The sequence below is a fragment of a genome, unplaced genomic scaffold, assembly GCF_019419815.1.
Source record: "Pyrus x bretschneideri cultivar Hongxiangsu unplaced genomic scaffold, Pyrus_bretschneideri_v1 Contig58, whole genome shotgun sequence".
In the NCBI taxonomy this organism is placed as follows: domain Eukaryota; kingdom Viridiplantae; phylum Streptophyta; class Magnoliopsida; order Rosales; family Rosaceae; genus Pyrus; species Pyrus x bretschneideri.
The window spans coordinates 341501-410599 of record NW_025999796.1 but is presented as its reverse complement, the minus strand read 5'-3'; the positions used below and the strand labels follow the sequence as shown (position 1 = coordinate 410599).

The following is a 69099-nucleotide window of genomic DNA, read 5'->3' as shown; positions in this document are numbered from 1 at the left end:
AGTAACCGTACTCAATCATTTCTTTTCGCGATCCATTGACCGATGTAAGCCTTTCTTCAATGCGATCAAAAAGGCGCAAAAGGACAAATGGGACAACGAGTACGAGAAAGCATTTCAGGACCTGAAGTAGTACCTAACATCACCTCCATTACTATCCAAGCCGGAAGCAGCAGAGAACTTATACATCTATCTGGCAGTATTAAAAGTAGCAGTGAGCTCTACTCTCATATGAGAAGAGCTGGGGGGCCAACTGCCTGTATACTATACATCCAAATCTCTCCTCGATGTAGAAACCAGATACCCAAAGATTGAAAAGCTAATTTTGCCAGTTGTTGCAGTGTGGAAGCTTAGACCCTACTTTCAAGGGCAATTGGTCATCGTCATGACCCAGTACCCATTGCAATCAGTTTTGCATAATCCAGATGGTTCTCAACAAGTGATGAAGTGGGTGTTAGAACTTGGCTAATACGACTTAGTATATCAACCTCGCATAGTGATATAAGCCCAAGCATTGGTGGAATTCGTATTATAATTCACCCCAAGCCTGAATGACACATCAACTCAGCTTGAAAGCGCCCCGAAGGTAGTTGAGTATGTCGTAGACGCATTAACCCCACCTGTAGGAGATTTTTGGCGTTTGCAGGTCAATAGATCATCCAACTACCAAGGATCGGGAACATGCCTAGTTCTTTTTACCTCAGAAGGTTCGATGCTCAAGCAGGCGATCACTTTAGGCTTCAAGACATCAAACAACGAAGGAGAGTATGAATCTCTACTAGCAGGTTTCTGATTGGCGAAAGATTTAGCGATGAAGAAGCTCACGATCTATTCTGAATGCTAGTTGATCATCAACCAAACCTCAAGAAAGTACGCATCAAAGCATCCAAGGATGGCCTGATACCTCGAGAAGGTACGAGAGCAGTTAGTGACGTTCCAGGCACACACTTAATCAGGTTCCATGTGCAGAAAATGCCCATGCAGACGCATTAGCAGGCTTATACTTTGCCTTAGACCATTAGCTCAAGCGCTTTATCCCAATCGAATACTTGGAGAAGCCGAGCATAGATGAGGAACCATTAGTCAAGGTGGCGCAAATCAACATAACTTCGAGTTAGTAGAATCCTATCATTGACTACTTAGTCAACGGAATGCTCCCTGCAGATAGATTGGAGTCAAGGAAGCTTTAGATGAAGGCAGCACACTACTACATATGGAATGGCATGCTCGCTTGCAGATCCTTCTCAGGACCACATCTTTGCTACCTATCGCCTCTCGATGACCTAAAGATTCTTAGCTCAATCCATGAAGCCGTCTGTGGAAACCATTTTGGAGGCCGTTCATTGGTGCAAAAAGCTTTTAGTGTTGGCTACTACTGGCCAACCATGCATCAAGACACCAAGGAGTATGTACAAAAATGTGTCAGCTACTAATGCTTTAAGCTCATGCTCGCACTACCTACCATCGAACTCTACACAGACGAGCCCATGGCCATTCATGCAGTGGGCGATTGACCTGGTAGGACCAATGTCACTTGCCACTGAGGGCAGAGGCATGATGATAGTAGCGATCGACTACTTTAGAAATGGGTAGAAACTGAACCCATAACTACAATTACCCAGATTGACATATAGTGCTTTATATGGAAGAATATCATTTGCCACTTCGGCATCCCTCACTCTATTGTCACAAACAATTGTTCGCAATTCGTGGGCAAAGACCTTCTTAAATATGGAATCAAGCACCACATGTCCACGCCTTGGTATTTGCAGGGCAATGGGCAAGTTGAGGCTTCGAATAAGACCATCCTCGATTGCCTTAAAAAGTTCTTTTCAGACAAGAATGACAAGTGGCTAGATGAGTTCCCCAATTTTCTATGGGCATATCGCACCATTAAGAGACGAGCAACTGGCGAAACTCCATTCTCCATAGTGTATGGCTCTGAGGCAATTATTCCTCCCAACGTCATGGTGCCAAGCATCAGTATTGTACTACTAAATTTGGAGCAGGACGAGAATGAGATGGCCACAAACTTAGGCTTGGTAGAGGAAGAGCGAGAGAAGGTTATTACTCGCATTATTGCTTATCAGCAGCAGCTCCTCTTTAGCTACAACAAAAGGGCAAAAACCCCGTAGTTCCAGCCAGGAGACTTAGTCTTCAGAAAAACCTTCATCATTGTTTGCCAGGAAGGCTCCAAAAAGATGGCTCCCATCTGGGAAGGTTCGCACAAAATTAGCCGAGTAGGCGGAAAGGGCAGCTATACTCTTACCACTATGAGCGATAAAGAAATCGACAAGCAGTTGAATGCCTACAACTTGAGAAAGTACTACATGTAACCTCCCACCATTCCTTGGACCTCATTCAAGAAAAATAGAGTTCGAAGAGTTAAGTAGCTCAACGAACAAGACCTTGCATGATGAGGATTATCAGTTGTTATGCCATTACTGCCTACCATCAAAGTTAATAAATTTCTCTATTTTCAATGAAGATTGAAGGAATTATTCACAAGCTTTGGCTGAATGAATAAACAAACTGACCACCTTTGTGACAAGCAGAAGACACCCTTACCCTTGTAAACATGGCATGTGCTCTCTAATTAGGAGAGGGTAAACTAATCCGGAATATCCAGACGTGGATGGGTGGTATGATTGCTCAGTTTCCCCTGAATGCAGTGACTGCCTAAGCCGGACGACTCCTAGAATTGGCTAAGATAGTCCTTATCCTATAATAGACTTAGCCTACTGAAGGATTCAATTTCGTGGGCTCCCAATTCTTTAACCGGAAGAAACACTAAGTGTAGGATTCCTGCCCATGAAAGAGTTCGCGTAACTAGATGGTCCGTCCTCGATGTGCAAGTCTTCATGAACGTAGATTGGTTTTATAGTGTTGCAATACTAGTTAAGCGACCTGCGAAATCAAGTCACAACGCATAAGGATATGGCCTCTGAGGTGCGATTCTACCTATACCTTAGGCCTAAAATGCATCCAAGAGCTAAGGACGACGCTTGAAGTAGTCACGCGGGTCATCTTCTTCTGCAAGTAAGATGCCTCGCCGATGACCCAACGACTGACAACCCAAGGTAATTTGTAAGCCAAGACTTACACCTGCTATGACTATGCTTACTTAAAAGTAGTGTTTCTGGCCGATGGTCTACGATTTAAGTTTTACGAGAGCTAAAGCCGAAGTACGACTATAACAGCTATACAGATCTCCTTTGCTTTCTACGAGAAACATGTGCTAGGTCACCGTCTCTATAAGTTAAAAACTTCGCAACATGCCCTCGGAGGGCCAAAGCTCGAGAAGCCACTAAAGCCGAAGTACGACTATAGCAGCTACACGGATTTCCTCTACTTTATATGAGAAGCAAGTGTCTAGCCGCTAGCTTTATAAGTTAAAAACTTCGTAACACGCCCCGGGAGGGCCGAAGCTCATAAAGCCACTAAAGTCGAGATTCATGACTATAGTAGCTACGCAAACTCACCTGCTTCCTATGAAGGCAACGAGTTCGGCCCCTGGCTCTATAAGTTAAAAGTCTCGCACCTTTTTCCTCTTGCAGGTAAAGCTTATTGAGCATCAAAGCCAAGACTATAGCCTAAAGAAACAACGTGGGATTGACTACTTCATCGAAGTAGCTTACCTAGCCGCCTGTCCTATGGTAAAGTATTGCAAAAGACATGGTGAAATAGAAATATGAAGCAAAACGAGGAAAGCTGTTTATTAAATTTCTAGCAAATTGATAAACCGGCTTAAAGGCCAGTAAAGTTCAAAGAAAGTAGAACAAAAAAGAAAAGAAGAAAGTTCCTAAGTCTAAACAAAAAGACTACTCATTAGCAGCCTGCGCAACCACTAGTCCCTTAACTACCACACCTTCAGTAGCTGCGTCGCTCTTACCAGCCAAAGCTTCCATTAACTTATCCTCAACCACCCTTGCTTGGACTGCTTGACTCTCAACTGCTCTGCCAAAGGCAGCCTCAAACAAGAAATCAAGCAGATTAACTGCAGAACTAGAGAAAGTCTCGAAGTTTTTCTTGGAAAACTCACAATTCGACAGCCTACCCTGAAGATGGTCTACATAGCCAAATTTGTAAAAATAGGCCTGACAAGAAGCAAGCGCCACTTCGTGACCAGCTTTTTCATCCTTCAGTTGCATTTTCTCCTTAACAAGCCCAGTGTGAGCACCCTGCAACTTATCTAGTTCCTTTATCAGGTTCTCGCTAGCATACATCGCACCTTGCAAATCCACTTCCTTGGACTCAAGCTTACTGGCAACATCCTTGAGATGAGACACTTCAACATGCATGAAGATGAGTTCCTCATCCTTGGCGAAATAAGCAGATTGTAGCTCCGAATCAACACACTCAAGGTTCTTCACCACCGAAGAAGCACGACTGACTTCCTTTTCTGTAGCTTCCAACATCACTTGAGTTGCATTAAGTTTAGTCTTCAAATGGGTGACCTTCTGATGAGCGGTTTCCAACTGCATAGAAGTGGGGGCAGAGACATCAGACCCTTTCAAAACAGCAAGTTCAAATTCGAGCTTCTCAATTTTTTTAGTAGCCGAGCGAAATTGAGCCACCAACGTCATTTCGGCCTCCTTAGCATAATTGACAACATCCTGGTTAACGTGCATAGACTCAGCTGTCAGGATCAAAGTCTTATGCATTGTAGCAATTAGGAATGACTCATTGAGTAGGCAAAACGCTTCGCAAGAGAGCCTGAGCAGATGACAACTTTCCTAACATTGTCAACGAACTTGGCGTATGCATCAACGTCCTTAAGCCGGTCAGCCTTCAACATTGTACAAACCTTAGGGAACTCTTCAGCCTCAAACTCAGTGGATCTCTCACAACTACCCGTGCGAGCAGATTTCCCCTTCTCAGCAAACGAATTAGTCGCAATAGGAGGAGGGACAGGCCTAAGTGCCACCTTTCCAGCATAATCCACCTTACCGTTCTTCATAGTTGCGAGTCTTTCAGAAACCGAACTGGACTTAGCTCCCGACGCACGTTTCGACATGAACCCGGACATTGAGGCACCACCGAACCTTTTCACTGGGCAATCCTCTCAGCCATGGTCGTGGCCACATTCAGAGCAGCAGGTTTCACAGACTCAATCTCAATGGACTTTTTCGTCCCCTTGGGAGAAGTCAGATTAATGACAAGCTTTTCAGCAGTATACGAGCCCCCGTGAGCAGCAGCAAAAGTCCTCAACTTTTTCTCGGCCAAAGGTTCACAAACAGGTGAGGAAGATTTTTTTTCTTTCCACCTTCATTAGCAGCAGGCTTTGCAATAGCGATCGGACAAGTAAGCGCCTCATCTTTTATCCACTTTATCTCTTCATTTGGAGGCAGCTCGACTTTTTCCCAATGAAAAAATTGAGCAGCCAACACCATTCACGATACTCAACAGGAATGCCCAAGATGATGTGCACTTTCTTTATATCTGCCGAAGTTCTTGGAGTTGAGCCAAATTCTGAATCTACACAAAGTAAGAAAGACGATCAGTAAACTGAAGTCATGGAGCAGCTCAACAAAAATTCAAGCAGGTCAAGAGTGAAGCACTTCACTTACCACTAATAAAGATAGTCAGAACGCACAGCTCAGTAGAGGAGTCAAACTCCCAATCTCCACTTACCTCTAAGATGTCTATCGCCCACTTATGATCACCTTTGCAAAGAGCATCCAGTAACCTATGACCAGATCTCAGTTGCCCTACGCCTTCCTTGTGGCCGATTTTAAAGAAGTACGAGAACTCATTTATGGCCAAGCTAAGATCGAATAACCTGCTTAAGTTGAAAAACCCCACAATCACACGAATTGTATTCGGGGATCATTGAGAAGGCATGCATTTCATGGAGCAAATCACCTCTTGAAAAAGACATGGCATAGGAAAAGTAAATCCCAACACGAAGTAATACGAATGGAATTTGATAGCCCTCTTTGGCAGTGGCACCTTCAACTTATGGATCATGACCTCTATCATCCTTCACCTGCTTGACGCGAACCCCTGATGAAATCGCATGCTTGTACGCCTCAAGAAAATCCCAAAACAACTCGTTGAAATTGATCTTGATATGTGCAGCCTTGAAATTGCCCGCCTTGTCGGAAAAACCACCTTGATTGTACAAAGGTGGAGGATACTCGTCACTTTTACGATTGGAGGAAGACAACTCAAGATCTTTGCCAAAAGTAAGAAGGAAAATATTTAGAAGGCAGCTAAGAAAAAAAACAAAAAAAAAGGACTGTAGAGCCCAGTGCTCCAGTTCCAAGCCCCACAGCCCTACTCTCCCTCCTTCAACACGCGATGTACATCCCTTATTTCCTCTTCGCGCTTTCAGCGCTCCAAGCAAGCCCAATGATCTATAGCTCAGTCCATCAACGAGGGGGCGAGCGCCCCGTGCCTCTCTCCCTCTCCTTTAAGCTCCAGCGAGGCCCAAGGCCTTTCAGCCTAATCTGTCAGAAAGAGGGGCCCGGCCCATGTTGGTTTTTCTTTCTCTTCCACCCATCATAGCAAACCCGAGTCTGCTTTACCATGTTTGGCTTGTGCTAAGCTCAGCCCAGATGGGTTAGAGCCTCACGGCTCACCAAGCTCAGCGCACTAGCCATCTCGGCCCGAGCCGAGCCGACCACTTAGCTCACGCCAGTCGCTCCCTGCATTACACCGCTAGCAGGCCCGTGGCTTCCTTGTTGTGTGTCACCTATATCATCGGTTCCAACTGAGCCAATTTTTCAAGTCCCAAGACTCCTAAAAAAATTCAAGAAGAAGAAAATTCAAATTTTTCTTACCTTGGTACGACACAGAGAAGAAGAACAATAACGACATACGACTCTTTGCAAGGACAAGAGAAGAAGAAAGTTAGGGAATGGGGAAAATTTTTCCTCTAGCTTATCTCTTCCTTGTTAAAATGATGATTGTTCTCCAAATTTATTTAATCCCCTACTTAAGGCAGAATTAAATAGGTATTGGGGACAATCGGTTTCCTTTTCCTAGAGGAAGTCTATCTCCAAATCAAGGAAGGAGATCAAGTTCAAATTGGGAAACAACTCTACAAGCCCATGCAGCTTGGGATTTCTACACCTACTGCCTTTTTCCTATGTGCAGCCAAGCAGATGTGAGGGCATTTATGGAGCCTAAAATAATCCCAAAAATTCTAGAGGCGACACGTGGACTTTTGGTCAAGAAAGACAAAATTGCCCTCAATAAATGGCAGGTTCCTCAGATACTCCCACGCGTAGCTCACACCCCTAAAGGTCCTTGCAGTTGAATACGATTGCCCATTGATGCGAACTAAGTAAGCACACAAATTAAAACCCTCTTGTGACAATTGTAGTAAAGATGCAAGTAGGGATCGTTCTAGACCGGGGATTAGGAGGGATTACTAAATCACTTGGAAACTGACTCAAAAACGTAAAACAAACGTTGAAAACACTAAACTAGACTCAAAGAATGCAAAACTAACAATAAAACACTCAAACAAATCAAAAGACTCAAAGAATACAAAACACTTATAAACACAAATTAAGACACTTTTTAACTAAATTGGACACTAAAGTAAAGGGGGATTGAGGTTTTGGCGAAATTAAACTAAATGCAACGATTGTAATTTAAAGGCAGAATGTAAATATGAATGTGATGAAAATATGGAATGAATGCTAGCTAGAAGGTTCTTCTCCACACATGTCACACTTGCATACAAAATGATTTTCAGTTGGTCTTTCGATGAATTATGGAACTCGACACTCCAAGTTAATTAGGTCCGCTTAAATTAACCTTCAAATTTCCCTAGAATCATTGAATTGGATGAATATGCATCACAAACAAATTATTCCTAACAAGTTCTGTATATGAACAGCATGATAAAGATACAAGTTAGAATCATTACGTTCTTTGGAAATTATAAGCATCGACAAGGCATTTGTAACTATGAAAAGCATGATACTCTTGCCAGGAATTCAATTAACGCGATTGTTTATAAGCAACCTCCACTACTTGTGAATATAAGTTCATAACTATTAGGTGAAACTCACTTATATTCTAGCGTCAAATTCATGCATGAACATTAAGCGTGCACTCTCAATAAACATACACAAACAAGTTATCAATCAAACAGTTAAATGAATTGAATCCAACATTCATGAAATTCCAACCAAAAGTAATCAATTCATATTGCAAGCATAAACATGGTTTCGAATCACCCCCTAGCTAACTAGGGGGATTTAGCCTCTCATGTTCACAAAAAGAGAAATACAATTGAATTTAAACATAAAGCACAAAGGATTGATTACACCTAGAACGCCCAACGAATCCACTTGAATTTCTGCGCGTCGAAGCTCCTCTTTCCTTTTCTCCTTCTGCGGCAGATTGGTTTTCTTGTGTTTTTGGTTTATTTTCTGGTTTAGGGATGGATCTATGGTGATAAGGTGGTGCGGCAAGGGTGTGTGGAAGTGTGGAATGGAAGGAAAATGGATGGGAAGGTGGAGGAAGCTGCGGCAGAGAAGAAAAAATGGGTGAAGGTGGCTGCGGCTGGAATGTGTTTTGGTGCGGCTGGAATGGGGAAAGGCACGGCTGGAAGAATGGTGGGATTATGGGATGGTTTCCTTGCGGCTAAATGTGGGAAAAAGGATGGGAATGTGGGAAAAAGGATGGGATTTGCGGCTAGGGTTAGGAAAATGTATGATTTCAGAAAACTAACCCTAGCTTATTTAAAATTAAATCAAAGGCTTACGAAAATAGGAAATTAAAACATAAATATAAAGGTGCGGCTGGGAAGGGAAATAGGGCTAGGGCCTTGGTTTTGTGTCCTAGAGTGCCTATAAGGCCGTCAAAGTGGCTAGAAAATACGGACGTTTAAGTTTAGGAAAGGTTACCAAAACGGGAAACTTAGGGTTAACTTTCCTAAAATAGGAAACCTTGTTTGAGTAGGATTCCTCGTTTTGGTAAGAATTCATCGTTGGAGTAGGATTTCGTCGTTTCTTCAAGTCTTCAACTCATTCGTTCCTCTTTCGCTCCAAAAGACTCCATCTTGCATCTTCTTGCACACTTTGGCCTTATAATCTGAAAATACACAAAAGTGGCCTTAAACACTAAAACAATTAAGTAAACACAACATAAATGCACGAGAACAAGCTAATTAAGTCGCATGAATATGCTCCTATCAAATTCCCCCACACTTAACTTTTGCTAGTCCTCGAGCAAAACAAAACAACTAAATTAAACAAGACGAAACAAAACAAACAAAACATAACCTAAACCTTCCAACATTTGTCTCAGGGATTTCCAATGAAACATGACATGTCTAAGATCATTACACACATAGCTTTTAGTCTTCCTTCCCCTCGAGCACATACTTAATCATAGTCACCATTCACTAGTTCGCATTTAATCAATTAAAACACATTTTGAAAGTCGTAACATGCCTTAGAGAATTCCCTCAATTCCTCACTAGTTATGCACTCAATTTTCACTCAGATTTTCTGACTACACACCCTACACTAGTTATATGTGAGAAGATTGATGTAAACATGAAAGACTAGTACTCACATACGTTATAACAAAGAAAGCAATTTCTGGAGTAATTAAACGTGTTTAGATACAATCTCATGAATGGAATGCTACTACTTAGATGCGAGAACCAGTGACACCATATGCTCATACCAAATTCAAACTCCACAATTGAAATGCACAACACTCAAGATAGAAGTCAAGGGTTGTAACGGGGCTTGGGGTGTTGGCTAACAAGGAAAGGTAGGGAAACACAAAAATTCTTTAAGCAATAGTAAGTAAAGTAATGAAATTAAGACCTAGAATTCCCTTAGAATGCAGAAATCAACTTTTAAACAAATAGGGGAGATTCAAACAACTCTTAGGGCCTAATTCATTTTTTTGGGCCCTTACTTCAACATCCAATACTTTGGAACTCTTTTTCACTTTTTTTTTTTTCATTCTTTTTTCTTTTCTTTTTCTTTCTTTCTTTCTTTTTTTTTCCTCTTTTTTTTTTTTTTTTTCTAACCGTGCCTATGGCACAAAAACTCACATGAATACACTTTCCCCCACACTTATTTTCTGCACACATTAATCAAAGGGAATTCATTCATGCTTACTATGCTTCAAGAACAAGGGTACGGATGGTCCTAATCTAGGCTAGGTGAAGATAATGTGGGTTAACAAAGAAAGTAGGCTACACAAGGCTCAACGGGGTTAAATCCTACAAAACAAATGAAAAGGGAAATATGGCAATTTGGCTATGGTGTTCACTACACAACTTCATCTTGAATATGTGTTATGCAAATCAATAACATGCTTTGAATGAAATGGGCATGAGTTCTAGCATTTGGAACTAAATGATGAAACACCTTCTAAGTAGTAACCAAGCAAAGAATAATGAGATCATGCAACGACTTAAGAAAACAATGATGAACAGATTATAACTCTCCAAATAACGTTTAGGCTCAAGTCTCACAGGGATGTAGCGTTTGTTTAAGTTCCTTCCTTCAAGCATGTTAGAAAAACTAATTTTTTTCTTTGTGATTACATGTGAATTCGTAAACTATAACAACAACCAAGCATAAACCAAAGAGTATATCAAACGTCCATCTATGTTTGTAACTTTCTTTAACCGTCATGCAATTAAAAACCAAATCCTCATCATTGCGTTGGAAGGTACCTACGACACAAACAAACACACAAAAACAACTCTTTTTGGGTTTTTCAACACAATTTTTCAAATTTTTATGGTATTTTCGGATTTTTAAGTCAACACACACTAAAACACTCTAAAATAGCTTAAAAACACTTAAAAACAGCAAAGAACAAGTTTAAACATGTTAGGTGGTAATACCCTACGAATTTCATGCACAAAGTCTCAAAACAGAATGTTACCCCCCCACACTTAAACTAAACATTGTCCTCAATGTTTTAGACACAATTAAAAAAAACATTACACAAAACGTAAAGTAAGCAACAAAGGAAAGGGTTTAGGGACGCAAATCTGAGTGTGGAGCGATTCCCAAGTTCTTCCTTTGTTGATTGCATGGGTTGCCTCCCACGAAGCGCTTGCTTTAACGTCTTCCAGCCGGACGAAACCTTCTTTTAATCTCCACTAGGGCTCACGGCATAGAATGGATCCTTGAATGGAAGGTGATACTTGAAGTGAACCGGCATTGGTTTGAATTCTAGTGTAGGTGCCTGATTCATCAAAATCAGCCAGTTAGTATAAAATGTAATGGAATTTGGAGAAGATGACTTACTTGTTTTGTCCGACAAGAACTCAATGACAAACACCACTCCTTTGAAAGTTTCAAGGATATTGGACTTGGCCAGATTGCATGTGATGGTTATGACTTGTCCAATGTCATCAAATTTAACTTCTTTGGGTTTTGTGGTTTCAAATATGTCCTCTTTGATGCCTTCTACATCTTCTCCAGCCACTACCTTCTCTTGAATCATTCTTCTTGGTGTACAAAGTCCTTTGAAGAATTCAACACCCTCTAAAACTTGCGGTGTTGCACCAAGAATTGGAATAGCATTTTGCACCTTTGGGAAGGCTTCCACGATGTCCTCTTTACTCTCTTCTTGGTTGGGAATCAAAAACCTGCTAGGAAAAGGGACATTGGGTGGAATAACATCAGAACAACATGGAATTGGGACGTCCTTACTTGTGGTGGGTGGTTTAGAGGGCTTAGGGGGCTGCGGCAAGGGTTGTTCTACCCTTGCCATGTGCATGTCTTCTTCCTCCTCCTCAATTAGCAGCTCCTCATCCACTTCTAGGCTATGTTTGGACATTTTTAGGTCAGCTCCAACCTCCATAGCACTTCCCAAAGTGATAGCATTATGGATTTCAAAATCTTCCTTCGAGTTTTCAATAGTTGAGTTGGAGAGTTCACTTTGCTCTTGAATTTGTTTCATGAACTCCATAATCTGCCCAATTTGCTCCTCCAATTTACCCAACTTCTTGTCTTGATTTTGTTCGTCCTGCGTCAAAGAGGTTAGTAATTGAAAATTTTTATCATTATCCATGGACATACTTGAACTTGATTGGAATTGTTGTGGGGGAGGTTGTGGTGGCTGCATAGGTGTTGTATAGAACTCCTCATATGGTTGCCAATATGCTTCTTGTTGAGCCTCCTTGGCTTGATTTTGTGACCCCTGCACCAAAGAATTTAATTCATTAAGAATTTGATTATAATCTATTGATGAACTTGAATTTAATTGAGCATATTGCATATGAAGTTGTGATGGCTGCATAGGTCTTGAATAGAACTCCTCATATGGCTGCCAATATGCTTCACGTTGAACTTGTTGAGCTTCCCACCACATAGAGTTCGAATGATCCCTCCAATCTCTTTGTGGACATTGATTGGCTTGAAATCCTTGCCTATATGAAGCACCAAATGTAGGGACACTCTGCATTGTGGTCCTTTCGGCATACGGCGACAATTGAGAAGTAAGATTTGCCAATTGAGCTTGAATGCTAGCAAAATCCATATCTTACTTCTCTAGTACCTAAAATCAAAGAAAGAGAACTAAATCAAATATCAAAAGTAACAACAAACAAAGAAAACAACACTAAGTTAGAAACTAAAACGAAAACAACTAAACCAAAAAGAAAAGAACCAAGGGATTAGCAAAGTTGCTAATCCCCGGCAACGGCGCCAAAAATTTGATGAGGGATTACTAAATCACTTGGAAACTGACTCAAAAACGTAAAACAAACGTTGAAAACACTAAACTAGACTCAAAGAATGCAAAACTAACAATAAAACACTCAAACAAATCAAAAGACTCAAAGAATACAAAACACTTATAAACACAAATTAAGACACTTTTTAACTAAATTGGACACTAAAGTAAAGGGGGATTGAGGTTTTGACGAAATTAAACTAAATGCAACGATTGTAATTTAAAGGCAGAATGTAAATATGAATGTGATGAAAATATGGAATGAATGCTAGCTAGAAGATTCTTCTCCACACATGTCACACTTGCATACAAAATGATTTTCAGTTGGTCTTTCGATGAATTATGGAACTCGACACTCCAAGTTAATTAGGTCCGCTTAAATTAACCTTCAAATTTCCCTAGAATCATTGAATTGGATGAATATGCATCACAAACAAATTATTCCTAACAAGTTCTGTATATGAACAGCATGATAAAGATACAAGTTAGAATCATTACGTTCTTTGGAAATTATAAGCATCGACAAGGCATTTGTAACTATGAAAAGCATGATACTCTTGCCAGGAATTCAATTAACGCGATTGTTTATAAGCAACCTCCACTACTTGTGAATATAAGTTCATAACTATTAGGTGAAACTCACTTATATTCTAGCGTCAAATTCATGCATGAACATTAAGCGTGCACTCTCAATAAACATACACAAACAAGTTATCAATCAAACAGTTAAATGAATTGAATCCAACATTCATGAAATTCCAACCAAAAGTAATCAATTCATATTGCAAGCATAAACATGGTTTCGAATCACCCCCCTAGCTAACTAGGGGGATTTAGCCTCTCATGTTCACAAAAAGAGAAATACAATTGAATTTAAACATAAAGCACAAAGGATTGATTACACCTAGAACGCCCAACGAATCCACTTGAATTTCTGCACGTCGAAGCTCCTCTTTCCTTTTCTCCTTCTGCGGCAGATTGGTTTTCTTGTGTTTTTGGTTTATTTTCTGGTTTAGGGATGGATCTATGGTGATAAGGTGGTGCGGCAAGGGTGTGTGGAAGTGTGGAATGGAAGGAAAATGGATGGGAAGGTGGAGGAAACTGCGGCAGAGAAGAAAAAATGGGTGAAGGTGGCTGGGGCTGGAATGTGTTTTGGTGCGGCTGGAATGGGGAAAGGCACGGCTGGAAGAATGGTGGGATTATGGGATGGTTTCCTTGCGGCTAAATGTGGGAAAAAGGATGGGAATGTGGGAAAAAGGATGGGATTTGCGGCTAGGGTTAGGAAAATGTATGATTTCAGAAAACTAACCCTAGCTTATTTAAAATTAAATCAAAGGCTTACGAAAATAGGAAATTAAAACATAAATATAAAGGTGCGGCTGGGAAGGGAAATAGGGCTAGGGCCTTGGTTTTGTGTCCTAGAGTGCCTATAAGGCCGTCAAAGTGGCTAGAAAATACGGACGTTTAAGTTTAGGAAAGGTTACCAAAACGGGAAACTTAGGGTTAACTTTCCTAAAATAGGAAACCTTGTTTGAGTAGGATTCCTCGTTTTGGTAAGAATTCATCGTTGGAGTAGGATTTCGTCGTTTCTTCAAGTCTTCAACTCATTCGTTCCTCTTTCGCTCCAAAAGACTCCATCTTGCATCTTCTTGCACACTTTGGCCTTATAATCTGAAAATACACAAAAGTGGCCTTAAACACTAAAACAATTAAGTAAACACAACATAAATGCACGAGAACAAGCTAATTAAGTCGCATGAATATGCTCCTATCACCCATAACTCACCTACCTTTAGCAAGGAAAAGTCAAGGCATTAAAGATAAGGATTAATTACCTAAATCCTATCTTTAGTACATTCCTAATTGAAGATTGACTCCATTCAAGTAAGTAATCCCAATTTAAAATCAATTAGGGATAATTACTCCATTATCTCAAGATATTATTTCCTATTTAATATCTTGAGAATATTTCTCAAAAAACCTTGGCTAATAGGATGCCGCCATGTGTAGGGTAAAAACCTAACACTATAGCCGGCCCTCTCCCCTATATATACCCCACATTCTACCAAATTTCAGAAGCTTTTGCAACCCCTAAAATGCCCTAAACACTTTACTCTCTTAGAGAAATTGACTTAGGCATTAGAGATCCATTGGCCTAACCCCCCAACCTCGTGGGCGCGTGAGGCTTAGTTCTTTGATCAAAGGTGTTGATTGTTTTGCAGGTGCATTTTCGTCAAGACTAAAGACGGTCGAAATTTGCATCGACACATAAATTTGTCAATATATATATATATATATATATATATGTTTAATGCATTATGCAATTATTTTGCTATGTGGAATTTATGAGTCAAAGAATATAAATAAATTCAAAGCAATTTAGGGTTTTTCAAAACCCTAAAGATGTCAAGAACAAACAAACAAAAAACAAAATCTGGGAATTTTAATGCGGCTCACTGCCGTAACGTCATAAGCACCATTGTCGACCACCGCAGGTGGCTTGTAGCCTAGTCGCATGAAACAAACGTGGGAACGACGTCGTATGATACCTTGGACCATATGGCAGCAACTCTTTGGGATTTGCTGCTCACACCAGACAACCCAGGCCCTAGGCCTGATAGGGTAATCACGAGCCTAAAGCCCCCAGCCCAAATAAAAAAGGCTTGAAGCTTTCTTAGCCTTGTCCTACTCTTCCCTAGCATATCTCCAATGGCCTAGAGTTGCTGGGCCTCTTTTACCCATGCTTAGGCCTGCCCTTAACACCCTGTTGCTTGTTGGGCTTCGCTCTAGCATCGACCCATTCACCTGCAGCTTGTGCTGTTGGGCTTGCATTGCCCCGACCCAAAACTCGACCCCAATTTTGGCTAGGCTTTGCGAGCGCTAACCTGCAAGCCAGCCTTCGGCTGGGCCTACTCTCGTGCCTCGTTTTTGCCCAAGCCAGTAGCTTTTGTTGTTGGGCTTACCCAGACCACACAGCTCAGAGGCCTGTAGCCCTCCTATGACCCAATGGCCTATAGCCGAACTGTAGGGCTTATTCCCGCATCGTTCCAACCCACTTTTGGTTGGGCCATGCTTTTTTTCTACCCAATGCCAATTTTTTGGCATCCCTAAATATTTTTTTTTTGGGGTACTTTGGTTTACGCTAATTAACTATAATTTAATTATCGCTTGGTTTGTCACCAACCGAAGCTAATATGCAAGGTTTTAAGGCGTTAGTCTGGTGGCGGGCTAGCGCCTAGCGCCTAGGCGACTCGGTGGGGTCTAGGTGAGCACCCAGGTGGCCTAGGCAAATTTTGGTAAATTTCTTGTATGTCTTGTAAATAAGTGTATATTGACACTTGCAAACAATTATACTTGTATAAAATTCATGGATAAAATGCAAAAAAAATATTCAACAAGTCCAAAATTTAAAAGCACATTAAGCATATACATTATATAACTTAAGACATTTTGAATGATTATATCTAAGTTTTTTAAAAATAAGGGTAAAAATCCCACGTAGTGGGTTGGGTGGTTCGTAATAAAGAAAAAATTCTAATGTGAGTATGGGTAGTTCATAGTAATTTATAAAATACTTTTTAGAGATCATGTTAATTTATGTTTAATTTAAAGAGAAATAAAGGTGTGAAATATGTGGATGTACGGACTGACACCCCATACGAGAAAAATCAATATGTTAGGGACTGACAGCCTATGGTTTTTTATAAAAAGCAAGCAACTTGATGCTTGCTGTCAAAACTTTATTCGAGGGAAACTAAGAAAAAAAATAAATAAGAAAAGTATGCAGAGTGTACGTGGTGTGAAGGGAAGTGAGAGAAAGTTATTTCTCATCTTCTTCATCCTTTCATCTTTGCCAAACCGTGAACCAGAAGCCCAGAAGGGCAAGAATGCAGCTGATCTGCATTCTCGAAAACAGAACAAAACTAAAATTTCTGGACCACCTAGGGCACTCAGTCGCCCGCCTAGGCTGCCCAAGGACCGCCCAATCCCTGTCCCGATTTTGCTCCTGATTTTGAGTTAATCCCCACAGTCGACCACCGCCCAGCGACTAGGCGTCGCCTAGGACGATTTTTAGAACACTACTAATACAACCTGTTTGTCATTATTTTTCTTCCACGATTGACCTTCTTTGGTCTCGATCTGTTGACTTAATTAAAAATGACCTGCAATCCAAATCTGATAAGTAATCCAAAATTATTGACCTGAAGATCACTTTTGGACATTAATGATTCAATAATTTATTCTTCTACTTTGAATCGTTGATATCCTTTCTTAGTCCCAAAGTTCTCACACTTGAGTTCTTAAAGCAACTCAAATCCACTACACTTCAATCAGCATATTGCATTCTATGTTCTTGCAAAAGCCCCTCCTTTATGAACTAATCCTTCATAAAACTAAATTGAACCTATAGTTTCATATTTAGTGCCCTTGAAACCCGAAGTTTTCATTCAAAACTTACCACATGAAACTTGTAGCTTTCATGCTTAAATCAAACGAATAAATGTCTATAGAACCCAAATGTTCTACGATATATGTCTATGGATTACCATATAACTAACTACATTTTGTTGTACCCTCCGTTTTAGTGACATGTCGAACTTGAACAAGCTCGATTTCACCGATATGGAAGAAGCTACCTAAAGTGGGTTCAAGACGTGAAGCTCCATCTTACTGCAAAAGGTATTAGAGCCACCATTGAGGCACCTATCGACTCCAACCCTGTCGATGAAGCTTGGAAAGCTACTGCAATGATCTTCATTCAGAGACTTATCCATAATGCAGTGTAGACTAAGTACCTTGCTAAGGAGGATCCACACACCCTCTGGCTTGCTATGGCCGACCATTTCGATCACCATAAAGACATTTACTTGCCTGAACCAAGACACGACTGGTAGCATCTACGCTTCCAAGACTTTAAGTCCGTGAATGAATACAACTCTGAAGTTTGTAGAATCTGATCGCTGCATAAGTTCTGTTAAATGGACTTAATAGATGCAGATCTCCTAGAGAAGGCCTATTCAACCTTCCATGCCACCAATATTGTCCTGCAACAACAATACAGGGCACAAAAGTTCACCAAATTTTTGGATTTGATCTCTATTTTACTTCGTGCTAAAAAGAAGAACCAGTTTTTGATGTAAAATCATCAAGCTTGACCCATTGGCTCAAACACCGCACCTGAAGCGCATGCGACCAATTCTAGCAGCCACAAATGATGAAAACATCGTCTTGGCTGTGGTAATGGGCTGCAAGCCCAACCACAAGGTCAATAGAGCTAAGGCCCACCCAAGGGAGGAAATTTGACCTAGAAACATTAACCCTTTGAACCTAAGGCCCCATACTTCAAGAATAAGGGACAAGCTATAGTTCAATTGGCTTCCATTGAAATAGACATGTGCTACCGCTGTGGATCAAAGGATTATTGGTCACGAGTATGTAGAGCCACCCCCGAGGCCATTGCCAAGTATCATTCCTGTTATGAGTTTAACTTTGCCCATGTGGAACATTCCGAAGATGCTACTACATGCATGAAGATATCAGATTTTCAGGAGGCATTAGCTCCTATGAACGAATAAGTTTTATTCTCCTAGACATGTTTTTAGGGAGTTTTTACCCCTAGTGGCCGAACCCACTAGGAATGGCTGGACCCTCCTTATTTTTTAGGTTTATGGTTTAATTTTTCGACAATTTTTCGAAGTATTTGGAATAATTTGTTTGGTTTTAGTTTGGTTTGAGTTATGGATAATTATTTTATGTTATTTCTTAAATTGATTAATTGAATGAATGGAATTATATCTATACATGTGACTAATTCAATCAATTTATTTCTAGGTATGTCTGGTGGGGAAGTTAGTTGTCTGACTGATAGTGTTACTACGCACACCATATTGCGTGAGCGACACTATTTTACTAACTTCATACCAAAGAAAGCACATCTGACAACCCTCTCAGGTTTATCCAACTTGATAAAAGGATATGGAAAGGCCTGTATAATGTTGTCTAATGGTACTGTCTTAACCATTAAAGAAGCCTCTATTCTCCACGTTCTGGAAGAACGTTGCTGAGTTTTAGAGATATTCGAGATAATCAATATCATATTGAAACCACTGAAGAGAATGGTTTTGAATTTCTTTGTATCACTTCTTACGAGTATGTCCAGAAGCGTATTCACGAGAAGCTGGAATGTCTCCCGAGTGGGTTGTACATAACAACCATTCATGGCATAGAGACCCACCATGTGGCCAGCCCGAAGGCCAGGTTCTAGAGCACTTTGCTGCTTTAGCATGATTATATGGGACATCTCGAACGTGACATGATGCTATGTATCCTCAAATCATCACATGGGCATCATTTACCTCCTTACGTTGGATTCCTGCCATGCAAAGCTTGTTCTTTGGGGAAGTTGAATACTCAACCTTCAATTACAAAGATTATTCACAACCCTCTTAAGTTTCTTTAGAGGATTTAAGCGGATATTTGTGGACCTATCCAACCAATATGCGAACCATTTAGATATTTTATGGTGTTGGTTGATGCATCGATACATTGGTTATATGTTTGGTTATTGTCCACAAGCAATGCTGCATTTGTAAAAATCCTAGCATAATTTATTAAGCTTATGGTTCACCACCCTGATTATCCGATCAAGTCGATTTGACTAGATAACGCTGAAGAGTTTACGTCACAGACTTTTGACAGCTATTGAATGTTAGTTAGGATTGAAGTCTAACATCATGTACCCCATGTTCATACCCAAAATGCCTTGACAGAAGCTTTCATAAAGTGCCTTCAATTGATAGTTCAGACTTTGGTTATGCGAACCAAATTGCCGGTATTTGCCTAGGGTTATGCAATATTGCACATAGCTATGCTGGTCCGCTTGAGGCCTACCGCTACCCAACCTCATTCACCATTACAGTTGGTTACTAGATACGAGCCTAACGTCTCGCATTTACGTGTGTTTGGGTGCACAGTTTATGTGCCAATAGTGCTGCCACTACGTACCAAAATGGGTCATAAAAGAAAAATCGGAATCTATGTTGGTTAGGATTCATCATCAATTATTCGCTATTTAGAGCCCTTAATAATAAATCTCTTTACCACACGTTTTGCATATTGTAACTTTGATGAGACAGTCTTTTCGTCATTAGGGGGAGATAAGCATGCTAATGTTTCTGGATAACACCACGAATTGTCATGATATGTTCCCACTATGTCTTACTTAGATCCCCGCACTGCCCAATCTGAAACTGAGGTACGACAAAGTATAGATCTTCATAGCATTGCTCAAAGCATGCTAGATGCTTTTACTTATCTAGTAAAGGTGACAAGATCACATATACTTACTAGTTCAAAGGTTTCACAACCCTGAAAGAGGAAAATAACATAAACTAGTGACCCTTGTCTAAATTCGACCATCGCTCACTCATCTATTCCAACTCATGAGGTTATTATAGATTATGGTGATGTCTTAGATAAGACAACCTGACTTTCCGAGAATTGCAAGATTTCGGTGCACTACGCAGTATTGGATGAGGTTTGGAATCGGAATGAGATGATCGTCGATGATGTATTTGCGTACACAGTAGCTACTGACATCATGCTTAGCAATGACATTGAACCACGTTCCATTGATGAATGTCGATGTATAACAGATTGGTTAAACTGGAAACAAGCAATCTAGGTTGAACTTGATTTGCTTGCGAAACGTAAATTGTTTGGACCTATAGCTCCTACCCCACCACATGTGAAGCTCGTGGGTTACAAGTGGGTTTTCATAAGGATGCGTAATAAGAAGAATGAAATAGTGTGATACAAAGCATGCCTCGTAGTGCAAGGCTTTTCTCAACGCCCTGGGATTAATTACGATGAGACATATTCCCCTGTAATGGATGTCATAATGTTCTGCTACTTTATTAGTTTGGTAGTTTCTGAAAAACTAAATATACAGCTTATGGACGTGGGAGCTGCGTATCTCTATGTGACATCCCACATCACCCAGGGGAGTGATCCTTATATGTATATTCTCATCCCTACCTAGCACGAGGCCTTTTGGGAGCTCACTGACTTTGGGTTCCGTATGAACTTCGAAGTTAAGCGAGAAGGGGGTTAGAGCAATCCCATGATGGGTGACCCACTGGGAAGTTGCTCGTGAGTTCCCAAAAACAAAACCGTGAGGGAATGGTAAGCCCAAAGCGGACAATATCGTGCTACGGTGGTGGAGCGAGCCTGGAACCGGGCCGGGATGTGACAATTTAGTATCAAAGCCTAACCCTGGTCGCGTGTGTGCCAACGAGGACGTCGGGCCCCTAAGGGGGGTGGATTGTGACATCCCACATCGCCCAGGGGAGTGATCCTTATATGTATATTCTCATCCCTACCTAGCACGAGGCCTTTTGGGAGCTCACTGGCTTTGGGTTCCGTAGGAACTCCGAAGTTAAGCAAGAAGGGGGCTAGAGCAATCCCATGATGGGTGACCCACTGGGAAGTTACTCGTGAGTTCCTAAAAACAAAACCTTGAGGGAATGGTAAGCCCAAAGCGGATAATATCGTGTTACGGTGGTGGAGCGGGCCTAAGAAGTGATTCGCCCCGAGCCAGGATGTGATACTATGGGGATCTAGATACGAAAATCTACATGAAAGATCCAAAAATGACTTCCATTGATTGGTTCAAATAGTTCTAGACCATGGAACACTCTCTCTATTAGATTGAGGATATCATTCTTCGGTATGAAACAATCCGGGCGGATGTGGTATAACCATCTAAGTGAATATTTGACAAGTTAGGGTTATGTGAACAACGAATTATGCCTATGCGTGTTCATAAACAAGTCACATTCCGAATTTGCGATCGTTGCAATTTATGTTGATGACGTGAACCTCATCGGAACTTCCGCAGAGCTTGAGGAAATTGCCGTTCATTTGAAATCAGAATTTGAGATGAAAGATCTTAGGAAACCCAATATTGTCTTGACCTGGAGATCGAGCATTATTTAGATGGAATCCTAGTACATCAATCGAACTACACCTAAAAGGTGTTGCAACATTTTAATGAGGATAAAAGCGAAGCCTTCGAGTACTTTTATGATCGTTCGGACTCTAGATGTTAACCGAGATCCCTTTCGTCTAAGGGAGGATAAGGAAGAGATTTTGGAGCATGAAGTTCCATACCTAAATGCAATTGGTGCTTTATTGTACTTGGCTCAATGCACTAGACCTGACATCTCTTTCCCTGTTAATATTTTGGCTAGATACAACAATGCGTCTACACGCAGATATTGGTATGGTGTTAAAGGCATTTTTCGCTACCTCAAAGGTACGACGGATTTGGGTTTGTTCTACACCCACGAATCCTTGAGAGGAGCCATCGAACCCCTCGGTTCTCGGGTTGATTCCTACCTTGTTGGTTATGCAGATGCTGTTATCTATATGACCCATATAGGGAATGTTTTCAAACAGGCTATGTCTTTACCGTTCGAGACACTGCTATATCTTGGAGGTTTACCAAGCAAACGTTAGTTGCGACTTCTTCGAACCATGCTAAAATTTTCTCCCTGCATGAAGCATCGCGTGAGTGCTTTTGGTTGAGAGCAGTCATGGAACATATTCAAAGCACTAGTGGTCTTACTACCGTCATTGACCTTTCTACGACGATTTTTTTAAGACAATGCAACATGTATCGAGCAGTCAAAGAAGGGATACATCAAGAGAGACAACACCAAGTACATAGTGCTGAAGTTTTTTTATTCTCACCAGCAACAACAACATCAGAACATTGAAGTCAAGCAAATTCGTTCCCAGGACAATTTGGCTGATCTCTTTACCAAGTCATTGCACAAGTCTACTTTTCAGAAGCTCGTCCAAGGAATCGGTATATGTAAATTATTTGAATTGAATTGCTTGTAGTTCTCTAATTTGGAAGTTATGTCTAACTCAGGGAGAGTATTTTGAAGCATACTCACTTGATCTTAATGTACTCTTTTTCCTACAATTAGGAGCATTTTTCCTAATGGGTTTTTGCTACCTAACGAGGTTTTGATGAGGCACCCATCCTAGGATGATTATACTCCATTGAGTTCACTACTTTTGTCCTATTTGATGTTTGTTTTAGACATTATGCATACTTCTAACTTTTCTCCTTAGTCTATGGGTTTTCACCTGCATTAGGTTTTACCATAGCAAGGTTTTGTGAGTTTTACTACCAATGCATACTTTCTTTAAATTTGAGACTCACATTCACCCGTTATGCCGCCAACTTCATCAACTGTTCTATCTCAACTGCTGAAGATCTGATGTGATGTTTTGCTTGAGTATTTCCACACTCAAGGGGGAGTGTTGCAATCATATTTAGAATAGGAATATGATTGTGTAAATCCTAGTGTATCTAGGGATATCTTGGAATATTCCCCTTTAGTAGTTAATATCATATTAGAGTTCTAATCTTAAAAAGGTAAGAATTTAACCTATCCTACTACCATAAATAAAGGCACAATGGGGTGATACAACACATACCTCACAATTCAATCTCTCTCTTCTCTCTCTCTTGCCGATGGCCTCTCTCCCTCTCTAGTCTTAGATATAGTTCAGTTAAATAGGCTTACAACAGGTGTTAAGTAATTTTAAAATACCAACCAGATTTAAAAAAAATTATAATAATTAATTTACAAGTGCGAAAAATGTGAAAAGAATATACAAAGGCTCATGATCGCATCCTCTACTTTATGAGTATGGGTACATCGTTGTTAGAATTTTAAAACTGTACAAACCCTCATAAATAGTATTTCTAAGGGAGTTCAAAATAAATAAAATTCAGAATCATTAATGTACAAATCTAAAAAGTGTTAAAGCATATACAAACGTGCAAGGTTCCTCAACCTTGAAATGCAACTTCTTTCATTTTCCATATCCTTGAACATTTGGTATCTATATATATAAAGGGAGAAGGCTAGTTTGGTGAAGCATTCAGAAATGCCAAGAAAGCCCTCATGTCATACCTAAAGCAACTGGATAACTGCCCATAAAAATAGGGTCAAATTCATAAATATGATACAATTCATAAATTATTTACAAGTTAAAAAACAAAATATCAAAAACAGAATTATCTGCTGCAAACACTACATGCACCCATCACAAGAATGACAATTATGAACCACTAGATGAAAACACGCGCACTTTAAATTCATTGTCATCCCTTAAATTAATCAGCCTATAACTACATCATCACATTCTATCATTCCACTATATAGAAAACAAGAAGTAAATAAATAAATAAATAAATAGAAGAAAAATAATACTCCAGATGGGCACGAAGCCGCGAACTCCTAACAGCAGGTGCAACGATTGCAAACTGCAGAGATGGAACTCTTCACAGCAGTTGCAAACTGCAGAGACGAAACTGCCATATATTGCACGTTTAAAGTGAGCAACGGTAACTCCACCCCCCGCAATGCATACAAAAAAGGTAAACGAATTCACTTTTTTCTCCTACACAGACCAATCTCCTTCGCGTGTTTTTTCAAAGTTTCTTCCGAATTTTTGTTAGATTTCTCCTGTCGTCCAACATCATCTCAAATTGGTACAGATTCCTCTTTCTCAGAACTAATTTTCAGTTTACAAAGAGAGATTAAAGAGTTGTAGACAACCAAATATAGGGGGGACAAAGAGTGTGTCCTTGCGAATGTCAAATTTGTATCCAACTCGATTGAATTTTGTTCATTCTTGCCTTTTTCTCTTTCTTCGTCTCTGTATCTATCTCTCTCTCTCTATTCTGAAACTAAGTCAAATGCTATTCCACCACTCTCTTCCTTCCCTCGCCTACATTCTTATATGCACACACATACATGCATGTATCATATCATATCATCTCATCATGATCATCTACATGTCATGATCATGATCCATTATGTTGTGTATAGATATTAAATGACACTCTTTGCTGCCTTATTTAAGAAGTTGCCCGACTCTAATTGTTTAATAAATTATTTTTCTTTGCTTGCTTCTTCTTCTTTTTTTTTTTTTTTTTTTTTTTTTTTGTTTCTGCTTTTTGTTTTGTTTATGCATAGGACTAGACAATTTAGGCGTGTTGCAACAATTGTTACAGTTCGATTCCCCTTTCGTTCAATTTCTCTTCATGATTATAATTACTCAGAATGTGAGTTTCAATTTTAATTATCTTAATGTGCTATACGTGAGTTTCAATTTTCATTCTCAGGATATTTACAAGAATACCCACAAAAAATGAAAAAGGAACTATCTATTGATAAGATTCCAAACAGACGTGTCTCTATTTTTACACCTGATTGGGAGATATCTATTGGAGTAAAAACTAACTGATCTAAGCCAACTGTGTGACAACCCGTTCCAAATTTTACGTTTTTATTTTATTTTAAAAGAGTGAATTTACGAAAATGCCATAGAGACAAAGATTTTGACTTATGTTGACCATCGTCTAGAAAGACGTATGACTTATTCTTTTAACATATTCTCGTAGTACATGTTGGTGTGAACACATAGGCGAAAGCCGTTTGCGAGTTCGAATTATAACGGTATAGTTATGGACGTTTGAAATTGGTTATTTAAATATTTGAATTCCCACCTTGTGGGATTAGTGGTCCAATTAAATTAAAGGGACAAGGAACCAATTAGAAGGGAGGAGGAAAGCCTTCAGCCAATCAGAAAGAAAGAAGAAAAAAAAAAAAAAATGGGAAAGCTTCCCGTGCAACCTTGCCCGACCTATGTGACCACCCATTTTCCAAGGCCGATTCCGGCCAACTCCGATGGAAGTTTTCGACGCCACCACCACCATCTTAAAGCTCTCATTCCCCTCTACAAAACCCACCAAGAACCACCTTGATTAACCACGGTATGTGGCGGTTTGAGGCCACGAAAGTTAGCGGTTCTCACGGTGCTCCGGGCACCCTTTTTGATTTTCTGGCAAATCGGCAAAGTGATGACAGATGCCACCACTTAGGCTTTGTAGCCCATCATCCCAGGAGCAAAACCCAACCAACCTTGACCCCGTTGGACCACTGTAGAAGACGAATCGACACCGGGAAGTTTTAGGAACTCGCCAGCTTTGTGGGAAAAATTAACCATCTTCCGTTCACTTTTGGACTTCGTGGCAGGTATGAAAGTTGCTGCACTCACCGAAATCTTCATTTCTGTGAAGTTTGAGAATTTTTGGAAATAGTTGAATTTTCCGGTGAGTCGGGGCGGCCGACCGCCACCCGCGGCGGCACGTGCGGCGGCGCGTGGCCAGTGGGCCGCCAATGCTATTTTTAGGCTATGGCGAATGTCTTGAATTCAGTTTTTTTATTTGAATGACGTAGGTTGATCGTTGGAACCTAAATTCGTTACGATACGTTACTTGATAAAAATGTGAATCGACGATCCGACCGTTGGATCGTCACCAAAATTGGATACATTATAATACGTAATATCTAAAGATCATAGGAATTTATGGATCGGGAATCCGACGTATTGATCTTCCTGAGTTGGATTTGTAAGTTAGTAAAATAAATGTTCACGGCCACTTGTTTTAGGCAATTGGCGGAGATCCGACCGTTGGATTCTAATGAAATTTTAATATTTTATTCTAGAAACATATTTTGGATCGTTCAGAGTTGCGGATTGGAAATCTGATATGCGGATCTTCCGAGTCGAGTTATACAAGGTTGTAGACCCTACCGTCGATCTTTGATTGACTGTTGACTTGTGGTCAATGGGTCTCAAACTATTTTAGAATGCCCTTGAGGTTGTGTTTTATGTGAATTACGTATTCTATGGATAAGAGTTCTGAGATGTGATTTGATAATTGGTCACAGGGACCAATCATTTAGGACGACTCGATGTGTGCGCTAGAGAATCATAGCGTGGACTCCAGGTGAGTGGATCTTTTCCTTTTTATTGTACATATTATTGAGAGTTCTATCGACACTTTTAAATTGATTAGGTATATTACCTTCATTTATAATTATTGTGAAGCTTGAAGTACTATATGAACTACGAATGGCTTGATCCCTACATAGGGTACGTAGGCAGTCTAACGAGACGTTAGATGCAGCCATAATATATTTGAGACAAAAGCCTTATTTGGGAAATTGAGTAATGCGAAGGAAATTGGTAAAGGCAAGTTTTAGTTTTGTGAATTGGTTAGTTAAATTAGTGTTAATTGGGTTGTCATGGATAATTATCCCTGAAAATAAGTAGTTCGGGAGTAGGGCGTTATTGATTGTACATTTCACACCATATTGTTTATAATTGAAAATGCTACGACATGGTTGAGTATTAGATTGCATCATGGTATATCCATATGTATATTACTTGCATATAATTATTGGGAATGCTTTCAAGTGCAAAGGTGAACGCAGGACACCCAGGTAAGTCAGATGAGTTTATGGTATTACTTGAATCGATTGCGTTATAGCATGACTACATTTATGTGTTAGGCAACTCCGATACTGTCGTACTGGTTGCCATGAGTTGCACATGTTATATTGAGATGCATTGAGAGCTCATAAACCTGCACCCCGGTGTTAGTGCTCTCATCCGTGGCCAGGGCACAGTCCTTCACGTGATGTTCACCTCTCGCACCTTACGCTCACCTTGGACTCAAGGTAGGTGCATAGGCTTGTCGTACAGACCATTATAGGTGGTTCCGACTCGTAGGTGACTCGCAATTATTCGCCCAGTTTTCACGTGATTGTAGCACTTGAGTGTACTTATTTACACCCAGTCCTGTCATACAGACCACTAGAGGTGGTTCCGACTCGTGTGCAGGGATGTTTGATGAGCTATAGATTAAGTCGTACAGGTCACTGTAGGTGACTCCTGACTTGTATGCTAGTATTGATTGATGAGATATAGATACCTGCATCCCAGTGTTAGTGCTCCCGCCCGTGGTTAAGGCACAGTCCTTCACGTGATGTTCACCTCCGGCACCTTACGCTCACCTTGGACTCAAGGTAGGTGCACAGGCCTGTCGTACAGACCACTATAGGTGGTTCCGACTCTTAGGTAACCCGCGATTATTCGCCCAGTCTTCACGTGATCGTAGCACTTGAGCGTACTTATTTACACCCAGTCCTGTCGTACAGACCACTAGAGGTGGTTTCGACTCGTGTGTAGGGATACTTGATGAGATATGGATAAGTCGTATAGGTCATTAGAGATGACTCCCGACTTACATGTTAGTAGTGATTGATGAGATATGAGTACAGTCATATGGGTCACGTTAGGTGATTCTGGCTGATGTATCATTTTATATTGATTAAGTTCATTTGGCCTACTTGTTAATGCATTGTAGAGTCTATGAACATGGTATACTTGTGGTTTTGGCCATTTTTGAGCATAGGTGGATATATATATATGTGTGTTGTACTGCCCTATAGAAAACGATAAGGGAATTACAGTGAGGGGTTATTACTGATAGAAAGGTAATAGTTTTGGGAAGCTTGGTTTTACTGTTTACTCACACTTTTTGTTTTGTACCCCCTTCAGGTTTTAACTGCTGAGTTCGTATCGACGATGATTGATGTGATATATAATAGCACACAAATTAAACCCTCTTTTCGACAATTGTAGTATAGATATAAGTAGGGATCGTTCTTGGCTGGGGATTAGGAGAGATTGCTAATCTAATGAAAACTGACTCAAAGATACAAAAATATGCTTAAAAACACTTAAACAAACTCAAAGACTCTTAACTAAACTTATATGACTCAAAACAAACTCAAAAGACTCAAAACAACACAAAACAACCAAATAGACTCAAACTAGACTCTAGGATTCAATTTGGACGAAAATAGAATTGGTTTTGACTCAAAACACTTAAAAACACACAATAGCTCAGATTCTAACCTAATTGACACTTAAAACAAAGGGGGGTTTTGGTTTTGACGAATTTGAATTAAAACAAAACAGAAACTAAACTAGACAGAGTTATGAACGAATTTGGGTATATGGATGGGTGATTAGCTAGCTAAAGGGTCCTTCTCCACACATGACACACTTGCATACAAATTGATTTCCAGTTGCTTTTTCGATAAACCATAAACCTCAACACCCCAGATTAGCCGTGACATCACTAATTAACCCTCAGATTTTCCTTTAGTTATTGGATTGGATGACATCATTCGACAACCCAAAGCATTCTTCAAAAGTTCCCTACATGACATCATAATAGAGATACAATCAAAGATCATTACGTTCTATGAGAATCATAAGTTTTGACAAAGCACTTGTAACTATGACATCATGATACTCATGCTAGGAATTTACTTAACATGATTGTGAAAACAACCTTAACTACTAGTGAATATAAGTTTGTAACGATTATGTGAAACTCCCTTATATTCTAGCACCAAATTCAAGCATGCAAATTAAGTGTGCACCCTTAATCAACAAACAAGAATAAGTTATCCATCAAACGGTTAAGTAAATTGCATTCACAATTTATGAAATCACAACTGGAACTAATCAATTCATATTGCAAATATAATCATAGTTTCAAAGTCTCCCCTAGCTAAAACAAAATTAGTTCCTCATGTTTGCAACAAAACAAAGAGAATATAAATTAAACATTGAAAACAAAGATTGAATACACCTAGAAACGCTCCAACAATCCAAGTTTGAATGGCCAAACGTCCAAGGCTTCTCCTCTCTTTTTTCTCCTTCTTTGTTGCGGCACAAGGGTGTTTGGGTATGAATTATGGTGATGGATGGATAGTTTGGATGGTGGTAGAGGGTGGATGATGGCTGAATGAATGGAGAGAATGAGGAATAATTCGAATGGATGTGTATGGCTGTCTAGCATCTCCCATAAGTGCGGCAGATTATGTATATATAGAGGGAGAAAGGTTAAGGCAATAAGTAATTAATTTGGGAATGTATTAAGACTCCAAATCCTCCAAGAAAAGGGTAACAAATCAGAATTTTTAGAGGGAACAGGGAAGTAAAATAAGCAGCAAGGAATTGGGAAAAAGGAAAGGGAAAGCTGCGGCAATGATGTTTTAGAGAATGGGAATGTGATTTGCTGCAATAAAAAGGGAAATCTAGAAAAGATAGGTGCGGCATGGATTAGGAAGTAGGACTAAGTTTTCTAGACATATATTTAAGTGTCCTAAATTAATTAGGAACCCTTTTTGGCAGCTGAAACTTAGGTAGGAAAAGATTAGGAAAGTTAAGTCAAAATAAGGAAGTTTGACTCATGTTTACTTCTTTGTAGTTGATTCCTTTTCTTCCAAGTCTTGAATTAATTTCTTCCATCTTCTTAGCAGATTTCTAGACTCCTTTGGACTTCAATTTCGTCCATCCATATTGCTCCAAGCATGTGCAATACATTTAATGCCCAAAACTGCTCCAAAATGCACTTTCTTGCCACTTTAACCATTTGGACCTACAACCATACGAAAATAGCTTAAAATACTAAAATAACTATGAACTAACAACATAAATGTGAGGAATTAAACTAACAAAGTCGCATAAATATGCTCCTATCAAGGATATATGGCTAATCTTAGTATGGGTGGCTACTTTTAAGGGTATGATTCTTACCCACATTACTGTACTTTACTTATGCTCTGACATCACGTGTGAAATGGGTTTGCTCCCACTCGTAACACACTCTAGTATTTAGACACTGTTAGGTTCAAATTTATTCACATTTTATACACTATCACACTTTATGGCTTCGTCACCTTCCAGGTGTCGGCCAACACAGCTCGATTTGGGGTCCTAGTGGACATTTCGGGTCGGGGTGTGTCAAACTGATTGGAAAAAGAAGAAGCATGAGCAGTATGTATTCTAAATTCTTTATTAAATTTGTTACAACAAATCTAACATTATATATACTTTTAATATATAGGTGGCGCATGAAAAAGGCTGTAGAAGTATAAAACCTTCAACAACTCCTCACATCATACGTATTTGGAATTAAGTCCAACAAATTAGGTACAACACCATTTATTACCTATTTATTTTTAATGGCATTCTCTATTGTACAAATTAATTATCACAAATTATAAAATTAAAAAAAAATCTACAAATTAATTATCTCAAATTATAAAATTTAAAAAAAAAAAAATCTATTTATGGGTGCAGGAAAAAGATTAATAGTGACCAAACAACTTTCTAAATACGGTAACTCTTCTCTTATTTTCATACGGAAGTATACTATAAATTCAAATTGCATTCAATTTTCAAATAGAAATAAAATTGCATTTTTATCAGTTTTACAAGTATCACACCCGTTTCAAAGTACAAAGGTTGAAGTACAAGATTAAGGTAACATACCTTACTATTTAATTTTGTAGATATGATTACAATTTGTTACCTCAAACTTGACAAATTATTTATCTTTCAGTATTCGAAAAGTAACTGGAGTAAAAGTATTGCTATGGAAAAATTGTCAAAGTTAAAGGTATTTAGGTTAAATTGCTTACAACCTTTATATTTGGGATTGTGCATTATAGTGCATTATTCCCATCTTAATCAATTAGACTTCTTATTTTATCATCATTGCTTGCAGATTAACCATGAAAATCTGAAGCATCAAGTGCAAGCAAATGGGTGGCAAGCATGGCGGGAAGGACAAGAACGTGCATATGGAAGCATTTTGGCGGAAGCGGAGAGAAAATGAAAACCAAAATGTTAATGTAATATGAAGTTATTGTGGTTTTGGCATTCTTTAATTCCCTCCATTTACCTTACCTAACAGTTTATTTCAAATTTTTGGAGTTAATTTCAATTATACTGCACATTTGAGGTTTTTTTCTTATTACAACAATGTCTGCTTAATTTCAAAATGGTTTCTTAAATTTTTTGGCAATTGGCATTTGTACGTCACTTTAGGGTCGATTAAGTGCACAGTGATTGCTTAATTTCAATTGATTTTTTTTTAGTGTGATTTCTTTTAGCTTCCGTTTTCTCTTGGTTGTTTTTACTAAACATTTGGGTTTTTCAATTGCAGGATCATCCACAAATTTCTACAAGAAACAATTATGGAGAGATGGTTCAAATAAACAATTATATTGACAACTTTATATTGTAAAATACTACTCCTTATCACATGGATTAAGGTGTAAGTTGATGTTGTACTATGTTAGTAAATGTCACATATCTTCTCATTATTTGAAACTTCAATGCATTTCAAGATCCATAGTATCGAAGGGTTAGGACCATGCTTGTGAAGGTAATGTTAGAGAAGACAGATAAAAGACTCTCTGCATGCACAATTCATAAAACAGTTTCTTACGAAACAACAATGTTAAACATCAAGAAACATATAAAGCAAACCCCATCTTTAAGGGGCGCGTAGCGCCCGTGATTAAAATAAGGCCCTCTCGCATGCGCATGAGCGCGTGCAGAGAGACTACTTTTATAATAATGTTCATTAGGCTCTTATTTTAGATTATATAATACTTGAAAGACAAATATTTTTGTTTTTAATGTTTTAGAGTAATAGTTATGTGACAATGTAGTATGGATATACTAATTTAGTATTATGTTTTTTGGTCAAATTATGCTTTTCATTTTTATTATGTATTGATTAAAAATATATTTTCTTCAACGAGTAACGGGTCGGGGTATATTGGCTGATAATATAAATAGGTCGATTTTGAATCGGGTTATATTACTCGTTTACTTTAATGAGTGTTACACGATACGACATGTTAAGATATCGAGTATGACACGAAAATGTCATGAACAAAAAAAATACGACACAAATATTAGATCTAAATAGATTAAAAAAAATTTAGAAAATATAATGGTGGGAGATTGTGGTCCCAATTCAATCGGTCATACAGGTACCAACATTTCTGTCAAATCCAATCATTCAGTAAATATGATAACGATTGAATATTCTATTTATCCAAGATAATAAGTAAACAGTAAATAAATAAATAAATAAATAATTAGGAAAAAGGTAATTGCTTCCCTCCATATCTTATATCCGAACCAAATTCCCTCCTTCTTTCCTTTCCCTCGTTTTCTGCTCTCGCCCTCTCTCCTCCCTCCCGCTTTTTTATTTTTCCCAAACCCACCCACCACAACCACCACCACCACCACCGCCGCCAGATCTCACCATCTCACCCACCACTCGCCCCACCACCTCCTCAACTGTCCCTCCAATTTCAATTCCCTTTCCGTTTTCTTTCAATTCCCTCCCAATTCTCCCGATCCCGCCTTTTCTCTCTCACCCACTCCCGCCCCTCAAAAAAAAACCCTCAAAACCCACAATCGGGTCGGGTCGCTGGATGTCTGGCTCTCGGCCTCCGAACCTGCCGGTGCAACCGCTAGAACCGATCATGCAGCAGCCCCCGAAGCGGCAGCTCCCCTTCTCCTCCATGAAACCGCCGTTTTCAGCTGCTGCAGACTATCACGGCTTCCTTCCCGACCCCCGCCAATGCACTGATCAAGAAACCTACGGCATAACCGTCAAGCCCCCTGTGAGTTGTTGTCTTTTTATATATTTATTTTTTATTTATTTATGCATTTTTGGACTAGTTTGTTGGAGATCGGCTTAATTAGTGAGTGTGATTACTAATTAGGGGTTTTAGTTTGCTGAAATTAATGATTGGAACTAGTTCTAATGCTTTGGATTTGTTCAAATTGTTTGTTTTGACTGGGTTATCATGTTAGTAATTGGGATTTTAGGTGGAATTCTAAATGCTGTTAGTATGATTGCGGTTGGGGAATATCTAAGGCAGATTTTGTTGGAAAATGAAAAGGCGCATTCGGTTTTTTTTATAGTTATGTGTAAATAAAGATTAGGCAAGGGTGGTGATATTATGTTACAATCTACAAATTGCGATCCTATTATGCATTAACCCCTTTACTTTAACTAGTTGACTTGTGTTTCGTGACGAGTGCATCAATTTACTGTAAATCAAAGTTCTTGACATAACACTTATCGAGCATTTCTCAAGGAACCACTAAAGTGCTCCACTGACCCCATAAATCATGGTTGCTCATTTATTCCAAACACTATAAAATGTATTTTTGACACTGCTAAAAGCAATTCAAAAGACCTCCAAATGTATTTTTCATTTTTGCGTTGTATGTTTCCCCTTGATGCATTAAAACCAATGAACAAAAATGATAGCATTGGTAATTGAAGTAATGTCTGCTGCATACATGTATATATCTATACACACCCAAAAGTGAAAAAAGAAAACTTTAAAATCTGAGTGTCTCACTGGCTTTCTTGGATTTGGTATTTGTTAGACCAATCCCTCCAAACTATGATGAATGACGTTGCAAATGGCAGTGGATGACTGAATGAAATACTACATATCAACCTCTAAATTACCGTATGTTACTAATGTCCCCGTCTTTATCTGTCATAGCAACAGTAAGAACCATCAGTATTCAGGACCCTTGATCCTGTGGAATCATAACTGAACGTGTGGTTTTATCTACAATAGAAGATAGGATCGTTTGGGAACACTCACTCTCTCTCTCTCTCTGTTTCTTTTTGGTATCTGTTCCTCTCGGAGGCTTTTAAGTTAATTCTTCATGAAGGGCCCTGTACATATCTTGGGGCATGCTTCTTAAGGATACCGATACAGTTAAATTCTTGTTGTTGCACTGGTTGTTTGTCTCATGATTCTTTTTATTTTTTTTACTTATGATCAACCTCTGTATTTACTGCATTCGAGTGTGAACAGCACGTACAAAAGTTATTCAAAAAATAAAGTTTGCGTGTTTCTTGATATGGGGTGTATATCATAATTAGTAATTATTTATTTTTCATGAAGCCTTCTTGGCCCGACTTACCTTCTGGGAGTTGCCTTTCAATGCGAGTGGTTATACTGCTTAGGATTTTGTGTGTTCTGCATTACTTATGCAGTATAGAAAATTTGGTTCTTACTACAAATTTTCGAATACCGTTGTTTTCTATAGAGGAAATTTGTAAAATGTAATTTATCGAAGATATGATTTAGGAAATAAGAGAATGAATAACAATTGGTTTTCCCTTAACGGCAATGGTGTTTATTTCTCTGCTGTGGTTATGTAGAGAATGCTCTAGAGATTAGACTGGATCTGTAGAACTTTGATTTTATGATTCCTTGAGTTTATAATTTGTGGTGCTGTCCCCTTGAAACTTAAGTTGTTTTAAATGTTTTGTTAGCCTCTAATGTAATTGCATGCTTGGAATAATCATTCTCTTCGTAGAATAGTGGCATTGTTTTCATGTTGTAATTATTTATGTGATATTGTTTGTTCATTGGTGCTAATTTTATGTTTTGGAAAAACTGAATGGTGGCTTAGCAGCTAAAAAGGAAGAGTGACGCAGTAGATTGCGAAGCTGAGTCTACCGATAGGACAACTGCTCCTGGATACACTGAAGTAGCTAACATCCCCCTCCAGACTCCTGTGGCAAACAAGGTTGGAAGGGCAAACAAAGCATCAAGGCTTACAAAGTGCAGCAAATCTGGACCGCAGACTCCAGCTTCCAATGTGGGTGAGTGTTACTAATAATAAATTTTGCCAAGCCACTTATTCCGAGGAAAATTTGAATTGACTTAGAAGAATGGATTAGTTGTTTGGTGAAGAATGAATTACTCGATGCTACAATAATTTACTAGAGTTGCTTAGTCTGTCACTAGCATTTAATCTGTATGATTGACAGGTTCTCCTTCTGGTGCTAATGTTACTCCGGCCGGTCCGTGTCGTTTTGACAGCTCCCTAGGTAACGAACAATTTACTATGTTTTTGTTAACTGATTTTCAGTTAGTTAATTAGGTTCTTCATGAGAAAATTAAGTTATAATTTTCATTAGTCGTTTGGTATTATAAGGAAATTCCCTATTGTCTCCATACAGGTCTCTTAACAAAGAAGTTTATCAATCTGATCAAACATGCGGAAGATGGTATTCTAGATCTCAATAAAGCTGCTGATACTTTGGAGGTGACTACTTGCCTTTCTGTTGTAATGTATCCTGTGTAAATATAGTCTGTTAATGACAAGTGTTCTTTTCCTTTAGGTCCAAAAGAGGCGGATATATGATATAACAAATGTTCTTGAAGGAATAGGTCTCATAGAAAAGAAGCTCAAAAATAGAATTCAGTGGAAGTAAGGGATTCTTAGCCTTGTTTCCTGAAATTAAACAGATTTTTTCTTTCCACTTTTTACTAAGCTGTAAAAATTCAATTATCCACTGTGCATTAGAAGTTACTTAAACTGAGTGATTGGTTGCTTAGGGGACTTGATGTCTCGAGGACAGGAGACGCGGATGAAAATTATCCTAGTTTACAGGTACGGGAAGAAGTGAATTTTTTTATTGGCATGCTCATACTTCAATGACTCAGTCTTGGGTCAACTTTTGACACTTTATCTTTGTTTGCTTAGTAGTACTCATGCTGTTTGTGTTTGTATTTGTGTTCATGTTTTTTTTCTCTTCTTTTTGGACATGTCAATCTCCAACCTCACCATCAAGGTTGATTCCAGATCTAAACAAAAGTATTAGTTTGTTGAAAAGGCTGCATTGACTTTGTAAGGAAGTTAATGGCCATATAAATCTGAATTCAACGGCCCTTTTAATGACTGTTTCGATTTTTTATGCAAATTGCTTTCCTTTTTTACATTCCAGCATGATATCATTACTCAACCTTGACATCAGTCACGTCAATGCAGTCCACACGTTTTTTACGGTTCCAAATTTTAGTGTAATCCATTTGAATATGAAGAATTGGCTGACGAAGCAGAGAATCCTGCTCTTGACTTTTATTGTTGTAGATTTCTGTTGGCATGTTTTTTTGATTCCCAAGTCCAGTGTAATGAATTCAAATATGAATGATTGATATGGCAAAGCAGGATTTGTGTTTGTGACTAGAAACAGTTTTGCTAGGATTTTGTTTAGTTGAGCTTGCTAGATTTCAGCCCACATCTGTCCAGTTCCAATTTGGTGTAATGTATTTTAATTTAATGACTGGCATGAAAGGGCAAGATTTGTTTTCTTGACTGGAAAAAGTTTTCCAAAGCTTTTGGTTGGTGTGCTTGTTAATTACTGTAATGGTGTTGGTGGATAAGATTCGAGTTGTTGGGTCATACATCAAATCTTCCAACTGTTCATTGAAAGTAGTAGCAAAAATAATTTTTGCGTATCTCTGAAGTAAAGATATGGCCTCATTCACAGTATTTTATAATTGGTCTCAGGCACAAGTTGAAGGCCTATCTACCGAGGAGCGCAGATTAGATCAGCAAATAAGGTTACTTAGCTGATGTTGCTTTTTCTTCTATTATTATTAATTTTATTATTTCTATTGCTTTTATTACTTTTAGTGTTATTATTATTCTGTTGTTGTTGGTGAACTCTGGGTTGTACTGAGGCTATTAAATTGTCCAGAGAAATGCAAGAAAGGTTGAGGGACCTGAGCGACGATGAAAGCAATAAGAAGTAAAGTCTTATCCTTTTATGTTCACCAATATTCAGTTACTTTTCATGGAAGGTCAACCGTGGCTAGTTTCAACTGTCCAGTCTAATGCAATCCATGCACACACTTATCTCAATTTGCCTTTTTCCTTTGGTAGATGGCTTTTTGTCACTGAAGAAGATATTAAGGGCTTACCTTCCTTGCAGGTAAAATTTTGTTGTTTGCTATTCTCATCAATGCAACTGACATTGTTCCACATTCTGTATTTTTTAACAAAACGTTCTCATTTGTGCTGTTAAACTGAATCTACAATTTATTTTTTCTGTCAGAATGAAACCTTAATAGCAATTAAAGCTCCACACGGCACCACTCTTGAAGTCCCAGATCCTGATGAGGTAGAGTTCAGGACAAAATGGTACATAAAATTTCTCTACTCGCTTGCATATCATTATTATTCAATCAAACTTTTCTTTCATGTAATAGGCCGTTGACTATCCCCAAAGGAGATACAGGATGCTTTTGAGAAGCACAATGGGTCCTATAGATGTTTACCTTGTCAGGTATTGTTGCTTCATGGTCCATTATCATTACTTTATGAACACCAATGAATGTTTTCTCCTGCTTACAACGTTAAAAATTACAATGAATTTTAGTGATCTCTCTTGCTCTCTCATTGTAGTCAATTTGAGGAGAAGTTTGAGGAGATTAATGGTGTCGAAGTACCTACAAACATCCCTTCAACTTCATGGGCTAACGAAAACCCAGCTGCAACAATGGTTGCAGAGGATAGAGGGAAGGATGTTGAAATGCAGGTACCAGATGATCATAGAATGTCTGCTGATCCTACTGCTGCCCAGGACTTTACTAGTGGGATTATGAAGATTGTTCCCTCAGATGTTGATGTAAGTTTGGCTTCTTAATTGATTTTACCACTGCCTATTTGAAAGATGCAATATGCTACAAAAATTTCTTAAGCTCAATAAAATTTTACAAAATATGGCAACCAGAAATATCATTTACAATCAAGCGGCGCAACATGTTTAGATGACTTTTGCTGTACTGGCAAGAGAATAACTTTGACTTATAGGGTGTCAACTTTTTCGGTTACCTTTACAGAGTGATGCAGATTACTGGCTTTTATCAGATGCTGATATTAGTATCACAGACATATGGAGAACGGAACGTATCCTTATGCTGAAAGATGTTACATTTCTTTTCACTTAGTTTTCTTTGAGTTTATACTTGACTGGTAAAAAAAGTGAATACTGAATTTCTTGACAAAATCAACTACAGCTGGGGTTGTATGGAATGATTTGGGTGCACTTGATCAAGATTATCCGTTGGTTAATGCCAGCTCACCACGTCCCCAAACTCCACCGTCCAGCTTAATTGAAGTACCTTCCACTACCAGCAACCCTACAAAGACTTGAAGCCTGGAAGTGATTCGTTAAATGAATCTAATTGCTGATGCAGACTCGTTTTTTGGGAACCTATGATGACCAACCATCTCCTGTATTTGTTTCACCGTGGAGGTTGGGTTGAAGGTTCTGGAAGCTGCCCAAGTGTTCCAGGAAGATCCATCGAAGGACCAAGGAACAACGTAAAGGTAGGTGGAGGTAGCTGTTTTGTTGTACATTTATGTAATATACAAATCTCTGTGACGTAGCGGCAAATAAGAGGTTAAAATTGTTAGTACATCCTTGTATGTTATTAGAATCGGCAGGCTTTTGTTGGAGTAATCAGAGTGAAGAAGTCAAGAAAGTCTGAATATCGTCGAATAGAGAATATGTTAGTGTAATCGCCTCGTTCTGTTTTCAATCATACTGATGCCGAATTGCTTCATGACAGTTCGGTTTCAACTCAAGGGTATAGTCCCCTACTCTCTGTAAATTTAAGCTTTGAATTACTCAAGTGCAGCTTGTTCATGCGATGTTGATGATCACCAAAATCCAGGCAGTTGTTTTATATGATTATCATCCAAGTCACCAAAACATTCGATTCGAATGAATGAGCATGCCCAGGAGTTTGATTCGTGCCCTTTTCTAAACAAAAACGAAAACTAAAGAACTTGTACAGTTGATTTTACAAACGAGGGATTTAAGGGCGAAAATCTGGTTTATACAGTATGTAAACACAGGAGCTAATCCTCCTTCTCAACTTTCTTTCCGATCCATCGGGCGACAATGGGAGTGAGAGCTACTGTCGGAGGAAACCTAATTGGGGACGCGGCCTTGTGCGCAGCGTATGCCAAAGCAAACGTCCCAACCCTCTCTCCGGTCTCACTGCCGGAAATTCCCACCTAAAAAAAAACACGCAGAGAATGAAGGGACGTTCTTGGACATATATTACGTGACATATAAAACGAGTCAAGTTTGCGTTGAGTTGATACGATGATCGGTTGTACCTTTTGCAGCAAAGCCTGGACATCGACGCCGGCGCTGATGAGTGCATAACATAAGGAAAACGAGATTAAAGAGAGAATAATGGATGTGGCTAAGTATGCCCCTCCATATTTTGCTAGCAGCTTCTTGGCTTCATCTCCCTTTGACTTCTCTTCTCCTTCCTTTCCTTCCTCTCTTGAGCTGAATATCTGCATTTTCCCATGACATTATGGTTCAATCCAAAACTTCACCACTACTCAAACTAGCTTAAGATTGAATTGACGAAATATTATTTTACTTATTTTTCAACCTAATATATATAAAGCCGAACTAGCCATTAAGCTTAACCTCATCCCCTAACTATGGGCAAAGCCACTGAGGGACCAAAGTGGTTCCGGGCCCATTACGACCACTGTGTAATAAATTTTTAGCGGCATCAAGCCTGCAATTATAGAACCGTGAGATATGAGAAGAAGATGAACTATCCTCGTGAAGAAGTTGAGCCGAACGACGTCGTATCTTACATTTTTCTACTATTTTTGTTTGTTTTGTCTTTGTGGTTTAGTAAAACTCAGGGATAGGTTTTAAAATCAACTTTATTGTTATTTCTAAAGCAACTTAATCAACCATTATTCCCCCTTTTTTCTTTTATTTTTATTTTTATTTTTATTTTTATTTTTTCTGTCAAAGGATTCAAACCAGATTTCTTTGTATTTTCTTCTTATGATTCCAATTTTTTTAGGTTACCCTGCTCTCGACCTTGCACTTAGTTGTATTATACGCTTCTTTTAATTCTCTCCATTAAATTTAACGAGTGTTTCAGTTTTGTGATGATTATTTCAATTGCTCATGTTATGCGTTTGAAATTGTTTCTCAATGCATATGAAAGGGCCTCTCTCACGAAAAATTCTGGCTCTGCCACTGCCGTAACCCTTGTGTAGCCCCACCCCCCCTAAGAAAACACATGGGTCAGGTGGGTGAGCAGAAACAGACTCTATAAACTCATCATTCGAAACTTACTTTCCTTAAATTCGATTACATAACAATAGACAAGGAAACTTGAAGTCTATCAATAAGTATGACAGAAAATAAATTGGTAGGAGATGAATACCTTCCACAGACCGGCTTCGAGGCCGTACTTTTTAGTAACTTCGTCGGCTGAATCTGCAGATGGGGCTTTTGTTTCCTCGGTTTTCTCCTTGAGGGCTCTGACTCCGAAACGTTTCGAGTAAGATATGGACTTGGATGCTTGAACCGATGATGGACAGCAGCAAAATCTTGAACTTCCACTGTTGTTGAAGAAAGAAGCCGAGGGAAGACAAGGGGAGGCCAGAGCTGATGCCATTTTTCTGCCAACTAAAATTTAAAGTATTTTCTATCTAGTCAAACATCGTTCAGTGTTTAGTTATGTTTTGAGGAGGAAAAGAGATGGCTCAGAAATTTCTGAACAGGATGCAGGAAGCTTAATACATGAGGCTATAAGGCAGTACAAGTCGCTCTTTTTTTATCCCTTCACGATTTTGTCAATGCAGGCATTGGGGGATTGTGCAGTGGGCTTTAAACTTGTAGGCTTGCTTGAGAACCAAAACAAAAGACAGAGGGATAATGGATCTCATGGTGATGAGCCCATATGATCTTGGTCCATCTATCTGGGTGAAAAATTGAGATAAAATGGCAATGTCCCTGTGCTATGGAATTTATGGCCCTCTTTAGGCATATACAAAATTGGTCGTATGTGTTATGAATATTATTTAATATGCGATTGTGTAGGTTCTACATTGAAATCCAGCCCAGTTTTGGGCCTGGACTATGCCTGTGCCTCTGCTATCCTACACAGCCTATGTGGGGCTTTGGTCCATTTTGGACCATCAACGATTTGAGCGCCTGATTTCTTTTAGGCAATTGGGCTTATTCTTCGCCCCGTCTCTTCCTTGTTGGCCCGCAATCCAGCAACAAAAATTATCAATTTATAATTATTATAGTAGACCATGAAGGCTAGATCTGAAGGCCTGGATGCATTTATCTGTTGCATTTGTTGTACATGATCTTCATATGAAGGATATGCATGATGCACTGTAGATCGAGTACCTTGCTATAGAGGATCCACGAGCTTTATGGATCGCTTTGGCAAATCATGTTGATCACCAAAGAGATATATTCTTGACTTAAGTAAGACATGACTAGTAACATTACGTTTCCAAGACTTTAAGTTTGTGAATGAATACAATTATAAAGTTTGTCGAATCAAGTCACTACTGAAGCTCTGTAATGAGGACTTGACCGAACATGATCTCTTGGAGCATACCTATTACCTTCCATGCCACTAATATTGTCATGCATTAATAATATAGGGCAAATCAATTTACCAAATTTTCATATTTGATTTCTATCTTACTTTTTATTGAAAAACAGAGCCAGTTGTGATGCAAAATCACCATGCTAGACCTAATGACTCGACTGCTGTGCTTGAGTCGCCATTCCAGGCGTGTAGGCATGACAAAAGTCAAAAGATCAAGGTCGATAAAGTGAAGGCCAATTTAAGGAGGAAATAGGGCCCAAAAGCACCACAACCTTGCTCCCAAAACCTAAAACTTCAGAATAAAGGCAAAACACATAACACCATGGATACATATATGTGCTATAGATGTGGTTCGAAGAACGATGTATGTCAATCTCCCGCTACGGTCCTAGCTAAGTATCATTTATGTCGTCAAAAGTTTAAAACAAATTTTGCTCAAGTGGTGGAACCTAAAGATATGAAGATAGTGGTTTCTTACTTTCAGGAAGCATCAGCTCTGCTTGAAAAATAGATTCTTAGACATTGGTTTAAATACACCATTTGGGCCGAATTCACCATGTTGGTCGAACCCCCTTTTAATTTATTGGTTTAAGTTTGGAATAACTTGATTTATTTCGACTATTTGTTTAGTGTTTGTTTTAACTTTTGGATATTGAATTTATGGATTTTTTCTCAAATGATTAATTGAATGAATGAAAATTTTCAAATTTTCTAACACTTGCGACCAATTCAATTAATTTATAGGGTTAATTACAAAAAACTACCTCAAGTATGGGTCAAATGACACTTTCATACTTCATCTTTTAAAATTGACAATGTCATACCTCATCTTACGAATTTGTGTCAATGTTATACCTTCCGTTAGTTTGGCCGTTTATTCTCAGTTAAATGCTGACGTGGCTTGATCTGGGACCCATTTTTATTAAAAAATTAATAAAAACAAAAAAAATCATTTAATATTATTTAAATATTAAAATAATAAAAAAAATATTTAAAAAAAAAAAAAAAAAAAAAAAAAACCAACATCAATCTCCCTTCCCCCCCCCCTCTCTCCCTTCTCCCCATCTTCATCTTCTTCCCCTTTCTGCAACTACAACCCAGAAAAACAGAAGAGAAAAAAAAAAAAAAAAAAAACCAATTTGTTTTCCTTGCTCCTCACCCCCTCTTCTCCCCACACCCACGCACCCAACCTCCCCACCTTCGCACCCCAACCTCGCACCCACTATCTACAACCCCTAAAAAAAAAAAAAAAAAAAAAAACCCAGAAAAAAAAAACCCATTCTCCTGGGCGAGGAGAAAATGGGCGGCGGGGGTCCGGGGGGGGAGGGGGGGAGAGGGGGGGTGGGGGAATGGGTGTGGAGAGGAGAGGGTGGGTGTGAGGGGGGCGAACTGGGTTGCTGCTGTTTGTTTGTTTTTTTTTCTTCTTCTTCTTCTTCTGCATGGGATGAACTGGGGACTTTTTTTTTTTTTTTTTTTTTTTTTTTCTTCTTCTTCTTCTTCTTCTGCACGGGATGAATTGGGGACTTTTTTTTTTTTTTTTTCTTCTCTCTTCTTCTTCTTCCCTCTTCTTCTTCTTCTTCTTCTTCCCTCTTCTTCTTCTTCTTCTTCTTCTTCTTCTGCAGGGGGACGAACTGGGCTTTTTTTTTTTTTTTTTTTTTTTTCTTCTTTCTTCTTCTGCTTCCCTCTTCTTCTTCTTCTTCTTCTTCTTCTTCAGGGGGACGAACTGGGCTTTTTTTTTTTTTTTTTTTTTTTCTTCTCTCTTCTTCTGCTTCCCTCTTCTTCTTCTTCTTCTTCTTCTTCAGGGGACGAACTGGGCTTTTTTTTTTTTTTTTTTTTTTTTTTTTTTTCTTCTCTCTTCTTCTGCTTCCCTCTTCTTCTTCTTCTTCTTCTTCTTCTTCTTCAGGGGGACGAACTGGGCTTTTTTTTTTTTTTTTTTTTTTTTCTTCTTCTTCTTCTGCTTCCCTCTTCTTCTTCTTCTTCTTCTTCTTCTTCAGGGGGACGAACTGGGCTTTTTTTTTTTTTTTTTTTTTTTTTTTTCTTCTCTCTTCTTCTGCTTCCCTCTTCTTCTTCTTCTTCTTCTTCTTCAGGGGACGAACTGGGCTTTTTTTTTTTTTTTTTTTTTTTTTTTTTTTCTTCTCTCTTCTTCTGCTTCCCTCTTCTTCTTCTTCTTCTTCTTCTTCTTCTTCTGCGGGTTAGGTTGGGGGGGGGGTGGGGTTGGGTGGGAGTGGACGGGTTTGCTGCTGTTTTTTTTTTTTTTTTTTTTTTTTCTCTTCTTCTTCTTCTTCTTTCTCCTTCTTCTTTTCTGGGTTGCGGGTTGCAGGAAGATGATGGGGAAGAGAGAGGGGGAGATACACGAAAGGAGAGGGAAGATAATGGCTGTTTGTTTTTTATTTTTTTATGTACTTTTTTTTTTATTATTTTAATATTTAAATAATATTAAATGATTTTTTTTGTTTTTAATAATTTTTTTAATAATTTTTTAATAAAAATGGGTCCCAGATCAAGCCACGTCAGCATTTAACTGAGAAATAAACGGCCAAGCTAACGGAAGGTATAACATTGACACAAATTCGTAAGATGAGGTATGACATTGTCAATTTTAAAAGATGAGGTATGAAAGTGTCATTTGACCCATACTTGAGGTAGTTTTTTGTACTTAACCCTAATTTATATCTAGGTATGACTATTGAGGAAGTTAATTGTTTGGCAAATAGTGCAACCATGCACACTATTTTTTGTGAACACATCTATTTTACTACCTAAAATATCACCTTTGACACCCTTTCAGGCCCTTCTAACCTGATTGAGGGATATGACACTGCCTGTATAATGTTGTCCAATAGTACTACAGTGACCATTAGAGAGGCTCTTTATTCTCCATGTTCCGAAAAAACACCGTTCAACTTTAAAGACATTCGAGATAATATTTATTACACTGAAACCTTTGAAGAAAATGGAATTAGTTTCTTTACATCACTTCCTATGAATATGAACATAAGCGTATTCTAGAGAAGATGGAGCGTCACAGGATTTTACACTACAACCATCCGCTCCATTCCATAGAAAGCCACTATGTAGCCGGCCCTGCCTCAGGTATTGAACTTGAAACTTTGCTTTGGCATGATCATTTGGGACACCTTGGACGAGCTATAATGCACTGTATCCTCAAAGTTACACACATGCATCCCCTAAACCGACAATTAGGCAAAATCCAAAGGGAATTTAGATGTCAAACTTGTTCATTGGGAAAGCTTATCATGTGCCCATCCCATGCTGACCATTTGGATACTTTATGGTATTGGTTGATGGTTCTGCTTGTTGGTCACATGTGTGTCTTTTGACCTCTCAAAATGCTGCATTCTCCAAACTTCTAGTTCAAATTTTTAGGTTAAGCGCTCACCATCATAATTATTCGATTCGACTGGATAAGGCTGGAGAATTCACATAGAAAACATTCGATGACTATTCCATGTTCATTAGGATTAAAGTTGAGCATCCAATACCCCATGTTCATACCTAGAACAACTTGGTAGAAGTGTTTATTAAGCGCCTTGAATTGATCCTCGGACTTCGGTCATGCACGCTAAACTTTTGGTATCTGCCCGGGGCCACGCAATACTTCACCTAGCCATGTTAGTCGGCCTAAGGCCCATCTCGACCTAACCTTATTTTGCGCTTCAGTTGCCAACTGGGTACGAGCCCAACGTTTAACATTTGCACATCTTTGGTTGTGCAGTCTACATGCCGATTAGGTCGTCCTTACTTATAAAAATAGGTTCTCAGAGAAAGATGAGAATCTATATCGGTTATGATTCTTTTTCAATCATTCGTTACTTAAAACCTTTGACAAGTGATATCTTTATCACTCGTTTGGTGGATTGTCACTTTTATGCAGTGATTTAAAAGGCTTGCCTAGGCGGGAGGGTTGCCACCTGTGTTTTGCAAAAGTGGGCGGAAGGTGTCGCTAAAGCGCAGTGAGGTGGCAAAGGGCGTCTAAGTGTCTCTGTTTATCTTTTTTATTTTTTTATGCCGTTTGGGTAAGGGTATTAACTTTTATCCCTCATCTTTCTTCTTTCTATTGTGTTCTCTTCTCTCTGTTTTCTTCATTTTCTATCCCGTGCGACCTTCAAGTCTTTGACAAAGCACAATCGCAACCAACTTTGAGTAGCAGCCGCTGCCATCTTTTGAACAGCACCATAGTCACCTTACCACAACACCCAGCAACAACACTGCCATCAACACGCCCATAAATCCTTAATTTTTAAGGTTAGGGTTTCTAAATTTGTGATTTTGATATATATATATATATATATATATATATTTTTTGATATATATTTTTTTATTTTTTGGTATAGTTCGTGTATGCTCTACTGTTGTGCGTTTTTCCACAAAGCACATACGCCGAACAAACCAGTTGCCAAAAACTTGAATGAGTACTTTGTGGTGAAAGATTGGGTATTGCGACCAATTGTGGTGAAAGATTTGGCAATCGTGGTATTGGATTCTTTGAGGATTAGTAGGTTAGATCATAGATTTAAGTGTACTACTAAAAAATAAAACAATGATGGTGTTACTCATGGTCCACATATTGTTTAGGCATTGAATGTTTATTGTGTATTCAAAACTGATTAATTATATGCATTGAATGTTCATTGTTTAGGCATTGAAGAATATGGCTTCTTCTAAGAAAGATTTTGCTTGGCAATGGACAAAAGATTTTGATCCTATCACCAAACACTTCTATTATGGTTATTGTAAGCACAAATGCACGGGTTCAATTTCTAGATTCAAACACCATTTGGGTGGTGTAAGTTCGGGACGAATGATTAGTTTTAAAAAAGTCCCACCCAATCTAAGGGCACAATGCTTTGCTAATGTTCAGAAGCTAAATAAAAGAAGGAAGCTAGCCATGAGTTGTCTTGTGGTGGCAGAGAAGAAAGTGAAAGTGCGGATATGGACTCAGGGACACAATATGTAAGTAGTGGGAGTGGGAGTGAGAGTGTCACACCTTCACAACAAACCGGTTCTTTTATACCACCTAGTAAGGGGGACAAATTGATAGGTATGTTTTATTAGAAGCTTGTCAAGCCACATTGAATACACATTTCAAAAAAGAGGAAAGAAAACAAGCGTGCCGAGCACTTGCACGATGGTTCTACAGTAGTGCCATTCCATTCAATGTAAAAAACAATGAATATGAAATTGGTACCGTGCAGAATATTCTGTATATAAAAATGATAGTCTGCTAGACTAACTAGTCAATCCTGCTAGTCAATTAAGATAGAATTATTAGTCGATAAATTAAAGATTTAATAACTAGTTTCAAATACCAAAAGCTATCCTGGTTAGTAAGACCTTAGTTCGTTCAAAGTTATTAATGTGTCAAGTGAGCAAGATTGTGAACACATACTAATTAACTACTCAAGTGATACATGTAGCATGTAGTTAAGTGAGATATGGCACACTATAAATAGCTTTGAACACAAGATGTTTTTGACCGGAAAAACCCACCCCTAGGTTAAAAAATCGGGGACTCTCCACCGAGTCCAATCCACTAGTATAATCAAGGTTCTTACAAAGTACCATGCATAGCTCAATTTTCAGATCCCTATCTATGGAGCAGCTTTACCTTTGTGCAACCTTGCCTCACACAAGATGGATTCCTTTAGTCTTCACGAAGTGGCAACTCCTCTTGAGCTTTTCACCTTGTGGCACCAAGACCAGCACATGAACTATGCATATGATGATATGGCAATGATATGCAGATATGGATTCAAATGTTTAGTCAGTTTCTCCAATCAAACATTTAAAGGAAGAAACTGACGAGAATCCTAAAATGGGTCAGTTTTAAAGATTTGAAACTAGAAACACTTAACCACAAATTTAATGCAAAACCAAAGACAATGCAACCCTGTTCTTCAATGATTGGGTGTTTAATGCATGAAAAAAGGTTTTGCAACTACAGTTTCATAAATGAAGAACAAAAAGGAAAATGAGGCCTTAATGCATTTTTCTCTCTTTCTCTATGTAGGAATATGATCTGAAAACCCCGAAGAAAACAAATGAACTAGCTAGGGATCTTAACCCTAAAAACTTTGGTTTTGGTTCGTTTTTCAACCTATATGACACGTGTCAAGCTTCAAAACGATCTGAAAAATATTAAGGGTGAAAAACAAACATTTGCCAAAAAGCTATCAGTTAGCCCATGTAGGTAGATCTTAAATTGCATGCCTAGCTTGCTGGAAATCCATGTGCACGGCTAACTAGACAACTAAGATAGTTAGAATGAAATAGGAATGTAGACATGAAATGCAAATGCATGAATAAACCTTTTGAAGTGAGTTGTGCCACATCCTTGAATATTTCTTCCCAGCAAACACAGCCCATAAATAGAGAAAAGCCTAAAGCTAGATTGAGTATGTGGTACACTTACAATGTTGACAAGGAAAGCCAAACCTAAAAGTCTAGAATTCACAATCTCCCCCTTTGGCTTTGCTTGACAAAATACCCCAAACCTAAAGCTAATTTCACTCACCCATACTTAAGAAATGAACGAAGGAATGGATCTTGCAAAACAACAAATCTTGACAAGAACAAGTGAAATTTATCATGGGTGACCAACTTGCAAGGTAATAAAACCCAACTGAAAATTTATTCCCCCATTTTGTCATGGTAAGACAAAGACAAGGCAAAATATCCCATGCAATTTTCAAATTTGTAGCAAATTACAATGCAAGAACAACAAAAGCCCAATGGATAAGGAATGAGCTATATATCATATGAGCATGTCCAAGCAAAGTGAAGCAACAAGTAAGCACATGTTAGTGATCCAACTCCCCCAGCAAGGATGCAAGCAATAAAATTGAACTCCCTTAGAATTGATGCTTTTCATGTAAACACACTCCCCCATAATTCTAAAACATGACTTCATTTATCTGACAAGGGACAGTGGATCAATATAAAATAAAGATGTCCATTAATAACCAAATTTGAGCATAGGCATAGACAAATGTACCTAAACTACTGAAGGCAGCTCATTAAGATGATAGATATCAAGATAAAATTTAAATCTTTGCGCCAATAAACTACAACTAAAGCACAAGCCATGAAAGGGATAAGAAAAAGTAGGTTAAATATCGATGCTTCCAAGAGATATTGATAAGACAAGTGTTTGACAAAATAATATGCAATGCAATTCTCAAGAGACATTTCTTCAAGGGCATACAAAGATAGTAATACAGAGATGAACCCTTGCTCATGAAGCAATTGTGATATGACAAGGTAAGGGGAGAGGATTGGTGATAACCATCTTGAAATCATAGAACCAAGCACATAATCTCAAAAGCATTTCCAAAGTTAACCAAGCTTTTAATAATCCATTGACTTTAAGAAACAACACTTCCTATATAATATGGACAATGGACAAGACTCGCAAAAGGCAAGGCATAAACCTTGGAAGAAAAGCTAATTTTGGTGAAGAACTTAGAATGAGGCACTAATTTGAGAAATGCCCAGGTCATTTGAATGAAGGTGAAATTTTGATGAATCACCATTGATATTTTAGAGAATTTAATACATGACCTACAGAGGGGGATCTTGAAGCATTATTCATGACATTGCATGGAAGGCCAAAATGAAGGGATTTTCCCATTTGATAATATATACTTTCTTTTGAAGATACCCCTTTCATATAACACTCTCCCATTTGAAATTTTGATTTGATTTTAGGAAGAGGACAAAAAGAAGAGAATTGACACATGGTCCAGATTATAGAGTAAGTAAAGTCACTACCACTCAATTAGGACCAAAGCAACATTAAATTCAAAACCACCTCTAGATTTGGATGATTGGAAAAATGATTTTTCAGAGGCCATCTGAGAGAATAGTGAGAACCTTTAACATCACAACGAAAAGTTATCCAAGGCTAATCTACATAATACTAATAATGTATGATAGATAAGAGAAGCCTACAAAGAGGAAAATGAGATTATCTGATGAGATAACTAACTACACAAAAACATGCACAAAGACTAAACAAAATATTCAACTCTTGGAAGCAAGGCTATACAACATATTCAATTCATATCGCAAAGACCAATAGACCATTGAAGATCTTCATACCTTCGATTATCTAGGGTTTTATTGAAGATGTCAGCTGGCTGTTTTTCAGTTGACACAAAGGTTAAGGTAAGAATTTTACCTTCCACAAGATCTCTAATGAAATGATGCCTTATATCAATATGTTTGGTTCCTAAATGTTAGACAGGGTCCTTGGAAATATTAATAGCATTCATATTATCATAATAAACAAGAAAAGTGGATTGAGGTAATACCATAGTCACTGAGCATTTGCGTCATCCACATCAATTGAGTATAATAACTACTAGCAGCAACATATTCAGCCTCAGCTGTAGACAAGGAGACACATTTTTGCTTCTTGCTGTGCCAAGCCACCAGATTGTTTCCAACATAGAAAGCTCCCCTATAGGTACTTTTTCGATCATCAATGCACCCAGCCCTATAGGCATCACTGTATCCAACCAAGTTGATGTTAGTGTCATACGTATATTGTATTCTAAAATCAGTAGTTCCACCCTTATATTTGATAATCCTCTCAATTGCCAATAGGTGAGACTTTTTAGAACAACTTTGAAACCAAGCACACACCCTAACTGCAAAGGAAATATCTGGTCTACTTGTAGTCAAATAAAGTAGGCTTCCAATCATGCTCCTATACAAAGTTTGGTCAACATCCTTACCACTCGAGTCCTTGTGAACTTTGGCATATGTACTCATTGGTAACTTAGCAGCTTTTGATCCTTTAAGACCAAATTTCTTCACTAAATTCTTGGCATACTTGGCTTAAGAGATGAAAATGTCATCATTTTCTTGTTTGACTTGAAGTCCAAGAAAGTAGTTTAGTTCATCAACAAGGCTTATTTCAAACTCATTGGTCATCATGTTAATGAATTGCTTCACAAGAGAATTAGAATGGAGCCAACAACAATATCATCAACATACACTTGAGCAATCACAACATGAGACTTCACCTTCTTTACAAACAATGTTATGTCAACTGAGCCAAGTGTGCAACCATGACCAAGAAGATGAGAGGATAACCTATAATGCTAAGCACGATGAGCTTGCTTAAGACCATAAAGAGCCTTCCTCAGTTTGTACACATCGTTAGGATTGTGAGGATCTTCAAGGCCTTTAGGTTGTTCTATGTAGACTTCTTCATTAAGATATCCATTAAGGAATGGGGTTTTGACATCTATTTGAAAAAGCTTGAACTTTAAATAGCATGCAATAACACCTAGAAGTTTGACAAATTCAAGACGAGCATCATGAACGAAGGTTTCATCAAAATCAACACCTTCGAGTTGAGAGTATCCTTGAGCAAAAAGCTTGGCCTTATTTTTTATCACATTTCCTGACTCATCATACTTGTTCTTGTAAATCCATTTTGTGCCAATAACATTGTGTCTGATGGACAATCAACTAGGGACAGACTTCATTCCTCTCAAACTGATTCAGCTCTTCCTGCATAGCCAAGATCCATTCTTCATCAATTAAAGCATCTGTAATATTCTTAGGCTCAATCTGGGAGACATAGCAAACATTTGCATCATCATCAGCTATTTATCTTCGAGTTCTAACACCATTGTCAATTGGACCCACAATTTCTTCATCATGATGACCTCTGGCCTACTTTGGTTTATCCTTGAATAAGACATGAGAATCTTGATCAGTGCTTGATTCACTCTTATTGTCACTTTCTGACACCACAGTTGACTCAACAGAAGCATCACTGTTATTCTTAGAGGGAAATAACACATCATCATTTCCAGTTGCCAAAGATGGAGGAAAATCAGTGTCATTAATATTGACATTTATGGACTCCATGACGGTTTTTGTTCTCAGCTTGTAAACTCTATAAGCCCGGCTTGTGTTGGTGTACCCCAAGAAGATTCCTTCATCACTATTGGTACAAACTTTACTAGATGTTCTCGATCACATAGAATGTAGCAAACACTCCCAAAGACTTTGAAATACTTTACCATTAGCTTCTTACCCCTCCAGAGTTAATAAGGTGTCACATTATTGCTCGGTCTGAGAAAAACACGATTTGAGATGTAGCAACCATGGCATCGCCCCCAAGTTTTTGTTGTTAAGTAGCACCCTAGTCATCTTGATCAAAACACGATTTTTCATTTCTACTACACCATTTTGTTGAGAGGTGATTGGAGCAAAAAATTCATGCTTGATGCCGTTTGTTGAACATAAATCGTTAAAGTGAGCATTCTCAAATTCGGTTCCATGATTAGTTTTAATTCTACCAAGACCAGGATGGCTAGACAAAGATTCATTTAACATTAATTTGTACGCAGTGAGGAATTGTTAAATGGTATCAGATTTTTCCCTTAAAAAGCATACCCAAGTGTATCTAGAATAATCATCCACAATTACCAAGATGTGCTACTTGCCACCAAGAGATAAGGTCTAAATTGGCCCAACAAGATCCATATGAATCAATTAAAGTGGCTTGATTATTCCAATGCCAATCACTTTCTTGTGAGCCACCCTAGATTGCTTTCCTAATTGGCATGATTCGCAAACATAGGAGTCAGAAACATAAAAAGGTGGCAGCCCCCTCACAGCCTCATGTTTGGACAATTTCTTAAGGTCTTTGAAAATGTCCAAGTCTCTTATGCCACAATACACTAGTTTTGTCAATAATTTATTGCATTTGGAGTATTCAGCAACTTTAAAGACATTAACAATGTAGCAATTGTCTCTAGATCTCGGGAGTACAATCAAGTTTTTTCCATGTTCATCCACAATCCTGCAACTTCTTTTCTAGAAGCACACTTCATTAGCCACATCATCACATAACTGGCTATGCTAATGAGATTTGACTTTAACCCGTCAACATAGCTAGCGTTGTCAAGCTTAGGTAATCCACATATCTTGACATCACCTTTCCCTGTGATTTGAAACTTGTCCCTACTACCAAACACAACATAACTGCCAATAAAAGGAGCAAGAGATGAGAAAGCCTCCTTGTCTCCAATCATATGATGAGAGCACCCACTATCAAGATACCACATGTTTGGTTTGGTAACTGATATAACATTTAGAACAACAAAACACCTGTTGGAGACTTTGTTGACCTATTTAGAGTGAGGTATCTCCCTTTCTATACTGGATGACTGCACAAGTTGAGCAATTTTGTTGACTTCATTGACTAGTCGATCCACCTGATTTTTTAAGGTATCATTCTTCCTAGAGTGAAGATTCTTACACTTAGGACGAATGTGGCCCAATTCATCACAGTGATGACATGTGGGAATAAATCTAGACTTTTAGCTTGGATTGACATTAGGTGCAATATGATGAGATTCTCTCATAAGTCTTGATTTGGTATCCGTTGAACCTAAGCTGTTTTTCACGTAGCCAAGGCCACTTTTGTCACTATGAGGTTTCCCAAGACTCAGCATCTTGTCAATTTTTTTCAGCCCCAATGGTAAGATGAATAACCATGTCATTTGCCTCATTTAACTCAAGTAGCTGTTTCCGATTAGCGTCATGATACATAACATTATTTGCTTTCAACACATGAATTTAATTCATCAGGTTTTCTTGAGATTTCAACAATTTTTGAACTTGAGCTTCAAGAGCGTAATAACATCATCTTTTTCCTCTTTGTCATCGTAAGGAGATACCTTCTCATTCTGTTCCTCGATGTGTGCCTTAAGATAACCAATCTTTTCATCTAGTTTAGATCTGACTAAACAAAGAGACTTGTTTTCTTTCTGCAACTTAACAACCTTCTTGGATAGCTCAGTCTTTTCTACCTTTGTAGTACAAGTCTCATAGAAAAGAGTATCATACTTGATGCACAACTCATTATAGGTCATCTCCTTATTATCATTCTACACAAGATCATCATCACTAAAAGACACTTCCTTTATTGGAGCAGCAAAAACAATAATTTTTTCTTCATCACCTGACGACTCATCATAATACACAGACCTTTCACCTAATGACTCATCATCATGCACACGTAGCAGCATGATGTCCACTATCACCACAATAAAAACATAGATCATATTCTTCAGATGATGATTTTACCCTTCTACTTGTGAACTTTCCTTGTTTTTTACCAAAAGTGAACTTTCCATGAGATTGGTACTTTGAGTATTCAGATGACTCCCTAACGTTTTTTATCTCATTTCCTTTATTGTTGAGAAATCTTCTGAACTGGTTGACAAACAAGGCAACCTCATCTTCTGGAGTTTGCTCACACGGGACATTAACAATCTTTGTATTTTCAATAGTATGAAGAGCAACATCACTACTTTTCTTGGCATCATCATTTTCCATATCTAGTTCCATTTCATAAGTGATAAGTTTACCCACCAGTTGTCCAAGTTTGATTTCATTCAAATCTTTTGAAATTCTTGAATGACAACTTTCTTAGCCATGAATCTCTTAGGCAAGGATCTCAAGATCTTCTGAACAATGGTAGTTTCATCAATAGGTTTCCCCAACCCTAAAGCTTCATTAGTTAACATTTCAATTTTTTCATAGAAAGCCAAGAAAGTCTCAGATTCTTTCATCCTTAAAGTCTTCAAACTTTGAAAGAGTCATTTGAAGTTTGAGATCCCTTACTTGTTTATCTCTTTCATGAAGAATTTTGAGCTTGTCCCAAGCTTGCTTGGCCATTATGCAGTATCGAATATGCGCAAATTGAGTTGGAGGAATGGCGGTGACAACGACATTTCTTGCTTTTCTGCTTGCCAAGGCAGAAAAAACTTCACCAGGAGACCATTGTCATTTAGATTTGATCATAGATTCACCATTTACATTTCTTCACAGTGCTTTCCATCGGAGGGTAAGATGGTCAACAACAATTAAGTCTCGAGCGTCTAGAAAGATTTGAAACTTTTCACTCCATGCAACATAATTAGATCCATCAAAGAATGGAGGAATATTACAAGATGTACCAATACGATCATGGTCCATGGTGAGATTCCACCCAATACTAGTAAATCCCAGAGATCACTCTATATATATCTAGAGCAAGGCTCTGATACCAATTGAAATTGGTACCAGGCAAAATATCCTGTATATATAAATGATAATCTGCAGGATTGACTAGTTAAGTCCACTGGTCAACTAAGATAGAATTGTTAGTCAATAAATTATAGATTTAATAACCAATTTCAAATACCAAAAGCTATCATAGTCAGCAAGACCTCAGTTTGTTCCAAGTTACTAATGTGCCAAGTGAGCGAGATTGTCATACGAATTAAATACTCAAGTGATACATGTATCATGTAGTTATGTGAGATATGCGGTACACTATAAATAACTTTGAACACATAATGTTTTTGGCTAGAAAAACCCACCTCTGGGTTAAAATACCCATACTCTCCACTGAGTCTAATCCACTAGTATAATCAAGGTTTTTACAAAGTACCACGCAAAGCTAAAATCCTAGATCCCTATCTATGAAGCAGTTTTACCTTTGCATAACCTGGCCTCACACAAGATGAATTCCTTCAGTCTTCAGGAAGTGGCAACTTCTTTTGAGCTCATCACTTTGTGGCACCTAGACTAGCACATGAACTATGCATATGATGATATGGTAATGATATGTAGATCTAGATTCAAATGTCTAGTCAGTTTCACCAATCAAATAATTGAAGGAAGAAATTGACGAGAATCCTAAAATGTGTCAGTTTCAAAGATTTGAAATTAGAAACACTTGACCACAAATTTAATGCAAAACCAAAGACAATGCAACCTTTTTCTTCAATGATTGGGTGCTTACTGCATGAAAGAACGTTTTGCAACTAGGGTTTCATAAATGAAGAACAAAGAGGAAGTTGAGGCCGTAATGCCTTTTTCTCTCTTTCTTTCTCTAGGAATATGATCTGAAAACCCCAAAGAAAACAAATGAACTAGCTAGGGATCTTAACTCCAAAAGCTTTGGTTTATTTTTCAACCCATAGAACACGTGTCAACCTTCAAAACCATCTGAAAAGATCAAGGAAAGCTAAACCTAAAAGTCTAGACTTCACAGAATATTATGTTAAAGCAATGAAAGCAGTATCTGATTTTTGTCCCAATTTTAATGCTCCTACAAGCCATGAATATAGAACTTGGATGCTTAAAGAAAAAGATGAGTATGTACAAAACATGATGAAAGAACATGTAAAGGCTTGGAAGAGATATGGTTGCAATATTATGTCTAGATGGTCGGATGGCAAAAATATGTGTCTAATAAACTTTCTTGTCAATACGCCACAAGGTACTTGCTTTTTGAAATTGGTTGATGCATCGGCCTCCATTGAAAATGAAGATTTGTTGTACGACTATTTGGATGATGTTATTCAAGAAACTAGTAAGGAGAATGTGGTTCATGTTATATCTGACAATGCTTCGAACTACAAGAATACGGGAGCAAAACTTTTAGAGAGGAAAGAGAAGGTGTGGTGGACTCCATGTTTGGGTCATTGCATTGATTTGATGCTAGAGGTATTTCAAAGATGACATGGTTTGATGACACACGCAAACATGCTAGGTGTATTTCAAAGTATCTATATGGGAATCAATGGGTATTAGCTTTGATGAGAAAGTACACCAACAATTTGGAAATTCTTCATCTGATGCTAACTAGGTTTGCCACTTCTTTCTTTACACTTCAAAGCTTACAAAAGTAAAAGGAAAATCTTGTTGCCTTGTTTTCCTCTGAAGAATGGTCGGAAAGTACATATGCAAAATCCCGTGAAGCAAAGTTGGCTAAGTATCATGTGCTACATGATCGCGAGTTTTGGTTAGAGTTTTCTTTTGCATTAATGGTGTTCTTCCTCATGTTTATGTCTTGAGAGAGGTTGACTCGGAGGAGAGACCCGCATGGGTTTTATATATGAGTTGATGGATGCCGCAATAGAGAAAATTGCAAACATTCTAAACAATGCGGAGAAAAAATTTATGCCTATTAAGAGAAAGATAGATCGTAGATGGGATGATTAACTTTGTCAACCACTTCATGTGGCAGGCTACTACTTGAATCCACAATTTCGGTACAAGGATAATTTCTCAAATAGTGGCAAAGTGGGTTGTTAGCTTGCATGGATAGGATGCTTGGGAATAGGAAAGAACATGAAGATGCGGATATCCAATTGGATGTATATGATAACAAAGTTGGTGAATTTGCAGATCCTATGGCTATGCAAACTAGGAAAAGACGAACACCAAGTAAGATTTAATTAGTCAATTGTTAATATATTTTTATCATTAACCTTTAAATTACTTACCTAACTAATATTGTTTTTTTAGCGGCTTGGTGGGAGCGCTTTGGGACAAAAGCACCCGAGTTAATGAAGTTTGCTATCCAAGTTCTTAGCCTTACTCATAGTACGTTGGGATGTGAGAGGAATTGGAGCACATTTCATATTGTAAGTAAATATATTATTAGTATTTTATGTGTCATTTTTGCTTAAGATGATTAAACTTGAGCAATAGAATTAATTTTTACATTTATTTGATTTATTTGTAGATTCATACAAAAATGAGGAATAACCTTGAACACAAAAGGCTTAATGCTTTAGCCTATGTGAAGTACAATTTGGCTTTGCATGGGAGAAGTCTTAAAAAGAGGAAGAAGTGTGATCCCACTGTTGTGAAAGAAATTGCCTCCAATGATGAATGGACAACAGAGACAAAAGATCCTTTTCTTCCTAAAGATCCTACATGGCTCGAGGATGAGTCATTGTACAATGTTGAGGTCGTAAGTAATATGCCACTCCCGGTTTATTAAGGTGACCCATACATTCGAGAGCCTAGAGAACCTTCTCCTCCTCCTCGTCAGCCTACTCCTCCTCCTCGTTAGCCTACTTCTCCTCTCTCCTCATCATGAGCCTACTCTTCCTCACGAGCCTACTCAACCTTGAGGTCCAATTACATACAAAAGAAAATGAGTTAATGAAGAAATCTCAAGGTGAAGAAATTTGGAGTATGATTCGGAAGATTCATTTGATGAATTGATGACATACCCTACAAGTTCATCTAGACTTGGCAATGAAGAGGATGATGTTGCCTTTGATTTAGATGACAAGGATTTGGATGAATGTTTTCTTTGTTTGTATTACTTTTCTTTGTTTATATTTTAATACGATTATATGTATAATATATAAAAACATATATAGATTAAAAAAATTTAGCTGCCTCATGTGTCATTCTTAGGCGAGGCTATCCATTGAATGCCTTGCCACACCTTTGTCTTTTAATACATTACTTTTATGAGACAATCTTCCCATCATTAGGGGGAGATAAGAACATCATCGTTCTTGAAGAATAACGTAAATTATCATAGATGACTCCCACTACATCTCATTTGGATCACCACACCTCACATTCTGAAACTGAAGTGCGACGAATTCTAGATCTTCAGAATATTGCTCAAACCATGCCAAATACTTTTACCGATCTAGTGAAGGTGACAAGCATAAATATACCAACTTCAAACGTGCCTGCAAAGATAGCTATATTTGATGGATGTCGAACCACTATCCATGAAGGACGGGATGCCACTAACGTGTCTAAGCAACCACTTAGGGGCGGTTTCCCACACCTAGTGGTCGATCCCAGTATACTATCGGCTAGCCAATCATCTTCTCCCTCCTAGAAGTATGGCAAACCAATTGGATCAAATGATTAACATCCTCTCGGAAGAGGAAACCCACGATACAAACTAGTGGTACTAGTGTGAATCCAACCATCACCTACTTATCTTTTTCAACACATGAGATTATTCTAGATTATGCAAGCGCCCTTGAAGAAATGAATCGTTTTCCTGAGAATTGTGAAATTTCAGTCTACTATGCTAGCTTGGATGAGGTTTGGATTAGGAATGAGATAATAGTCAGCGATGCATTCGCATATGCAATAGCTACTGATATCATGCTGAGTGATGGCATTGAATCACATTTCATTGATGAATGTTGAAATTGAATAGATTGCCCAAACTAGAAACAAGCAATCCAGGTCAAACTCGATTCACTTGCGAAACGCAAGGTGTTTAAGCCCATAACTCCTACTCCACCACATGTGAAGCCTTTTGGTAACATGTAGATTTTTGTAAGGAAGCGAATTGAGAATAATGAAATAGTGCGATACAAGGCACGCCTAGTGACACAAGGCATCTCTCAATACCCTGGGATTGATTACGAGGTGGTGTATTCCCACACAATGGATGTAATAACGTTCCGTTTCCTTATTAGTTTGGTAGTTTCTGAAATACTTAGCAGCTCATGGACATGGTAACAACATATCTCTATGGAGATCTTGACATAAAATTACATGAAAGTTCCTAAAGGACTTACATTAAATGGGTTAAATAGTTATAAGCCACAGAACACCTTCTTGATTAGATTGAGGCATTCACTATACGAGTTAAAACAATCCAAGTAGATGTGCTATGACCGTCTAAGTGAGCATTTGACTAGTCATGGGTATATGAATAACAAATTATGCCCATGCGTGTTCATTAAGAAGTCACATTCCAGATTTGCTATCATTGCAGTTCATGTCGATGACATGAATCTCATTGGGACTTCTGAAGAGATTTAGAGAACACTCGCTCACATGAAGTCAGAATTTAAGATGAAAGATCCTGGAAAAACTCAATATTGTCTTAGCCTGAAGATCAAGCATTGCTCGGATGGTATTCTTGTCCATTAATCAAACTAGACCAGATGGTGTTGCATCATTTTAATGAGGATACAACAAAGCCTTTGAGCATTCCTATGGTCGTCCGAACGTAATGAGATAATTTCCATCCTAAAGACGATAAGGAATAGGTTTTGGAGCCTAAAGTTCATTTCCTCAAAGCAATTGGCACTGTATTGTACATAACTCAATGCACTAGACCAAACATATTCTTCGCTGTTAATCTTTTAGCAAGATATAGCAATGCACCTCCACACAGACACTGGATCGTCCACTACCTTGGGTTGATTCTCACCTTGTTGTTTATGCTGACGATAGGTACTTGTCTAGCCCACATAAGGCACATTCTTAAATGGGTTACATCTTTACCGTTGGAGACACCGCAATATCTTGGAGGTTAACCAAACATACCTCAGTTGTGACTTCTTCGAACTGTACTGAAATTCTCTCTCTACATGAAACCACTCAGGAATGCTTCTGGCTGAAAGCTATCGTCGAGCACATTCAAAACACCTACGGACTTTTTTCAGTTGGTGACATTCCTACAACAATTTTTATGAAGATACCGCAACATGTATCGAACATATCAAGAAGGGATACATCAAAGGAGACAACACCAAGTATATTAGTCCTGGCATTCGTGTCGTGTTTTCCGTGTTCGTGTCGTTTTCGTGATATACCTGATATCTTAACAGGTTGTGTCGTGTGACACCTGCTTTAGTAAATGGGTAATATAACCAGACCCGAAATCGGCCCGTTAATATTATTAGGTAATATGACCTGACCCGTTACAGAAAATATATTTAAAATCAATAAATAATGAAAATGAAAAACATAATTTGACCCCTAAAAAATTGTAAACATAATACTAGATTAGTATACGCATACCACATTGTCCCATATATATTACTTTGAAATATTAAAAAAAAATAATATATATATATATATATATATATATATATATTGTCTTTCAAGTATTACATACCCCTGTAAACACGAAAATTCTGTAACGAATGAAATGAGAACAAATGTGCAAAATAGATTTGTATTGATGAATTTGTAGGGTTACAATCTTTGTTTACAATTTTCCTTTGATTCAATCATCAAATTTGATGTAGATGCGTAGGTTGTTGATCTAAGGGTCGCGATGACTTGATCTCGGACAAACGATTGAACGATTGCTTCAAGTTTTGAGCTTGAAACAATACGTGGATAGTCTTCACCTCAGATTTAGAGCTACGGCAAAGGGAGTGTTGATGTAGAATTTCGTTGATTCAAGGGTCTTGGTGACTTGATCTTAAATCGAACATCGTTACAAGTTTTGAGTTTGCAACAAAGTCTTGAAGGAATCGGCATAGGTGTTGTTGATTCTTCAAGGGAATGCTTCGGCTTTGGTTGTGCATTCTTTGAAGAGAGCTTTGGCAGTGTATTAGTCTTCAAAGATTTGGTGCAGAGGTTCTTTTCTATGTAACAAAATTGCCCTTGAATGGAGAAATTGTCGACCGTTATGCTTGTATGAGGACCTTGCATTTATATACTTCTCAAAGCTTTCCCTTGGATGGATTTGGCTTTGATTTGTGTCTTGATTCGTCCATGGGAGAATTTAGGCATGCTTTTTGTGTTAATTTCAGCCACTTTCCCTTGCTTGGCCGAATTATAGGCTTTCTTGCCTATTTTGTGAGAAATCTGAAGGAAATATTTGTGAAAACTAGTTCATTTGAGCAACATCTATGTGTGCAATTAACAATTCAAAGGTGGAATCATGCTTGTATGCACTCAAAAACAAAACTTTACCCTTGAAATTCAAGGCCTAGTGAGTGTAGTGAACTAAGACTCAACTCAAGAACAAAGTGAGTTGAGAAATATTATACCTTTGTTGATTCCTCTTTACATAAACAAAGGCTAATCACCTAAGAGATAGGGCCTTCATTCCTTACTTCTTAGCTCCATGGATTTCTTGGATGAGGATGGTAAAATGGATTCTCCAAGTTCCCAAAATAAAGAACCTTTAAGTCTCCACAACAAGGAGAGCATTGATGAAGAGATGAGTGACCTAGAGGAAGATTGCTAGCTATGCTTCTCGAGGGTGGCCGGCCTTCATTAGAGAAGAGAGAGCTTTGTGTTCTCTTCTCCCCTTAAAAAAACCTACTGATGAAATGGCTATAAAGTTGCCTTTATACCACCTCACAATGGAGTGGCAAACTTGCAATTAACACAAGTTTGCCTACCCTTCACCCTATGGCTGGCCTTGATGAATTCATTGGGCTTTGAGGCCCTTTGTATTTTCAAGTTGTCATACAACTTGAGTTAATAGGCTTGACATTCAAATCCCATTAGGCCTTGCGGCCCAAATCTAACCCGAGGTCTATAACGAACTTATTTGTTTGATTAATTAACATAAGTGATACCTAGCAGTATGTCATGGCTACCCAAGCTAATCAGAAGAGGTGGTGAACCTATTTAGTTTAGGATTACAATGCAATACAGTCTTTCTTTAATACAATACTCTTGACCACATTGTTTGGTTTGATAGTTTATTCATGTCTACTATCCAATGTGATTCTCTTACTTATATGATTACCTTGAATGTGATTTGGAATGACTTCCTAAATCTCATTCATACTCTGGCCAGAGATTCTAAATCATATCATAAAGTATTCTCCCTCAAATAGTTTGAAGGTTAGAGATCCCTTGTTGCGCATTCATTTGTCTCCATGGCTAAGTGGCTTAACCCTAACTATGTCATGGACACCCTCTGACGGAGTGACTTTGACATAGTCAAAGATCAAGGACCTAACCACAAGACAAATGTGATGCCTCAGGTCAAAGGACTACTTTACATTATCCCAACCATGAGTTCTCATGTGACATGAATATGAGAACTCCTCGTTGATCGCGTTCAATGGACTCATTCTTTATCGAGCACCTACATGTTTGTCTTGGTGTTAGTCACACCAATGACTCGAGACCAGTCATTCTCCCTAAGAGAAGACATAGCACGTACTGATCTTAACAGATTATCGATGCCCAATTGGCAATCCTATGATCAGGAACGTTTGGGATATGTATACGAAAGAGAATGGTAGGAATGTTTAGGATATGTATACGAAAGAGAATGGTCTCTTGAATCTAATTTCTTTAGATCACATTCTCTCAATTACATATTCCTTAGACCTATCATTTAAGCATATAACATTTATATGAAACAGCTTAAAACAATAATCGTTGCCTTAATATTAAACTAGATTAATTTAACATGTGAAATGTCCATAAAGTATCATCATATGATTAGTTTTAAGGCACATTTCCAACAATCTCCCACTTGCACTAAAGCCAATTAGCTTGGTCATCAGTGATGATACCCTCTTCTGAATTCATTTCAAAAAATGGCTGAGTAGTAGGCGTAGACAATGGATATCTATATGTTATCCATAGAAGCAACCTTGAGAATAACGATGTCACCATTATATATGATTCTCAATCATGTGGTTCAGTCTCTCATTTGAGTTCGGACCTTGATGAGACCTTGATTCCCTGGCTTGAGCTATCGCCCTATTAATGTCGTAGTGTCGGTACACTAAAGACACTTTCTGGTCAGAACCGAATGGAGAGTTCATAAATGAACTTTCCCATCCAAACAACATTATTGTAAGCTTCTATATGGTGATATATTTTGCATGATGGAACACACTAAAGTCATTACTTTTAACGTTTCCACCCAAATATCTCTTTAGTCATAATAAAGAGATATCCTACTATCTCTTCATTCAAAATGAAGAGACATCCAATGATGGATACGATATTAGATTCATAATCTAATACATTTTCGCTTCCATTTCGTTACCTAATTCTTTCTCATTCTTGAGGAATCTGTCCTTTAGTATTTCTTAAATACTTAAGGACTCACTTGACAATTGACATGGTTTTGATCCTGGGCTTGCACTAATATTGTCTTGTACCGACCTTGGCACAACTTATATCAATGTTTTACATACAATATGAAATACGTAAATCATCTTTCTGCATATGCATAAAGGATTCTATTTACGCTTTATGCTTCTTTGGGAGTTAAAAGGGTACATTCCCTTTTAGAAGAGCAACTTCCCAGTCTGACTGGAATTGTTCTTTCATTTGAAGTTTATCATTCAAGAAACTTCCTACATTTATCGTTTATAAATAGGAATTGAAATAATCCAATTATATCTTGAAATCTATCATTATAGATTTTCATCCTATGTTTATAGACTATGTCTCCCATATATATTCTATCGTTATAGAATGTTTAAAGTCATAACTTTAATGAAGAAGAATTCCTTTCATTTCCAAATTTATGTATATATATATATATATATTCAAATTTAGGAATATGATTAACTCACACTAATCTTTTGTAAACCTAGTAAACAAAAGATTGATTTACATCTTTATGAGAAATCAAACAATTTAAACTTACAAGTCTTGTGATTCATAGTCTTAGACATATATTATCAAGACTATCTTGATAATGGTTTCGGAAACCCATATTATGTCCAAACATTGAATCACCGTTTAGTTGTAGCTAGCAATCTTCGAATTAATAGAAACCAAGACTACATCAAAGATGGTTTCTTCCAAGTCAACCAATCTCGTTGATTATAGTCATCTTAAGCTACCAATTAGATATGAAGGTTTCACTAGTTCGGGTCAAATGGTATTGTACCATTTCCTTGAGTATATGTTGTATATACATTCAATGTAGTCATAAGGATTTTCTTATTTCTTTCGAATTAAGAGGAGCAACTCTATGACATAGTCATAAAGTTCAAACTATTCAATTGAGATGGTCTATAAATCCTTCTCGACTACCTTGGAGCTTGTGGTGTAGGAACTAGGTTGTTATATTTGTTGATCATCATCTTGTTTCTCAAAGAACCCATTCTTTGAGTTCTATCTCTCGTTCATTTGCTCTATCTTAGGCAAATCCTAGTGTAGGATTACAATGAACTACCCAACAAACAACATTTGTTAGTTGGTTTATAGAAGTGATATCCAAAGGTTAATTTAAGGATATCCCACAAGATTGTGCTCAAACAAATATTGCTTATTAGCTCACAACCCCAAATCTTAACACGATTAAGACTTGTCTTTCTTTCCAACTACATACTATGGAGTCATGAAAATTTTGGAAGATCTTCTAATTGACAATCATATTGTCTTAGAAGTATATATCCTATATATGGGTAATTGATAACATCCAACGAACTAAGTCTCATTTGAGTTCGTTCTTATCCGAATGGAGAAATCCATTATCTTATGATGCTATTTTCCTTGATATCTTTCAAGAAAAACACTTCTAAAGTGTTATTTTTCCTTGGATCAAATCTAAGGAGGTAAATACTTTAGACGTCTTGCTCATCAACTTACATTCTTAAATTCTTTGAAACCTTTTGTAAAGTATTCGGACTTGTGTTTATTCAAAATAAACGATAGTTCAACCGAGAAGGATCTTCGGTGAGCGTCATACAACATGAGTAGTATTATGTTGTGGACAAGTGCCATTAACTTCTAAGTGAATTAACCTCAACAACTTTGTGATTCTTTCTTCTTTTCAAAAGAATAAAGATTTGAACATTTTGCCTCTATACAATTTTAACAAGTAGGCATTGGATCCGGATCTAATGATCGATAACATCATCTATGACCAACTTGTACTTTATGTTTTAGAGGTGCCACAACTCAGTGGGATTAGTCACTACCTTGCAACTTTTTGGGTTTTAAGCATCATTATATTCTAAATAGTTAACACTACCACATCATCTCTATTATAGAGACAAACAATTAGATTACAATAATCTAATCATTCATTAATAAAGAACAACGTTTTGTCAAACAAAACATTCATCCATCTCTTCTAGTGACGGAATTAAGTTCCTTATTCAAATTGGAATGTAAAGACAATCTTTATTTTTTCAATTTCCTTGGTAGTTCATATGAGGAAGTAAGTACCATCTGCTTTCGCAGAGGTCCATATTTTATTCACGTTCCAAATGTGAAGTACATTTCTTCTTTAAGGAGATTTCTTCCCCTTTGCCACATTTTAGGAATGCTTTTGAGCTTCCTTTGCTTAATTTGTGCCACATTTCATTGATGACTTGTCCATTTGTGATGGGTCATATGCCACATGGAGCTTTGTGATGCATCATTTGTATGCAACGAAATTCACGTGTCTACAACCCCAAAATAAGAGCTTAATGAAAAAACATTAATACATTACTACAAAATACCAAATGTTCAAGGATATGCAAAATGAAGGGAGCTGAGTTTCAAGGTTGAGGATGCAATCATAAGCGTTTATATATGCTTTCACATTTTTCAAACTTGTACATTAATGATTATAAATTTTGTTTGTAACATACTTGACCAATCCCGAAACTACTAAGCACCGGTCAACAACATACCGTCAAGGACCCACAAGACTTTTCCTCCAACCAGGAGGCCAATCACAACACGACACATGTCGGTATCAAAAGCCAATCACAGCGCGACATGTGTCGATATCAGAGGCCAATCACAATGCGACACGTGTCAATGTCAGAACAAAGCTAGAAACTCTCTTCTATAAAAGGGCATCATTCTCCCACAATAATCCCTAATGTCATTTATACTAAACTATTCACTAGAACTCACTAAAAGAGAGCTTGAACCTATGTATTTGTAAACCCTTCATAATTAATGAGAACTCCTCTACTCCGTGGACGTAGCCAATCTGGGTAAACCACGTACATCTTGTGTCATTTGCTTCCCTGTCTCTATTCATTTACAAACTTATCCACACTATTGACCAGAGCAATCTAGTGAAGGTCACAAACTTGACACTTTCTGTTGTACCAAAGTCCTCGCCGATTTTGTGCATCAACATTTAGCGCCGTCTGTGGGAATCACACTTATTCCTACTCTCTCCAGCTTTGTTAAGCTGGTTTCCACCATTCGTACACTTTCTTTCTATCAGGCACCCCTTTCCAACATGGGGAGTGAAGGGAGCCACAACATGCAGAACGACACCCCCCCTCGCATTTAGTGCGAAGCAACGAAAGAAGTTTGCTCTTCAGGCTAAAGTCGATGAGCTAAAGGCTCAGAACAACAAGATAACAATAAAGAATGAGATCCTCCAAGAGCAGTATGAGAAGCTCTTCGGGATGCTCTATAAAGCTAGGCATACTCAAACACATGAACTCATCGCCCCTGGGGAAGTCAACCACCACCTGGGTGCCCTTCAACATGGGGGATCACCTGCCTTCAACATGGATATTCCTAATGGGGAGCAAATTACTCATCAAGGTGTTGATCAACATGAGACCTCTCTCGACCCAGCTGCTTCGACCGGAAGCAGGAGAAGTGGAGAAAGACACTTTCTTGCAGAAGAAGTAGAAAGATCAAAAGTCGTTTATCGTGACTGTCAGGACTTCTTGAGGCAACGTCGAGGGAACCCCATCCACATAAGCTCGAAGGTCAATGACCTAAGGGTTTCTGAAAGATTCGGTCATCTCCCATGCCCCAAGCCAACTACCAATCTAGGGAATGAGCGACATGTCCTAGAGAATATGAAGGTACAGGGGACTTGAGCGCGTTTCGATAAGCTCGCCTTAGAAGTCAGTACGGTGAGTCCAAAGAAAAATCTCATTCCCTTGATCAAGCTTTCCTACTTCCAAGAGGAGATGGAGACTTACGGAAGAATGATCTAGCAGTACCTGACTCCACTCAAGACCCCCTTGTCCTACAACTCCTTGAGGAAGTAAACATGTTGAAGGCCGAATGTCAAGCCGAATTACCTAACTGGAACCAACTAGGCCTGGCCCTCTTATAAGGAGAATCCTCGACACCCCCCTCCAAGCAAAGAAAAAGCAGAAGCTTGGCTTACAACTCTACACTGGAAGGGAGGACCCGATTAAACACCTTAACCTCCTTGAGTCCACCATGGCATACCGGATGCACATTGACGAAGAATGATGTCTTCTCTTCCTCTCTACCCTATCTAGCGGAGCTCTGAATTAGTATTGCAGTCTTCCACCTGAGATAGTAGACTCATTTGAGGAACTGAGGAAACTGTTTGTCTCTCAACACATCTTCCAGACAGATTGCTTACATTTCGCAGATGACTTATACACTATTCGCCAAAAGCCGAACGAGTCACTACGAAAGTATGCTAGCCGCTTCAGCCATGAGTATTCTCGCTGCGCTGAGGCAGATGACAAGACCGCCCTTAAAACCTTCACGGCTGGCCTACGCGACTGTTTCTTCAAGTACATGATCAATGCTAACACTTGGAAGACTTACTTTGAGGTAATGGCACAGGCTTACAACCACGCCTCTGCCGAAGCAAGGACATACCAAGGGAACCCCCATATGGTTAACCCCTATTAACAAGTGGGAAATGGAAGTCAAGTTCTACCAAGTGAGGAGATCTTGGCCATTCAGACACCCATTACATCATCTTCTGCCTCATTTAGTTACTCGCTAAGTCACTAAACATATTTGTCTCTTGGTAAAAGGAAGAATTTTTACTCTCAGCAAGCCTATTACAACAAGAGGGATAAAAGTTCATATCAAGACAACCAGGGATGAACGTACCGTTGACTATTATAACTATGAGGCCAAGCCTCACTTTTTCAAAGTGGAGGACTGGGTACTGAAGGAAATGCTATTATAAGAAGGCATACATATTACAAATGTTTTGACTCTCAACCACTTGAGATTTTTTGTCACACAAGCCATTCAGCAAATGTTTAAAGAAGTGGGAATTCAGACAACTTCTTCTGAGTCTTTTGCATTCCTAGCACTAGAACACTTGGTCTACGCTGACCTACCCCTATACTCCAACTCAGAGCTTCAACATACGTACTTTGACACAAAGTATGTGATACTAAGTGTTACAACCAACATGGTTCACATATCGAAAGCATGGATCCCTTCATGCATAGCAAAACATTCATAAGCATCACTCATCAATCAACATAAACATCATACATTCTAACACATTCATACATAAACATCATACATTCCAACACATCCATACATAAGCCAACTGTGCTTCGAAAGGGTTCAACATACTTTATGTCATTTGACACTTGCTACAATGTGTCTCGACACCTTGCCCTTATTCTCACCAACCAAGTGATAAAATGTGAAGGAATAACTCATTTTCATGCCACCAACGAGATGATAAAATGTACAACCTGTACTCTCCTTCATGCCACCAACCAGGTGATAAAATGTACAACTTGTACTCTAATATCATTTGGCAACTTGCCACTTATGCCACCAACCAGGTGAAGAAGGAACTCATTTTCATGCCACCAAATAGGTGATGAAATGTACAACTTGTACTCTCCTTCATGCCACCAACCACGTGATGAAATGTACAACCCGTACTCTAATATCATTTGGCAACTTGCCACTCATGCCACCAACCAAGTGAAGAATGAACTCATCTTCGTGCCACCAACCAGGTGATGAAATGTATAACCGGTACTCTAACATCATTTGGCAACTTGCCACTCGTGCCACCAACCAGGTGATGAAATGTACAACCGGTACTCTAACATCATTTGGCAACTTGCCACTCATGCCACCAACCAAGTGAAGAAGG

At 38.4% G+C, this 69099-nt stretch overlaps 3 protein-coding genes across 6 annotated transcripts; 2 read left to right on the top strand and 1 right to left on the bottom strand.

Annotated features, from left to right (window-relative positions):
• The first annotated feature begins 87 nt into the window (after positions 1–87).
• On the top strand, positions 88–2132 carry LOC103963690. Its single transcript, XM_048571268.1, has 3 exons — positions 88–256; positions 339–436; positions 1770–2132. Exons 1-3 carry the CDS (start codon positions 88–90, stop codon positions 2130–2132), a joined length of 630 nt encoding a protein of 209 aa, XP_048427225.1.
• Positions 2133–32798: 30666 nt separating this feature from the next.
• LOC103963689 (transcription factor E2FB-like) lies at positions 32799–38982 on the top strand. Of its 4 annotated transcripts, none has more exons than XM_048571286.1 (14): positions 32800–33122; positions 34948–35140; positions 35309–35368; positions 35501–35586; positions 35663–35751; positions 35880–35934; positions 36835–36887; positions 37025–37075; positions 37210–37258; positions 37382–37447; positions 37536–37612; positions 37732–37954; positions 38169–38235; positions 38312–38495. In XM_048571286.1, the coding sequence occupies exons 1-14, from the start codon at positions 32931–32933 to the stop codon at positions 38362–38364; spliced, it is 1314 nt and encodes a 437-aa protein (XP_048427243.1). In that variant the 5' UTR covers positions 32800–32930; the 3' UTR covers positions 38365–38495. The 4 variants fall into 4 exon arrangements, with proteins under 4 accessions (XP_048427244.1, XP_048427243.1, XP_009374797.2 ...); XM_009376522.2 differs by having other exon boundaries at positions 32801–33122; positions 34951–35140; positions 38346–38982; XM_048571285.1 differs by having other exon boundaries at positions 32801–33122; positions 38346–38982.
• A 6-nt stretch (positions 38983–38988) lies between these two features.
• On the bottom strand, positions 38989–40915 carry LOC103963675. Its single transcript, XM_009376508.3, has 3 exons — positions 40545–40915; positions 39457–39642; positions 38989–39351 (listed from the first exon to the last, which is right to left on the bottom strand). The coding sequence occupies exons 1-3, from the start codon at positions 40776–40778 to the stop codon at positions 39193–39195; spliced, it is 579 nt and encodes a 192-aa protein (XP_009374783.2). The 5' UTR covers positions 40779–40915; the 3' UTR covers positions 38989–39192.
• Positions 40916–69099: the final 28184 nt, after the last annotated feature.

Excerpts from the sequence above, each read along its gene's own strand:
- LOC103963690 (XM_048571268.1), top strand. The coding sequence starts at position 88 with ATGGGACAACGAGTACGAGAAAGCATTTCAGGACCTGAAGTAGTACCT. Across the intron at positions 257-338 it reads AGCTGGGGGGCCAACTGCCT|TGTGGAAGCTTAGACCCTAC; the intron begins GTATACTATACA and ends CAGTTGTTGCAG. Across the intron at positions 437-1,769 it reads ATCCAGATGGTTCTCAACAA|GGCAATGGGCAAGTTGAGGC; the intron begins GTGATGAAGTGG and ends TGGTATTTGCAG.
- LOC103963689 (XM_048571285.1), top strand. The coding sequence starts at position 32,931 with ATGTCTGGCTCTCGGCCTCCGAACCTGCCGGTGCAACCGCTAGAACCG. Across the intron at positions 35,369-35,500 it reads TCGTTTTGACAGCTCCCTAG|GTCTCTTAACAAAGAAGTTT; the intron begins GTAACGAACAAT and ends GTCTCCATACAG. Across the intron at positions 38,236-38,345 it reads AGACATATGGAGAACGGAAC|CTGGGGTTGTATGGAATGAT; the intron begins GTATCCTTATGC and ends AATCAACTACAG.
- LOC103963675 (XM_009376508.3), bottom strand. The coding sequence starts at position 40,778 with ATGGCATCAGCTCTGGCCTCCCCTTGTCTTCCCTCGGCTTCTTTCTTC. Across the intron at positions 39,643-40,544 it reads TCGAAGCCGGTCTGTGGAAG|ATATTCAGCTCAAGAGAGGA; the intron begins GTATTCATCTCC and ends GGGAAAATGCAG. Across the intron at positions 39,352-39,456 it reads TCCAGGCTTTGCTGCAAAAG|GTGGGAATTTCCGGCAGTGA; the intron begins GTACAACCGATC and ends GTTTTTTTTTAG.